This window comes from Callospermophilus lateralis, assembly GCF_048772815.1.
Source record: "Callospermophilus lateralis isolate mCalLat2 chromosome 17 unlocalized genomic scaffold, mCalLat2.hap1 SUPER_17_unloc_1, whole genome shotgun sequence".
Taxonomy (NCBI): Eukaryota; Metazoa; Chordata; class Mammalia; order Rodentia; family Sciuridae; genus Callospermophilus; species Callospermophilus lateralis.
This window is the reverse complement of record NW_027510159.1, coordinates 658,724-730,812: the sequence shown is the minus strand read 5'-3', so window position 1 is coordinate 730,812 and position 72,089 is coordinate 658,724.

The window sequence follows — 72,089 nt, the reverse complement described above, 5'->3', positions numbered from 1 at the left end:
CTCATTTACAATAGCCTTAAAAAATATTTCATCTCTTAACAAAAGAGATGAAAGATCTATATAAAGAATACTACAGAACCCTCAAGAAAGAAATCAAAGAAGACCTTAGAAGATGGAAAGCTCTACCTTGCTTTTGGACAGGCAGATTTAATATTATCAAAATGACCATACTACCAAAAGCACTATACAGATTTAATACAATTCCAATCAAAATTCCAATGACGTTCTGCATAGAAATAGAAAAAGCAGTCATGAAATTCATCTGGAAATATAAAAGACTCAGAATAGCTAAAGAAATCCTTAGCAGGAAGAGTGAAGAAGGTGGCATCACTATACTAGACCTTAAAGTATATCACAGAGCAATAGTAACAAAAACAGCATGGTATTGGCACCACAACAGACTGGTAGAACAATGGTACAGGAATAAAAGAACAGAGAGACTATCCCATGAAATTCCAATTATCTTATATTAGACAAAGTTGCCAAAAACATACATTGGAGAAAAGATAGCCTCTTCAACAAATGGTGCTGGGAAAACAGGGAATCCATATGCAACTAAATGAAATTAAACTTCTATCTCTCACCATGCACAAAAGTCAACTTGAAATGGATTAAGGACCTAGGAAAAAAACCAGAGACACTGCATCTCATAGAAGAAAAAGTAAGCCTTAATCTCCATCATGTACATGAGGCCCCAACTTCCTTAATTAGACTCCTATAATGTAAGAATTAAAATCAAGAATCAATAAATGGGATGAATTCAAACTAAAAAGTTTCTTCTCAGCAAAAGGAACAATTTGTGAGTTGAACAGAGAGCCTACATCCTGGGAGCAAATTTTTACCCCTCACACATCAGAGCACTAATCTCTAGGGTATGTGAAGAACTCAAAAAGCTACACTCCAGGGCTGAGGATGTACCTCAAGTTGTGGCATGCTCACCTAGCATTCGTGAGGCACTGGGTTCGATTCTCAGCACCACATAAAAAACAAAATAAAGATATTGTTTCCACTTAAAAAAAGCTGAAAAAATATTTTTAAAAAACCTAAACTCCAAAAAAACCCAAATAAGCCCATTAATAATGGGCCAAAGAACTGAACAGACACTTCTCAAAAGAGAATATATAATCAACAAATATATGAAAAAAATATTCATCATCTCTAGCAACTGGAGAAATGCAAATCAAAACTACTCTAAGATTACATCTCACTCCAGTCAGAATGTCAGCTATTATGAATACAAACAACAACAAGTGTGAGTGAGGATGTGGGGCAAAAGGTACACTCATACAGTACTGGTGAGACTGCAAATTGGTGCAGCCAAAATGGAAAGCGGTATGGAGATTCCTTGGAAAATTGGGAATGGAACTGTCATTTGACCCAGCTATCTCTCTCCTCGGTCTATACCCAAAGGACTTAAAAACAGCACACTACAGGGACACAAGAGCCCAATTCACAATAGCTAAATGGTGAAAACAACGTAGATGCCCTTCAGTAGATGAATGGATAAAACACTGTGGCATATATACACAATGGAATATTACTCAGCAATAAAAGAGAATAAAATCATGGTATTTGCAGGTAAATGGATGGAGTTGGAGAATATAATGCTAAGTGAAGTCAGCCAATCCCCAAAAACAAATGCTGAATGTTTTCTCTGATATAAGGAGGAAAAAATCATAGGGTAGGGAAGGGGAGCATGGGAGGAATAGATGAACTCTAGATAGGGCAGAGGGATTGGAGGGGAAAGGTGGGGGCTTGGGTTTAGAAATGCTTGTGGCATGTGATGGATATCATTATCCAAAGTACGTGTATCAAGACATGAATTGGTGTGAATAAACTTTGTATACAACCAGAGATATGAAAAATTCGTGCTCGATATGTATAATATGAATTATAATGCATGCTGCTTTCATATATAAATAAAAAAGTTAATAGAAAGGGAAGATTACAGTAAGGAAGTAGCACTATGAAGTATATTACATTAATATTTCAAATCAATCCTACCACTTTCCTCATTGAGTTCACTATTATTTTAATCTATTCTGGTGTTAGCAATAAAACTATGACTAAATACTCATCTTTGTACTTTGAGGACTAGATCAAGAAGAATAATCTATTAAGTAGACAGACATGTGTAGTGATTATTCATTTGTTGTCATCTGTCTGTTAACGTGATAATTTTTCAGTGGCACTATTTCACTAGCAACCTATTTCTGGCAAGGGTAATTTATGTGCCTTCCACATAAGATCCTCCACTAAAAAACCAATAATTTCACCTCCCTTTACTCTATTTCTCACATATGCAAAGTTAACTGTGGATACGGGAAAATCTACAGAAAACTATCTTTAAATATGTTGACCCATTGGTTTACTTTCAAACCAGCTCCTAAATTCTTAATTGCTTGTTAACAAAGTCCAAGAAGCAGCACTAGAGAGTAACAATCCAAAATTAAATTCTATCACAGGGAAATTATTGTCCCAGTCAGTCAAATATCCATCAGTAAACTGAGTCAGTGATCAGCTAACTTCAATAATAGAAATTATGCTCTTCTTATTTCCAGAAATAGGGCGTGAATCATGATATATATGTAGCAATGTCTACATAGGAAGGATATGGAATTCTTTCCTTTACAAGAATTTACATACTGTATTAGAATTGAATTAGGAATGGATGCTTAATCTAAAAATATGAAACAGAAAAAAAAGAAAGAAAAAAATTTCAAGAAGTGATAGACTCTTTCCATAAGGAGATAGAGATCCTGAAGAAATCTTCATAATGAAGGAATCAATCCAACAACTTAAAAACTCAATGGAAAGTATCACCAACATACTAGACCACTTGACAGATGGAGATTCAGGCTATGAAGACCTTGTCCCTCTCTTGAAATGTATTCACTTCTGAGTCTCAGGACTTGGTTTCATGGTAATTGGGTCTCCCTGTGTCTCCAGAGGCTTGGAGGGTAATGCTTCACCCTGGCTAGGGGCAACACTTTACACTTCACCCAGGCCACCTGTCTCTCTGTGACCCTCCTCCTGCTCCTCACCCACGATGATTCCTCTGGATGCACCTGGACCCTCTCCTCTCTTGTCTTTAGTCCAGGGAAAGGGAGGTAACTGGGTATCATACATTCGACAGCTTGAAATACCTGTTCTGGACTGGACCTTCATAAATGGGATCCTTGTGAATCTGGTATTTTTGAAGAAGCAGACTGGATGAGCCAATTTAGGTGCCAGTGCCAAGAGACAGGTGGGTCAAAACTCAAAAGGTAAAAAAGTGGGAGAAGAGGTTGAAAATTTACCCTCTCCCTACCAGCATGTGCATATGTCCATGAGAGATGACACTCTGCTTGGTAAAACTGGAGAGTATGTATAGGAAGAAAGCTAAGGAAATTACAATAGAATGGCTATTTTGGATTTGGGACACTGGTGCTAAAGATATACTCATATTAGAGTTAAATGAGGAAGAGCACATTAGTCACAACCTACTCTACATTACAACAATGTACATATGTAGCTGTAAATGAGGAAAATGAGGACACTGCCATCTCTTTATTGTCCTGGCTGATAGCTTCCTGAAATTATGATTGGCACAACATGTTGAGGTCACCCACGGCACCCTGTGATGGAAGTCCATGGAAGAACTCCAAGACACTCTGAGGAAGTTAGGGTGTAGCAGGCCCTTGATGCAGCAATCTGCACTGGTCCTGATAATGAAGCATTCACAGAAGAACTGAAGGACCATTCTCCTAGCATCTATGAGGCAGTGTCATGGAAGCGTGGGGTCATTCCTGATCTGTTGATTGGCATTTGATTTTTCTCAAGCCACACAGGTTCTGGCTGCATGGGATAAACTCAAAAGATGAGGAAGTGAGGTTACAGAGAATATATCTTAGAAGCGAGGAGATCTAAAGGGTGAATGAAAATACCAGAGGTCCAATGAGGAAAAGCAAGAATGATATGCCTTCGTGTTGGAGGGCAATGAAGGTCTTTGTTCTTTCAAAGGATATTTGCGTAGTCTACTCTAGGTTATGGGATGATGTTGCCACCTCTGTGCTGGACATAACCTGAATAAGTACCAACGTTTTATTATTACATTGATGATGTGGCTTTAATATCTATATCCTTACTCCACCTAGAGACTGCAGCTCACAGAGTTTTGGCACACCTCCAAGACAGATGATGGGGTGTAAATTCCTCCAAGTTGCAAAGACCTGGGGATTCTCTCATGTGTTCAGGGGTTATTTGGTTGTATCCTGCTGTTGCAAATAAAAAGCAAATTTTCCCAATTCCCAGACACAGACCTTTCTGGATGTTGAGATGTTTTCATCTCTGTACTCCATAATTTAGGATTAATGTTAAAGACTTTGTATGTTTCAGTAAAAGCTTGGCCTGGTGAGACTGGGAAATGGAACATCTCAAGTACTTTTCTAAACAAAAAATCATTGTAGAGGAATTACAAGCCTTGGGTATATTAGCCCAAGCACACCCCTATCAATATATTTCCTGCCCTGATTGTTTGAATGGGTCATTAGGAAATATCAAGGCAATGAATGAGTTCAACTTTGGCATTGGTGACATCCTTGGAAGAGGCAAAGATAATGAAAGACATTGGGGATCAACCACTACACACTGTGCTTTCCTGTGGGAAGAGCAACAATAGACTTTGTATTCCACATGGCATTTACATAGCTTGATAATAGGTTATGGGATGGTTGTGGCAGCTCTGATCTTGTGGACAAAAACACAGGAGCTGACAGAGGGGACCAATTGAGTCTATTGGCCATGGGAATGGCAAAAGGGCCTCAATGATGTGGGTTGCTAGTCCATGGGTAAAGGGACTAGACCAAGACATACAAATAGGGGGAAAAAAACCTACCAGTAGAGAATTTTTCATTTCTGCATTAGTTTCTCATTTCATTATATCTGTAACAACTTCATTGTTGACATACTTTTCTTTGCACAAGGACAACTTGAACAAGAAATATGGTATTGTTAATGTGGTGATGGGACACAGGCTGGTACTATTCTCACATAGATTCATCAGGTTGCTTATGTGTTGCTGAATAATCCAATTTGTATGTATTCACTCCTGTGGCAGTTTCCACTTAGAGCTAAGGTATTCATGTAACAGACAAACATCATAATAGATGTGCAGAATAAAATGATTCCTGGCTGTACATTGAGGTGCCACTGTCCTCCTCTTCTCCTCTCCCATGGCATCTTCAGTCAGCCACCTTGGTGTAGAGGGAGCAAATGTGAAAACTAGAGCCACAGCTGCAGCTCATGGACACAGCTGGACAACTGCCCTATGGAACTGAACATAAATGTATCTTTCTTTAAGGAAACCAAATAGCATGACTTCCATTATATGTGGAAATAACTAACTTGACAAAGCTTTTTCTGGGGTCCACTGTGTTTGACAGCTTGTGGTGGCTGGGTACAACACGGGTGGAAATGACAAGGAAATTTCCTCCCTGTATAGAAAGACACAATGACAATAATACCTCCCTCACCTGGGAAGTTTGCGCTAGCTCCCTTTCCATCAATGTAATTTAACTACTGTCTACACAGACCCTGACTGGTTGGTGACTGACAGTTGAGCATGTGGACCCCTGTAGCTGACATATGAACAGTTGGCAGTATATTGTGACAGACATCAACAGACCCCTTTCACTTACTTCTGCATATTTCCAGACATACTGGGGCTTATTCCTGTATTGCCAGCACTGTGTCCCCAACTCTCATTCTTAGCCTGCTCCCTTCCTTTTAATATGTCAATGCAGTTCAGGGGCCAGCAGAGATCATTGCGGGGTGGTGTAGGCAGTGATTCAACAGGCAACAGTGGCACCAGACCAGCATACACCTTGTGGCCAGTAGGAGGTCATGTTCCACAGCGGAAGTAACCATTTTGAGAGTCAGGATCCGAATTGCTTCTTTTCCAGTTTATCTTAGTTGGCAACACATGGAGACTGGGCTCTGGGTTTGGACATGGAGTGACCAGGGAATACAGCAAGTAGCAAACACAAAACCAACAGTCACAAAATCAAACACAGTTTATGCAAACACTTTCCATTACTCTGAGCACTTATAGTTTCACTCCAGAGACCATTCTCGTTGCTCTCTGCTGGGTTCTAAGGAGTCTTTGCATCACAGGACAAATCATATTTGAACAGGACCACTAAAGGTGTTACAGTTTTCAATATGAGGTGGCCACAGAATCTCATGCATGAGACAATGCAAGAAACTTTTAAGAAGAAATAATAAATAAAGCAGATTTTTAATGCATTAGGATGATTAAATGGGAGATAAGTGTAGGCAGGTGGGTGTTGGCTAGAAGTGAGTCCATGGGAGCATGCCTTTGGGGTTTCTATTTTGTTCCTGGTGAGTTGCTGTCTCTGTGCTGTTTAGGGGCCATGCCTGAGCTGCTTTCTTCCAAAACACTACACTGACATGATGCTTTGCCTCATCTTGGGCCCAGAGTTATGAACACAGCTGACTATGGATTACCTCTGAAGCCATGGGAAATATTTTTTTCCTACTCTAATCATTCTTATCATCTCTTTGGTCATTATCGAGACAAAAAAAAAAGATTAAAGAACAGAAATAGGTACCAACAAGTGAGTTGCTTGCAGTGACATGCTGACTATGGGGCTCAGGAACTTGTGGAGACTGGTATTTGGAATAGAAATTTTGAATAGTTTCGAGATGTAAGCTGAAAAGCTTTGAACATTGTAAGCGTAGTATATCATGTGATTCTCGTGGAAGTTCTGAAGATCAAAATGCTGATAGGACTGTTGATAGGAAAGACTGTGTTCCTGAGGTTGCAAAAAAGGAATATTCTATTGGAAGAGGAACTAGATGGCAGTTATGTTACATTTAGGCAAAGATATTGCCTACGTTGTGCACATTATGTCACTCTTTTAGGGGCTGAATTTAGAGATGATGAACTACTTACTCTGGTGGAGGAAATTACAAGGCATAAGGCATTCAGACAGTGGTATGATATTTCTAGCAGGTTGATCCAGGTTTACTGTGATAATGTGGAGCTGAAAGAAGGGTGCAAACTTGAATTTTAGTGGAAATGTTGAAGTAAAACTGGATTTCCAGAAGTTGTGTTTGTTAATGCATTACTGTGATGCTAAACAAATTACACAGTGGCAATAGGGGAAAATGCTTAAGGGAATTTCAGGAATTGGCAAGATTCTATGTCCAATTCATATTCATATGATACAAAATTAAAATTCCCTTGAGAAGAGGAACCACTAGGAATGGATTTCACCATGCTCAGTCAATCAGACCCTCAAACGCTGCCACAGCCATGGTTTCAAAAGACTTAGCTACTGCTTCAGATGGAGATATACCCTAGCTTCAACCACTTGGTGCTGGCTCTGCAGGAATGCAGGATGCTATCCTGAGGTGGTCATGAAGGCTTCCAACAAGATTTCAAAGGAAGGCCTATCAGGTCAAAGTATAATGGAGCTAGAATCCCTGTAGATAGTCCCTGAGAAGGTAATTCGTGCAGCTGTGAGAAGAAAGCTGAAGCTTCAGAAAAGAATCCTTGGATTAAAAGATGCTGGTCATGTGCAATATATGTCAGGTAATGTTACTAGCTGAGCACAGAGCTAGCCTATGTGAGAGGCCAAGGGTCAAGGCTGCCCAAGTCCTTTGGAGCCCACTGTGACAACATGTGCTCCAGATGGTGAGCATGGGGATAGAGGACTTGTTGGCCCAGCCGGGTTTTTGTCTTGACTTCTATCCTAATCTTCTTTCTATGTGCCCATCTCTCCCTTTTGTAATTGAAATATTTATTCTGTTCTACTATACATGGATATACATAAGTTGATTTTGACTCCTACACAAGACACAACTAAGAGTTTGACTTCAGTCCCAAAGGAGACTTTGGACTTGGGCTTCAAGTTTTGGGCAAGGCCAAAACAGTTGAGAATTGGGAATCTCCTGGAGAGTCACTGAATGTATTTTCCATGATAAAATGTTTGTACTGTTTTGGAGACCAGGGGTCCTGTTACTTATTGAGATTAGGTGTATTTCAAAAGCTCAAGTGAGGCCTTCAAAATGCTAAGAGGTAAAATTGTTAGATGATGACATTGCTGCCATAATGCATAAGTAAATCCACTGGGTGAATTAATTATTTAAAACAACTACTGTAGTTGGTCGTAAATGAGGAAGATGGGGCATGGCTGGAAGAAGTAGGTCACTTGGGGCATGTCCTTGGAGATTATATTTTGTTACTTGGTCCTCTATTCTTTCTACTTCATAGTTGTCATAAATTGAGAAACTTCCTGCAAAATGCCCTTCTTCTAGGATGTTCTGCCTTACCACAGACCCAGAGAAATGGTTGCTCATGGCATGAGACCTCTGAAATGTGAGGAGTTCTGCATCACTTTGGGCCCAGAGCAATGCACTCAGCCAAATATGAACAGAGTACTTTGAGAAATGTGGTGCTAGGCAACAGCAAGAATATTGGATCCTGACTGGGGATACAGCTTAGTTGGTAGAGGGCTTGCGTTACATGCACAAGGCCCTGGGTTCAATACCCACAACCACAAAAAAAAAAAAAAATATTGATATGGTTCAGAAAGAAAACTATGTACATACACTGGTTAGAATAAAAAGGAATTCACCCTAATTAAAAAGTACATATTTTGCCTGAAGTTAGTATCAAAGAGTCAGGCACCATTACTGACTCCATAATCCTGCTGGACAGTTCCAGGAACTAAATTTCTAGTATGCTGGGAAATCATGGAAGAAAAACTACCAGAGCTATTCTGGGGCAATTTATGGCCATTTGGAGTAGGTAATTGAAGACTCTACATGACTACTTCAAGCACAATCCATACAGATATATAAAGTCATGTAGTATGAATGTTTAAAAAACCAATAGAAAAACAGCCCCAGAATAACCCGGAAGAGGTAAACATAATTTTGTGTTACATGTGGGGAAAAAAAGCACAGCATTGTCCCACAGAACTCTAAGCTCAGACCAGCAGTGGACATTTGGCCTTGTTCCTTACCCTGGGGACCTTTTCTTTTCTTTTTTTTTTTTTTTTTTTTTTTTTTGACAAAACTGGCATAGCCCCAAACTCTTTCTTCATCATGCATTCCAGTCACACATCATCAGAGATGAACTCAACAGTGGGCCTTTGTCCTCCTCAGGAGCTGGTGACCCATCTCAACTCCTTTGGTCATTTTGGTGGTATCCTGTCAGACTGCACCTGGTGATCTGAATGGGCGGTTTTCTCGGCATGGTCACCGGTCATGATGCCTGGCCCTTTTGGCCATCAGGCACCCATCCATCTGACCTGCAGTGCTCCCGCTCCTTGGCAGGATCACCCTGCTGCTCCAGCAATACCATCAGCCCTGCCTGCAGGGACGCCCAACAAGATACCTATCCTCGAGTGCCAGGCTCTGCAGACTGCCACAGAGGCCCTCTCCTACAGGTGATGCCTTCCCCTCTGGGGATCCTGCCACCAGGATCATGGAGGTCCCCACTCTGAAAAAGCTGGTGCTTTCATCCACCAACTCACATGGGATTGTACCATCCCAATTGTAAGTCCTTCCTCCTCTTTAGAGATTAGTCTTCCCACATTTAAACCTTGAAGTCCATTGAGTAATGAAGCCCATGATACCCGATCAACTGCCTGTTCCTCAGAGGAAGAAGAGCTGATAGTCCAAGTGCAGCATGAAAAATCAGTTGTCCTCCAGGAGGCAGAGGAGGGTCCCCAAAGGAGGATACGGAAACGGCTGCCTTGACAAAAGGGTTAGAAACACCAGCAGAGTCTCCCCCTGGAGACTACTCAGGGAGACCTCAGTGTCCTGGGGCCCAGTCTTGAGCTCTGGGAGGGAAACACCTTTCAAAGAGGACACAAGTACCTCTCAAGAATTTCTCTGTGGTACCTACCATCTGCAGCTCCCACAGACTTGCAGCAGGAGTGCTGACCATGGCTCAGGCTGTTGCAGAAGCTGCACTGCTCCAGGAGAAGACCTGGGCAGCTTCTCACATTGAGAGAATAGGCCAATGCAAGGCTGGACAAACACCATCTGCCTGTTTCTCCAGTCTCCCAGGGCTCAACCAAGGAGTTGCAGGGCCAAAAACATTCCTGTGGTCCATCAGAAAGCTGTCCTCTACCAAGAGCTCATGCCTGGAGACTCAAGAAGAGAAAGAAGCCCATGCCAATGGCCCTGCTGTTGTTCCTACCCTGGCATGGAGTTTGGCTTCCCTCAGCTGCCTAGAAGACTCTTCTGTGTCTAGAGTAAGACGTAGGCACACGGCTAAGGGAGGTTCCAGAAAGAATAGTGATCACATACGATCACAGATGAAGAAGAAATATTGTACAAAGGAAAAAGGACATAAAGATGGACTGATGAAAACAAACATTATTTCTCTTGATTCCTGAGGGTTTTTTAGTGCTTTCTTAAATTTTGTGCCCAAGGCATGTTCACTTTACCATAATTGAGGAAGTGTCTCACCATTCAATGTGAATAATTGCACATTACCCTATATTCAATAGGGTCCCCCCACCTCCTATCTCCATCCTTAGCTATCCAGAGTTTGGCTCAATATTTTGAGATAATTAACTTCTAAACTTTTTCTTGGTGGAAGACAGGAGATCTGAGACTAGCAATTGTTGTTATGCAGACACCCAGAAAATTTCCTGCTTTTATCCTTACATGGGATGCTTTTTATAATTACTCAAGTATTTTCAATTCCTGCATTTTTCAATCCCCAGTACCAAAAAAATAAACAAACAAAATAGGATAAAATAAAGACATTTTAATGACAAAACAACTCAGGAGTTAACTAAGAGTCCCTCACTATGATAATTAAAAAACAAAAAAACTTCAGAAGAATAGTGATCACATAAGGAAGTTCACAGATAAATAAAGAAATATTTTGCAAAGGAAAAAAATATTGTACAATGTCAATTGACTTCATTTAGGACTTTCTCTACTGCTTCTTAGGTTTCAGTTTTGTGAGGGTTCATGAAGTCAGTTATCAACTATCTCTCCTGGCATCCAAAATTGTGTTCTTCTCTTCTATCATCAAAGCCCTCATGAATTTCTAATTCTTCAAATTTCTTTTCCTAATGCAAATTAAAACTGCACTGAGATTTCACCTCACTCCAGTCAGAATGGCAATTATCAAGAATATAGGGGCTGGGGTTGGGGCTCAGTGTTAGAGTGTTTGCCTAGCATGTCCGATGCCCTGGCTTCAGTCCTCAGCACCACATAAAACAATAAATAAATAAAATAAAGGTTTTTTTCAAAGACTATGAAAAGACAAATTGCATTAAAAAAAGAATAAAGTGACAATAATTGTTGGTAAGCAAATGGGAAAAAGGGTACACTCATACATTGCTTATGGGACTGCAAATTGGTGCAACTACACTGGACCAATTGAAGATTCCTTAAAAAACTAGGAATGGAAACACCTTTTGACCCAGTTATCCCACTCCTTACTATATATCCACAAGATAAAATCAGTATACTACAGTGACACAGCCACATCACAATAGAAGACACAGAAGCTCAATTCACAATAGCTAAGCTATGGAACCAACCTAGGTACCCATTAACAGATGAATGGATAAAGAAAATGTGGTATCTATACACAATGGAATATTACTCAGCCACAAAGAAGAATGACTTTATGACATAGGCAGGTAAATGAGTGGATCTGGAGACTATCATTCTAAGTGAAATAAGCCAATCCCCAAAAAACACAGGTTGAAGGTTCTCCCTAATGTGTGGATGCTAACACAATGGGTAGGTTGAGCTGGTTGGTAAAAGTTCAATGGATTAGACAAATGAGAATGAAAGGCAGGGAGAGGGGATAGGAATTGGAAAGACAGTGGAATGAATCTGACATAACTTTCCTTTGTACATGTGTGAATACATCACAGTGAGACTCAACATCATGTACATCCACAAGAATGGGATTAAAATACGATATATTCCGTGTTTATATAAATATATCAAAATTCTACTGCCATGTATGGCTAAAAAGAACAAATTAAAAAAATTTTAAACAGAGAAAGAAAAAAATTTCTTTTCCTAGCATGTTAAAGGAGTTTTGGTTGCATGTGGAGATTTTCCCAGTCTGCCATATTTCACTTTTAGTCCATCTCCTGTGACTGTATCTTTACCAGAGATTTCCCCAGCAGACCTTCCCTTTCATCTCAACCCTCCGAACTAAGTCACACTCCCAATCTCAAACTGACTCAAACAAGGAGAACACACTGTCGTGCTGCTTTGGGGTGGTGTGAATGTTTGAGACCCAACACAGCAGTCCCTTCTGAGGTTTGGATGTGGTTGTCCTCCTAGGTCCATGTGTTGGGATCCACAAGGGGGGAGGATTGAGAAGGGGTGGATCCTGTAAGAGGTGAGGCCAAGTGGGATGCCTAAGGTCATTGGGAGAGTGACCTCAGAAGGACACTCTGAGCACAGAAAAACCCTGGTTTCTGTCTGATGATGTGATTTTTTTCTTCACCATCTCACATCAAATCACAGGATGTGGCAGAGCCAAGAGGGCCCTGACAAAAGCCATGCCTTTGAACTTCCAAAACTATGAACTAAATAAAACACTTTTTTTAAAAAAACTTAGACTGCCTCGGGTATTCCATTATAGCCATGCAAAAGTGACTATGTAGTCACCTTCAAAAACCTTAATCAGGGCTTAGAGAGTCAAACTCCAAACCACTACTCAAATGAGGAAGTCACCTCTTAAAGACAATGGTCATGTCTCTTAAAGGTTTCTATCTTTAGCAATGGCTGTGGTTGTTTGACTGAGGGATAATCTATTTCACAAATACAAGATATGGAGAACATACTTATGCATAAATGGTGAAGTGATAAAGGCAAAATGAAACTGAGATAAGAACAGGAGTAGGGGGGAAAGGAAAGTTAAAGTCTGTGTTTATACTGTCTGATTTGCAATGGGCTAACCAGGAAGAGTGAACCTTTCCTTTTGTGTGAAGAGGCATATTAAATGTCAAGAAGCTAAAAGACAGCATGAAGGTAGCTCTCAAGCTAAAGACTAAATCAAATTACTTCAAGGCCTGTTCTCTTAAGGTCATGTTGATATAACAATGGCCAAATTGCTCTAGGATAAAAGTTTGGCCTGTTTGGTTTAATGTACTCTTGTATTTACACCTGAGACACTCATTTGGAAATCCTAGTTCTATTCTGCAAGACGGTAAAACAGCTTCTGAAAACTTTAATCAAGTGATGTTTGAGTCTGAAATTAAAATTGGACACGGTCATAATTTGGCTTAATCTGTGATATTAAAGAGAATATCAATTGACTAAATAGAATAAAGGTCATGAACACTGTGTTTGAGGAGGAAAGAATTAGAGACAATGAGCCCCCTGCCATGCCAACCAACCCACTTGTAGTACTGGGTGTTAAATCCAGGGGCTTTTGGATGCTAGGCAAGCACTCTACTACTGAGCTGCATCCCCATCTAGAAAACTCATTTTTTCCACTTTGCTTTACAGGGTTTGTTGAGAGTACTGAAAGTACTTTTACAATTTTATCCCTTTATTTTCTTTTTTTGGGGAAACATTTAAAAGTCGACACAGAAAAATTCTACATATTATTACATATACTGAGATGTTTGAATATAAGTACTCAGTTTATCCATTTTTGAGTTGTGAACATTCATTAAATGTACTCTTTAAAAAATACTTATCTTTTAGTTGTAGTTGGACACAATACTATTATTTCATTTATTTTTATGTGGTGCTGACGATCAAACCCAAGACCTTGCACTTGCTAGGTTCGTGCTCTAAGGCTAAGCCACAACCCCAGCCACATTAAATGTACTCTTTTTTTTAAAGGGAGAGTGACAGAGGGAGAGAGAGAGAGAGAGAGAGAATTTTTTTTTAATATTTAATTATTCGTTATTGGCGAACACAACTTGTTTGTTTGTAAGTGGTGCTGAGAATCGAATCCAGGCCGCAGGCATGCCAGGCGAGCGCGCTACCACTTGAGCCACATCACAGCCCCTAAATGTACTCTTAAATGAATATATTGGCATAGATTTGGAGTGTAAGTATCTGAATTTATCTAAAATTATTATTTGAATTTGGCATTCATGCAGAATGCTAGAAAGTCACTAGCCACTTGGAACATCCAAAGATACTGAGCCACAAACTTTTGAAAAATTAAGATATATAAAGTCATGGACTACTTTTATAGAAAATTGAACAATTGATTGCTTTAAATTTTATGTGTTTATTTTTTAGTTGTAGTTGGACACAATACCTTTATTTTATTCATTTATTTATCTGTGGTGCTGAGGATCGAACCCAGGGCCTCACAGGTGCTAGGCAAGTGCTCCACTACTGAGCCAAAACTCCAGCCTTACCTTGAAAGTACACAAAAATAAATAGTGCAAGTACTTTAGTGCTTTTTGTCTGTGTTGTCCTGTCCGATACATTGATGAGACAATTGACTTTCCTGTCCATGCCACAATTTTAAATGTATTACGTATGTGGGAAAGATAACAAGTATCTAAATACGACTTCCTTTTCCAGAAAATGTCTTGAGTTTAGACAGAGCTGAAGAACCTGAGTGTGGCATGCTCTGATCAGGAGGAGAGGTCCAGTCTTCAGGGAGATGGTCTAATTGGGCTTGTGTGGTGATTAAGGGGCAGACAGCTCTGGCTTTGGAGGACAGAATTTCCCTGGCCCTCGCCACAGCCCCTTCTGTCTCCTTCAGCAATTGTCAGTATTTGGTCCCTAACACAACCACACCTAGAATAACCATGTTGGAATGTTAAAACTGGCATCGGTGGGGCCAAGCCTCTCCTTTTTCCAGACAACAATGCTCTGGCTAAAGGGAGTCTCACCTTCCACATCACCACCTCTGACACCAACCAACCAAGTGCAAAAGCTGTGCCTAGAAGGACTGCTCCCATTCGGGTTGTATGGCACAGAAGTGCACATGCATACCTATGAGACTGAGCAATTTCTGGAGGCTGTGCCGTGCCCTTCCAAGTACCCAAAACTGGCAGCTTGGAACTCTGAGTGTAACACAGCTGGGCTGGTCATATTTGCCAAGTTTTCCTTCAGAATTAAAACTCAGCACTTCAGTGATCATCTCTTGAGAAGGGGTTCCTAAAAGTTCTGAAAGTTTTAGACAATGACTTGGCATCTCTCCTTCCAGAAGACCAGTTCTGAAGATCAAGGCATCTCCTAGGTGCCATTTCTGCATAGCAGCAAGCTGACCCTGGCTGACTGCAACCTGTTGCCAAAACTGTTGAGATTAGGAGGACTCTTTAAGATGCACTGAGTGTATTCCTCACAATGATATGGACCATAACCTTTTTTATGGCGTAGCATGTGGTGGTTTGGAGATGAGGTGCGCCTGAAAAACTCATTGGAGTTAATGGAGGAATGTTCAGAGGTGAATGATGTGATTATGAGCATGGTGACCTACTCAATCAATAAATCCTTTGGGTGGATTAATAATTAGAAAGGACCACTGTACTGGGTTATAACTGAGGTTAGGTGGGGCATGGCTGGAAGATGGAGGCCACTAGTAGCATGCCCTTGGAGATAACATTTTTCCATTTGCTCCTTCTTACTCTCTGCTTTATGGTTGCCAATGGGTAAGCAGCTGTCCTTCAAAATGTCCTTGTGCCCCAATGTTCTGCTCCACCTCTGGCCCAAGGCAATGGAGCTGGCTGCCCATGGACTGACACCTCTGAGACATGAAACGTTCTGTGTCACCTTAGCCCCAAAGCAATGCAGTCAGCCAAACACAGACAGAGATCTCTGGAAAATTCAAAGGTAGGCAACAGGAAGAACACTGCACACCTTCAATGTGGTGGAGAGAAAAGGATGTGTTTATGATTTGGTCAGGATGAGAGGGAACTGCTCCCAAACAAATTATACATATTTTACCTGAAGTAATATAGGAGTCAGGCACCATTACTGCCTCAAGGATCCTGTGGGACAGTTCCAGGGACAACTGTAATGGTTTTCCAAATTGATAGTATGGTGGGAACTATAGCTGTAGTTTTCTGAAGACAACTGATGGTGGTTTGACTCTGGATGGCTACAGTGATGTCCAGTAGAACCGTGGAGATATTTTTGGAGCCAAGTAGAATGACTGCCTAAGTAACCCAAAGGAAAGCAGCCTCCGAATGACCCTCTGGAGGGTGAGAATAACTGTGTGGTGGGTGTGGGAGAAGAAGCAGCGCAGAGTCAGGAGGAGCCTGAGCTCAGACCAAGTGGGGGTGGGGGTCTCTTCACCCTGGAGCCTTCCTTTGACCAACCATCTTGGCTCAAGTCCTTTGTGCATCATGCATTCCAGCCACACCTCACAAAGGCTAAACTCCAGTTCAGCCTTTGGTCAAAGGAGGAGCTGGCTTCTCAGCCAAGCTGCTCTGTGCTGACTAGCGTTGGACTAGTGTGGGACTTCTGCCTAGTGACGAGCCCCAGGTGCCCTCCATGGGCAGTCTTCTGACCAAGTGCGGTCGCAGGCCGCTCCGCAGGCCCTTCTTGGACCCTCAGACTCCTCTCCTCCTCGCCCGGGAGACTCCCTCTCCTCACAGGGACCACCCCGCTGCACCTGCCTCTCCCCTCAGCCCTGCCAGCAGGCGTTTCCTCCAGGATCCCAGACCTCGCGGGCCTCCTGCTGCTGGCAGGGACAGAGGCCCGCTCCTCTGTCAGGGGATCCTGCTGCAGGTGGCCTGGGGGCCATTCCCCAAAAAGCCAGTGCTATCGCGGAAGAACTCGTGCATGTTGGGACCCTTGACAGCAGTAAGGGTCCCCCCTCCTGGCCGCAGGCCACTCCTCCTGCCTTCCGTTCCTCAGCTCATCCACCAAGCTGAGGGGCCCATGACACCTGCTCACTGCCCTCCTGTGCGTCTAAGGGAGCTGAGCTCAGGGCCCAGGAACAGCGAGAAAAAAGAAAGAGCCACCAGGAGGAGGAGCAGGAGAAGGAGAAAGAGGAGGATGAGGAGAAAAAGGAGGAGGAGAAGGGGGAGGAGGAGAAGCTGAAGGAGGAGAAGGAGGAGAAGGAGGAAGAGAAGGAGGAGGAGGAGGAGGAGGAGGAGGAGAAGGAGGAGGAGGAGGAGGAGGAAAAGGAGGAGGAGAAGGAGAAAGAGGAGAACGAGGATGAGGAGAAGAAGGAGGAGGAGAAGAAAGAGGAGGAGGACACTCGGGGAGACCTCAGTGCCCTGGAGGGAGAGAGTGTTCCAGAGAGGGCCCAGGTGTCTCTAAGGAAGCTGTCATATGGGAGCCCCGCCACCTGTAGATCCCAAGACCCTGCTCAGGGAGTGCTCCTCCTGCTTCAAGCCCAGGGCCACTCAATGCTCCACACGTGGGCCCAGGAGCATGTGGGTAATCTGTATCTGCCTGTCTCTCCAGCCTCCCAAGATGCCATCCAGGGAGAGCAGGGCCTAAAGTCGACCTGTGTTCTATCCCAGAGTTGGCCCTCACTAACTGCTGCCTCCAGGAGGCCAAGTAAAAGAAAATGGCTCATGCCAGTGGCCCTGCCATCACTGATTTCCTGGCATCAGGATGGGCTGCCCCCAACTGCAAAGCTGCCACTTTTATGTACAAAAGGCACCCTGAGGAGGGTTCAGAGTGCCAGAAGTAACAACGTCGAGCCTGAGGCAGAGGTCGCCCAGGGCGGAAGAGAGGCTCTGGAGGACTGCACCACCACTGTCCATTCATCCTCCCCACCTGCAGGCCCTCCTTGGAATGCAGGCCCATGCCCCCAACCCACTGACCCCTCCCCCATCCCAACCAACCTTGCCAGCAGGCAGGTGGAATTCCAGCCTGCTGGGCCCCTGAACCTATCCATCCCTCCACCTCCTCCCTCATCTAATAATCCTCTGCCTCTTCCCAGGAAACCTCCTTCTCCCTTCAACCCCAGTACTCATGTTGGAGTTACCCCTAATGTGTTTCACCTTCCCACACCTCTTACCCAGGTCCCTTTCCCATCCAATCCTACCTCTTCCAGAACGGAATCCCCAACCCCCATGTGTATTAATCCTCCTCCTCCTTTTGATCCTCCTCCTCCTCCAATTCCTCCTCATCCACCACCCCTTCCTCCACCACAACCACCTCCACCCCTTCCTTCTTCTTTTCCTCCTCCTCCCCCTCTTCCTCCTCCTCATCTACCTCCTGCTTTTCCTCTGCCTCCTTTTTCTCCTAATCCTTCTCCATTTCCTCTTCCTCCTCCATCTCCTCTTTCTCCTCTTCCTCTTCCTCCTCCTACTCATCTTCCTCCTCCTCCTCGTCTTCCTCCTCCTCCTTTTGTTCCTCCTTCTCCTCCTTTTCTTCCTCCTCCTCCTTTTCCTCTTCCTTCTCCTCCTCTTCCTCCTCCTTTTCCTCCTCCTCCTTCTCCATTTCCTCTTCCTCCTCCTCCCATTCGTCCTCCTACTCCTTTTCCTGCTCCTCCTCCTCTTCCTCCTCCTAATGTTCCCTCTCCTTTGACTGCTCCTCCTGCTGCTCCTCTTCCTCCTCCTCCTCATTCTTTCCCAAGACCCACTCCTGTCCCTTCCACCCACAACCCCAATACCCAGGGCCAGCACTCCGTCCCTCCAACCCTCACAGCCATATCATCGGCTCACCTTTCCCAGCATCCTGCTGTGCTGCCTGAGGACATGGCCATGGACACTACCCCCCCTTCCATGGCGGTCATTTTCCCATCTTCTTCGTCCAGTGACAGCTCTGGCCCACACCGCAGTGTCCATGGCCGAAGGCAGCACAGGCAGCCAGCAAAGAAACCAGTCTTCCCCGGCCTCCCAACCCTTCAGTTCTCCCAACCCAACCCCAATCTGTCCCATTCCATTGTCCCACCACCCACCCCTCAGCCTGCATCAGGGAACCCTGCTGGACAGCAAAGAGCCTCTCTTCCCAATGCCCCCATGGTTACCATGCTGCCAGTGAAGGTCCACTCACCGGCCTCCACCCTGGCACAGAAGGCCTCTGCACCACCAACCTCCCAGGCTGCCAGTGAAGAACCCATGGATACGACCCCTCCTTCGAAGGCTGTCATGTTCTAGTCACCTCCTGCCTGCCAAGTTCTTAGTCTGACTCAATTTGGTAAGTATGGCAGACACCTCCACAGCTATTTCTATATTGTAGGCCTGGTGCCACATATTTGGGGTTTGATTTCTGATTGCTATTTCTTCCCAATGTTACTTTGGAGGTAAAATGTGCTTTGCAAATGTTGGCTTTTGACATAATAGCTGAAGACTCAATCACCAATGAAGCAGTATATGTGTGTATATGCACACACACACACACACACACACACACACACACACACCAGAAATGCCACAGTCTTTGTCTCTAAATTTTAGAAGTAGGCAAATTTGAAAATTTTCTAGAAATATAAAGGAGACTAAAGAGATGTGATAAGTGTATGAACTGTGGGAGCCTGGACTTAAATCCAGCATGGAGGATGACAACAGGACAACTAACAAATTGGGCTGTAGACTGGAGGAATGTACTGTGTCAATGTTAGTTTCCTGAATGTAGGAATTTTTCAGGGTTATGGGAGAGAATGTGCTATCCTGGACAATTCACAGCAGAGTAAAGGCATTAAGTGTCCAGGGGTGTGAGACACAAATACTCCTCTCTAACTGTTCAGAAAGGTTCAATTAGGGAAAGAGGCAAGATAAAGGACATGTGGCAAAATGTGAAAAGTCTGTGACTCCTCCTAGACATTCCAAATAACTCTCATGGAGAGGCAGGAAATAAAGTTTGTCCAGGCAATTTCAATCGTCTAGTCTCCCCCACTAGGAAGAAAAGTTTTGCATTCATTTGCAAATACACTGACTTCAATATTTCACATGTGTATATGAATATTTCAACTATTTTAATATAGATCTCTCTCCCTCATTGATGGCATGTTAAAATCTTTAAAAGCTGTTTGCTCAACAAGATTGGTCAACAAGATTTGTTAGATCATTTAGAAAGGCCGTATCGGGATTCTCTTAACAGTCTTATGACATTTCTAAAGTTTAAAAATCCTGCAGAATAAAAAACATCTAAAATTAGAATGAAGAGTAAGTAACTGTGGATTCGAACTAATGTAAGAATGAATGAAAGTAGAATTGGGCTTTACAGGAGGAAATGTGACCGGTCCAGAAACAGGCAGTAATGTAGTTATGTAAGTTGTCAAGAGTTTGATAGCACCATGACTTTGACCATGAGACTGTTCCATGATGCGTGCCCTAATGAGAAGCCTGAGGTGCCCGTTTCCATGACTCTGTACACTATGCTTTGCTTTGCTTCACATTCTCTATATTGAAGAACCTGGAGTAGAGCAGCTTTCTATTTCTCAAAAACATTCCATTTAATTTCAACTGGAGGAAGACCTTTCTAACATGTGGGACATGAGTAGTCACATTGGGTTGGCCTTCTGATCCTCAGGTGGGGTGTTTGTTGTCAAATATAGCAGTTGTCCTTGGAGAGGATCAGTATTCAGGGTCAGGACCAAGCAGCAGAGAACTCAGCCCATCACAGGTTGAAAGTAGAGCACTGCAGCACCAAGGGAATAAGGACGCTGCTCTTTTACATCCACTCTCCAACAGTTTTCATTTTCAATCAGAGTACTTAAGTAGGATTGATTGTTCTTCCAATGGTAATGTCCAGTTCTTTGTTCTCTCAAGAGCCATGCGTACCAATTGTAGCATAAAATATTTTGCTTAGAAATACTATTCTATTACATTGAGCCTTTATAGTGTCATACACTCTGTGCAAAACATCACATCATTTCATGTCAATTTCACAATTCTCTGAACTAGATATTATGAGTTGCAGTTTACAGGTTCATAAAATGAGCTTTACGGAGGGAAGCTTCGTTACTTTTCTTTCAAAGACACTCAGTGGTAAGAAAGAGCAGAGGTGATTTCAAATCTGATTCCAAATCCATAAGGATTAACCTGTATACTTGACAAACTTTACAACATGGACTTGCTGAAAACAGGTTTATAAACTGCTTTATGAAGAGTTTGTAATTAGGCATTCAAAATATGCTACCAATATTGGGTAACCATGTGTGCCAACTATCTTGTAGGACCGTGACAATGAAACAACTTGTTGAAATTAATCATGGAATAAATATAGAGCAAAAAATGCAAAGAAGAGATATTTTCACCGACTATTTAAAATTAGTATGAAAAGTACATTTAAAAGGAACTAACAAATTGTAATAATATTCAAAATGCAATAATCCAGTCCTATTTGAGCTTAGCAAAAAACTATATCAACACTTTGTTTCCAAATCCTATGACTTTTCTGAGGATACATTTAAATTTATTATTGTGAATGTTTGTCAAACCATAGCTCCATTAGGCGTCAGATATTTCACAATATCTGATTTCCTCTTAAACACTAACCCTGTGCCGTCCATTTCTGATTTCATCTTCAGCACTCACCCTGTCCCTTCATTTAAAGGAAGTTCAGTGAAGTTCAATTCCCCCCAAATTACTAAAAAATATCAAATTCAATTTTTTTAAAGGTCTGAAAGAAACAAGAGTTTAATAAGATGCCGACCTTGGTTTCTGTTCCTCTCATCATTTCCTTGAAGTATCTTAACTCAGCTAACCATTTTTAATTAGGCAAAGGTTTCTAGAATTTTGTTGATACTTGCCCTCAATTAGCTTTGAACTATGAATAAATATACCTGAGCAGCTAGCTATGACAGAGGGCAAGATGGAAGCACCCAACAGAGAATAATATGAACCAATGTTCTTTTTCCTGGAAGTGTCTTACTCTGATTTTTCTACTCCTTCTCATTTGCAGGCCCCACCTCCTTTGCCATAGGAATGAACTCACCACCTGGACTGGCCCATCAGGGAACTCAAACTTCCCCAAAGTAACAAAGGATTCAAGGTGGAGACTTGTTCCATATGGAGACCACCCAAGCCCTGCAGTGGCTGACTGCTATGAAAGAGAAATGTCTCTCCATCTGACATCAAGAACTAAACAAGCCAGATATATATGCCAAATGTCTTCTTTGATAAAAGGACGTCATCAAAGAACACAACAGGAAGGAAGGGCATAAGAAGAAAATCACCATTAAATAGGGATGAGAGGCGGGAGGGAAAGGGAGAGAGAAGGGAAATTGCATGGAAATGGAAGGAGACCCTCATTGTTATACAAAACTACAGTATAGGAGGAAGTGAGGGGAAAGGGAAAAAAACAAGAGAAATGAATTACATTAGATGGGTTAGAGAAGATGGGAGGGGAGGGAAGGGGGGATAGTAGAGGATAGGAAAGGCAACCCATATAATCCCTCGGTGCATGGATGGCAAGTGCTCATAAATGGAGTGAACATGGTTCAGGAAGATGATACCTTCAGTACAGGCTGTCATCCTGCTTCATGAGCACCAAGTGAAAATGCCATTGCCTAGTCTCTGCACATTTGGGGAGGAAAGGGAATTTTGTATTGTCATTCTCTAAATGAATACATTACCTTGCCAAATTGTCTGACCACCTTGTTTACTTTTGATCAAGGATCTCAGGAAACTAATGATATAGAAAACAATTGTTTAATAGCTGCTACTATCCCTATATTCCTTGTGATGATACACCTCCTATGCTAGTATGTGGCTTTCACCTGCAGTGTCTTAGGCATATCTGTTCTTGAACAATATATCTGGTGCTGCAGAAAGGGAAACAAGGAGACTGTTAATGCCCTGGGGTGCAACTCAGTGGTAGGACCTGCCTGCCTTGCACAAGGCCCAGGTTTCAGTTCCCAGCCCTATAAAATAGAATGTTATGCTTATAGTAGACTAAGAACTTGAAAATAGATTTTCAAAGAGTAGATTGAAGTATGATCAGAGTCATTCACTCACCCCTGCCCACCCCAACTTCATTCTTCAACTGTGCCCATTCTTCAACTACGAAATGTGTAATATGTATATGCTTTTTTTTTTTCAGGGCTGGGGATAGAACCCAAGTCCTCGTGCAAGCTAGGCAAGCACTCTGTCACTGAGCTACATCCCCTGCCCTGTACGTACTTTTATTATCAAGCATTCTCCACATCTGTGCTACCTAATTCTAGGAAATATTTTCCATTTCTTTGCTTCACATGATCTCAGAGAGTCTATCAAGAGTAACCAAAACTTAAGTTTCAGTAGGTGAGGGCTTGGTAGACTTGGGCATATAATTCTTGAAGTCTCCATGGAAACATCAGTTCCCAACTCTTTGCAGACATGGGATCATTCTGCAGTCCCATTTCTTGCCTGGGGAGACCATAAACAAGAACATGGTTCCTAAGCTATAGAACTCAATGTGGTTCTGTTAGAAACACAGAGACTTGATTGGCCTTTGTCTTGGCACAGTAGCTCCAAGCTTGAAAGAAATACACCACAGGGAGACATTAGACCTTGCAGCATTATTTCATCTCATTTTTATTTCTCTGTGATTTTGCAATCTTAGAGCATCTGAATAAGAGGTGGTAACAGTCAGGGTTATCGATTTCCTGCTGGCATTGTTACCAATTATGAAAATGGAAAAAAAATAGAGGCTAATACAATATAGCCTAGAATTGTGACATTTTTAAAAATACCATACTGTAAATATTTCGGTCAGGCCCCAAAGGAAAATTGTTTAATATGGTTTGGGTTTCAATTTGAGATGTCACATTGATGGACTGATGGGTGGGAGGTTTGGGACTGAGGGTTATTTTGTTGTTTACTAATAAATGAGATTACTTCATCACAAAAAAAATATTACAGCATTTCTTTTTAATATTTGGCTTAGAAAAAAATTGGTGCTCCCCAACAGATAACCAAGTCCAATTTCTCATGCTTTTGTAAAGATTGTTTTTATTTTTTCATTTGTTTTCAGACAGAAAGGAGACTGTTCTGAGCTGCTGCCCACATAGAATCTGAGTGCTTTTTGTCCCCATATGGAGTATTGTTTTCCTCTCGGTGACATATGCAATGATCATTTGAATTGGCTACTAATACATGAAGTGATTCATGATGTCTCCTGAACCATTTGCTCTGAGGACACATCATGTTTTCTTGCAGATTCAGAAAGTGCCCAGAATTCCACAAAAAATGTGTTGAAACCAGGCACCTTCATTTAAGCAGCACTACATAGTCACCAAGCTGTGTCACCTCTTGCCATTTAAAATGAACAGATGTTATTTTTGCTCCGAACTTGATTGCAAAACATCTATTTTTTTTTAGCTCTTCTTTGCCCATTAAAATCACATGAACAACAATACCTGAGCTACGTTCCTGAGTGCCAGAAATATTTGTTTTCCAATTCAAGCATGTAAAGATCTCAGAAGGTGAAGGATTTAGTCTGGCAGCATTGAAAGAATGTACTGAAAGAAGGACCAGAGTTTCTAGGTGTTGGTCACTAAGAGCCACCTTGTTGGGGCCACTCTGCTTTCTCAGGGTGGTCCTGCAGTTAGAGAAGGCAGCTGTAAAAGAATAATGGAAGTATCGTAGTTTCTGAGTGACAGATCAGTATATATAAAAATTTTAACCAGGTAACTCCCTGCTCCTGAATTCTGCCATGCAACCAGATCTGACAGTGAGCCGAACATACAGTGGTTCCATCTGGCTACAGGACCCGCTGGACAAGGAACTCATGACAGAGTGCTCCCTCTTCAACCCTTTGTCGGACATCAAAGTCAAAGTGCAGAGCTCATTCATGGTTTCTCTGGGAGTGTCTGAGAGAGTCGAGTGCCATGGCAAGAATCACTCTGGGACTTTTCCCCATGGAAACAATCACAGCTTTAGTACAATGCATCCCCTAAATAACACACCATACATCCAAAATCTGGCATCATTCCCCACAAGGACAGAACTAAGGACAACTGGTGTCTTTGGCCATTTAGGAGGGCACATAGTAATGCCAAATACAGGTGGGTGGTAAGTGTGTGTCTATATACTTTCTGGAGTTTGTTTAAATACTTCATATAATTATATCCTGTCAAAGTCATTTTATGATGTTTATCATCCCTTTGTGAGAAAGAAATGCCACCACTCTACGGGTCTATTTGATTTACACAGCACACCAGGACCAAGGCTAAGATTAGGCTTTGTGGTTGTTATCTCAGAAAGTTTTAAATGCCTGTTAGAGTTGGTAGCCATATTACCTGAAAGTGTCTAAGTAGTCCCCTGGGTTTAAGCCCTTTTGAAATATGTTACCTAGGGCATGATCTGGTAGCCCCCAAATCATTCTTTGGCATGACCACAACAAGTACCATGTTTATAGCTTTGAATGGCTTATATGCTAGTAGATAATTTAATACAATGACAGTCTCATTTCATCTGTAAATGACCTAATAAACACACTCAGTGTTCATAGACCTTGCTAAGCATGTTACTTCATGATGAGCAATGATGAATAGTCATTGCAAAGCTGCTCCTTTGAATTACCACTTCAGTTACTGGGCTGTGTTGTATGCACAATTAAGTTCCAAGTATTTTCTTTCTTTCTTTGGGTTCGAAGAGAGGAAATTTTCTTGATGTTTCACAGGACACATAAGGTGCCCAGCTTGGTTCACTTCTAAAATGATGTCCTAAATGATTAGAGCACCGACATGACCCAACTTCAAGATTTACCGTGAGGCTATATTAAAGAAGATATGGCAATAGGAATGAAAAACAATAATAGAATAGAATAGAATGTCCAGAAACAGTGAGGGGGGGAGGGAGAATCTAGACATAGACCTTAAACATTTTTAAATAACTCAAAGTGGATCATAAACCTAAATACAAAACAAAAAATATTTCTCTAATCTCCTAGATGATGACATAGGGAAAAAATCTCAGTGATCTTGAATTTGGAGATGATTTTTTTATACATCACAGCACTTAAGGAAAGACAAAATTTACGTTAGACTTTATTAACATTAAAGTCCAAAAATTTATTAAAACTAAATTTTTCTCTGAAAAACACAACTCTTAAGAGGATGCAAAGACAAGCCATAGACTGAAAGATGATTTTACGAAATACCTATCTAAAAGGTACTCATTTAAAAATATACAAAAAAATTTAAAACTCAACAATAACAAAAAACTAAAAATAGACAAAATATGGAAACAGACACCTCACCAAAGAAGGTATACAGATGACACATGAACATATGAAAGTACACTGAACATTGCATATCACTAGGGAATTGCAAATTAAAACAGCAATGATACTATTAGGAAGGCTAAAATCCAGAACTTGGACAACACCAGACAGGGTGTGGAGCAAAGGAAACTCTGATTCATGACTGGTGAAATACAAAATGGTGCAGCCACATTTAAAGATCTGGCAGCTTCTTGCAAAATTAAAGTCTTACCATATGTCCCAGCAATCACACCCCTTGGTATTTACACAAATGAGTTGAAAACTCACAGTTACACAAAAAAACTTGCTTCTGATGTTTAAAGCACCTATATTCAAAATTGCCCAAACTTGGAAGCCACCAAACACCCTTCAAAAAGTGAATGGTTAAACAAATCGTGGCACACACGGGACATAATATATTCAGGAAAGAAAAGAAATAAACATGCACACCATGAAATGACATGACATGGAGGAACATCAAATGCGTACTGCTGTGTTAAAGAGTTCAGTATAAAAAGGCTACATACCACATGATTTCAACTGTATGATATTCTGCAAAAGGCAAAATTAGACAGTAAAAAGGTCCGTGGTTGCCAGGGGCTTTCACAGAGGGAAGAATAAATAGGTGGAGCACAGAGGATTTTTGGGGCTGTGAAACTATTCTGTTTATTACTGTAATGATAGACATAGGTTGTATACTTTTTCAAATGTGTATAGCCATATAAAACTAGACACAAACTCTAAAATTAACTATACATTTTAGTTAATAATAGAGTATTGATATTGATTTGTCAGTTACTAATGAATGTACCACACAATTACATGATGTTAATTATCAGAAAAATTCTGTGTGGGTAAGAGTAAAATGTGTGCAAACTCTTTGTACTTTCTCTTCCATTGCTCAGTAATCCTAAGACTGCTCTAAAAATAAAGTCTCTGCATCTGAAGTAGAAAAAAAATGAAATAAAATAAAATGACGTCCTAACTGTGGATTCGTTTTTGGAGTTGCACCCTGGGACTTAAGTGGGTGGCAGAATTTCACTTTGTTCCCTGAGTCCTAAGCAATGAGAATTGGGTAGTGTGCTGAGTCACAGGGTGTCTGGCTGGGAGGGATGGGGCCATTGGATCTGCAAGCATTGTCAGATTAGCACAGATTCAAGGCTGTGGCAGGTTTCTCTCTAAAGTAAAGCTAACCAAAATTTTATCTCATCAAATGAAATCTGTGATAGGACTAGTCCAATATTATTGTTCTAGCTAACTGAACTCTCTAACAGTTTACTCACTTGAAACTCAACGTTTCCTTAATTTGATGAATGTTGACTTGTTCATTCTCTCCCAAATTAATTACTTTCTTTAAACGTCATTTCAAAATCTGTTTTACTTCCTTTAAATAACCCTCTAATGCCACCCTAATGATTATATTTGGATAAAATTCTAATCATCTGTACCTTTCTTGGTTAGTGATTTAGGACATGAAAGGATCTTGGTTGAAATATGTGTGAGCATCACTGTATAAATGTTTGCATATGATGTCACTCTTCTTTTGATGACTCAATGTAGAGTGAATCAGTCAAACATATTTACAGTTTTCTTGGCACACTGCGTAGGCCTCTGAGTACCACCTCATCTTGCTTTCTGATGCACAATTCATAACAGGTTTACACAAATCTTAGCTTCCCATCATCCCAGGTACATTTCTAGAAGTGAGTGGATATAAACAAGATAAATACATTTTAAAATTTGGGAGCAGATAAACTTATGTATCAATATTCTCAGATATGTTTTATAATATATATATATATATATATATATATATATATATATATATATATATATATATAATTCCCAGATGTGTGTGTGTGTGTGTGTGTGTGTGTGTGTGTGTTTGTGTGAATACAAGTGACAATAAATGTTGGCGAGGAAATGGGGGAAAGGGTACACTCATACATTGCTGATGGGACTGCAAATTGATGCAACTACACTGGACCAATTGAAGATTTCTTTAAAAACTAGGAATGGAAACACCATTTGACCCAGTTATCCCATTCCTTGGTATATATCCACAGGATAAAATCAGTCTACTACAGTGACATAGCCACATCAATGTTTACAGAAGCCCAATTCACAATAGCTAAGCTATGGAACCAACCTAGGTACCCATCAACAGATGAATGGATACAAAAAATGAGTTACATATACACAATGGAATATTACTCAGCACAAAGAAGAATGACTTTATAACATTTGCTGGTAAATGAATGGATCTGGAGACTGTCATACTAACTGAAATAAGCCAATCCCAAAATACCAGAGGTTGAATATTCTAACATGTGGATGCTAACACACAATGGGTAGGTGGGGGTGGGCCATGAAAGTTCAGTGGATTAGACAAAGGAAAATAAAAGGCAGGGAGAGGGGATAGGAATAGGAAAGACAGTGAAATGAATCTGACATAGCTTTCCTTGTACATGTGTGAATATACCACAGTGAATCTCGGCATCATGTACATCCACAAGACTGGGATTAAAATGCAATATAGTCTGTGTTTGTACAAATACATCAAATAGGTTCTACTGCCATATATAGCTAAAAAAAAGAAATGATTTTTTTTAAGCAGAGTGAAAGAAAAAAGGAAAAAGAAATTCCTTTTCCTACCATGTTAATGGAGTTGTGTTTGGATGTGAAGATTTTCTCAATCTGCCATACTTCACTTTTGGTTCAGCTCCAGTGACTATACCTTTATCAGAGATTTCCCCAACAGGCCTTCCCTTTCATCTCAACCCTCAGAACTAAGTCACACTCCCAATCTCAAACTGACTCAAACAAGGAGGACAGCACTGTCATTATGATTTGGGGGTGGTGTGAATGTTTGAGACCCACCACAGCAGGCCCTTCTGAGGTTTGGATGAGGTTGTCCTCCTAGGTCGATATGTTGGGATCCTCATGGGGGCAGTATTGAGAAGAGGTGGATCCTAGAAAAGGTGAGGCCAAGAGGGAGGCCTAAGGTCATTGAGAGAGTGACCTCAGAAGGACACTCTGAGCACAGAAAAACCCTGGTTTTTGTCTGGCTTTCTGTCTGATGATGAGATTTCTTCTTCACTATGTCACATCAAGTCACAGGATGTTTAGGTGATAAGGGAAGAATGAGCTCTTCTCTTGGCAAAGGTCAACTTTCCATGTAAGGCTAGAAAATGTGGTTACAAACACAGCACACTCCAAGTCATGGCATCAGATCTCTTGACACAAGTCCATTAAGATATGAAAAATATAAAGATCCTTCCACTCAGACTCCATCCCCAGGTTCAAAAGCAGCAGTGTCCTCCAGCTGTTATACAGACCTTCTTCTATAGTGTCCTACCTTCAGTGTGACTGTCTAGTGGGTCATCCAATTCACTGCTGAAAACAAAGATGCTCTTTGGGATCCAACCATACAAAACAGAGACATAAACACAGGGTGGCTACAGAGTGGCTCTGACATTGCTCCTACCTCTGAGTCCATGCTGTGTGGACAGCATCTTCTTGCTCTGACTTGTGTTGCCAGGCTCTGACTGGGTTCTGTGCAATCGGAGGCCTTCCCACAAGACAGTGCAATCAGAACAAAGCCTCTTCCACTTGGAGTTTCAGGAATGTATGCCTCTAATTTGGAAGCTCTTCAGCGGAATCCACAGGATGTTCTAAAAGAACATAGAGTAAGTGTCAGTACATGGGTCTGGTTGAAGATTTTCTCAGGCAGCAGTGTATGGACACAGGGCTGGAGTGGTTGGAGGTGGCTGAAAAACAGCCAGAGATAGAGTTGCTGCTAGGACATGATCTATGGTGGAAAAAGAAAGGTAAAGGCATAGATCAGTAGTGCACGAGAAGGAGAGCCTTGGCTTCTCTAGCTAAAGCCCTGCAACGTGGGATGGTGAATTTACCAATGGGTGAAAACTTAATAAATTCACTGTACAATTTGATGGTAGCATGTTACCACTCCTCCTGTGGGGGCTGGGGTTTTGGCTCATTAGTAGAGCACTTGCCTAGCAGTGTGAGGCCCTGGGTTCTATCCTCAGCACCCAAAAATAAATAAAAAGAAAAATATTGTATCCAACTCTAAAGTAAATATTTTAAAAAAAGCCAACATATAAATGACTTAACATTTCATCTCAAAGCCCTAGAAAAAGATGAAGAAATCTACATCCAAAGCAGTAGGAGATAAGAAATAATTAAAATCAGAGCTGAAATCAATGAAATTGAAAGAAAAGCAACAATTGAAAAAATTGACAGAACAAAAAGTTGATTCTTTGAAAAAATAAATAAAATTGACAGATCCTTAGCCATGCTAACAAAGAGAAAGAGAGAATAAACTTAAATTACCAACAAACAGCATGAAAAAGAAATATTACAACAGATACTACAAAAATACAAAAAAAATCAGAAATTATTTTGAAAACTTGTACTCCAATAAAATAGAAAATATCAAAGGCATCGACAAATTTTTAAGTCATATGATTTGACCAAATTGAATCAGGATGATATACACAATATAAACAGATCAATTTCAAGTGACGAGATAGAAGCGGACATCAGAAGTCTACAATCCAAGAAAAAGCCCAGATTGGATGGATACCCTGCCGAATTCTACAAGACATTTAAAGAAGGACTATCACCAATATTCTTCAATTTATTTCAGAAAATAGAAGAAGAGGCAGCACTTCCAAACTCATTGTATGAGGCCAATATCACTCTGATTCCAAAACCTGGCAAACACACTTCAAAAAAAAAAAAAAAAAAGAAGAAGAAGAAAAAGAAAAGAAAACTACAGACCAATATCTCTAATGAACATAGATGCAAAAATTCTCAATAAAATTCTGGCAAATCGATTACAAAAACAGAACAAAATGTCATGCACCACAATCTCATGGGGATTCATCCTAGGGATGCTAGGTTGGTTCACCATACAGAAATCAATAGATGTAATTCATCACATCAATAGACTTAAAGATTAGAATCATGTGATCACCTTGATAGATGCAGAAAAAGCATTTGACAAAATGCATCACCCCTTCATGTTCAAAACACTAGAAAAATTAGGGATAACAGAAATATCTCAACATCATAAAGGCTATTTATGTTAAGCCCCAGGCCAACATCATTCTAAATGGAGAAAAATTGAAGGCATTCTCTCTAAAACCTGGAAAAAGACAGGGATGCAATCTTTTACCACTTCCACTTAACATAGTTCTTGAAACACTGGCCAAAGCAATTAGATGAAAGAAATTAAAGGGATAAACATAGGAAAAGAAGAACTAAAATTAGCATTATTTGCTTATGATATGGTTCTATACCTAGAAGACCCAAAAAATTCCACTAGAAAATTCTAGAATCAGTAAATGAATTCAGCAATATAGCAGGATATAAAATCAACACCCATAAATCAAATGCTTTTCTGTATATCAGTGACAAATCCTCAGAAAGGGAAATGGGGAAAACTATCTCATTTACAATAGCCTTAAAAAATATTTCATCTCTTAACAAAAGAGATGAAAGATCTATATAAAGAATACTACAGAACCCTCAAGAAAGAAATCAAAGAAGACCTTAGAAGATGGAAAGCTCTACCTTGCTTTTGGACAGGCAGATTTAATATTATCAAAATGACCATACTACCAAAAGCACTATACAGATTTAATACAATTCCAATCAAAATTCCAATGACGTTCTGCATAGAAATAGAAAAAGCAGTCATGAAATTCATCTGGAAATATAAAAGACTCAGAATAGCTAAAGAAATCCTTAGCAGGAAGAGTGAAGAAGGTGGCATCACTATACTAGACCTTAAAGTATATCACAGAGCAATAGTAACAAAAACAGCATGGTATTGGCACCACAACAGACTGGTAGAACAATGGTACAGGAATAAAAGAACAGAGAGACTATCCCATGAAATTCCAATTATCTTATATTAGACAAAGTTGCCAAAAACATACATTGGAGAAAAGATAGCCTCTTCAACAAATGGTGCTGGGAAAACAGGGAATCCATATGCAACTAAATGAAATTAAACTTCTATCTCTCACCATGCACAAAAGTCAACTTGAAATGGATTAAGGACCTAGGAAAAAAACCAGAGACACTGCATCTCATAGAAGAAAAAGTAAGCCTTAATCTCCATCATGTACATGAGGCCCCAACTTCCTTAATTAGACTCCTATAATGTAAGAATTAAAATCAAGAATCAATAAATGGGATGAATTCAAACTAAAAAGTTTCTTCTCAGCAAAAGGAACAATTTGTGAGTTGAACAGAGAGCCTACATCCTGGGAGCAAATTTTTACCCCTCACACATCAGAGCACTAATCTCTAGGGTATGTGAAGAACTCAAAAAGCTACACTCCAGGGCTGAGGATGTACCTCAAGTTGTGGCATGCTCACCTAGCATTCGTGAGGCACTGGGTTCGATTCTCAGCACCACATAAAAAACAAAATAAAGATATTGTTTCCACTTAAAAAAAGCTGAAAAAATATTTTTAAAAAACCTAAACTCCAAAAAAACCCAAATAAGCCCATTAATAATGGGCCAAAGAACTGAACAGACACTTCTCAAAAGAGAATATATAATCAACAAATATATGAAAAAAATATTCATCATCTCTAGCAACTGGAGAAATGCAAATCAAAACTACTCTAAGATTACATCTCACTCCAGTCAGAATGTCAGCTATTATGAATACAAACAACAACAAGTGTGAGTGAGGATGTGGGGCAAAAGGTACACTCATACAGTACTGGTGAGACTGCAAATTGGTGCAGCCAAAATGGAAAGCGGTATGGAGATTCCTTGGAAAATTGGGAATGGAACTGTCATTTGACCCAGCTATCTCTCTCCTCGGTCTATACCCAAAGGACTTAAAAACAGCACACTACAGGGACACAAGAGCCCAATTCACAATAGCTAAATGGTGAAAACAACGTAGATGCCCTTCAGTAGATGAATGGATAAAACACTGTGGCATATATACACAATGGAATATTACTCAGCAATAAAAGAGAATAAAATCATGGTATTTGCAGGTAAATGGATGGAGTTGGAGAATATAATGCTAAGTGAAGTCAGCCAATCCCCAAAAACAAATGCTGAATGTTTTCTCTGATATAAGGAGGAAAAAATCATAGGGTAGGGAAGGGGAGCATGGGAGGAATAGATGAACTCTAGATAGGGCAGAGGGATTGGAGGGGAAAGGTGGGGGCTTGGGTTTAGAAATGCTTGTGGCATGTGATGGATATCATTATCCAAAGTACGTGTATCAAGACATGAATTGGTGTGAATAAACTTTGTATACAACCAGAGATATGAAAAATTCGTGCTCGATATGTATAATATGAATTACAATGCATGCTGCTTTCATATATAAATAAAAAAGTTAATAGAAAGGGAAGATTACAGTAAGGAAGTAGCACTATGAAGTATATTACATTAATATTTCAAATCAATCCTACCACTTTCCTCATTGAGTTCACTATTATTTTAATCTATTCTGGTGTTAGCAATAAAACTATGACTAAATACTCATCTTTGTACTTTGAGGACTAGATCAAGAAGAATAATCTATTAAGTAGACAGACATGTGTAGTGATTATTCATTTGTTGTCATCTGTCTGTTAACGTGATAATTTTTCAGTGGCACTATTTCACTAGCAACCTATTTCTGGCAAGGGTAATTTATGTGCCTTTCACATAAGATCCTCCACTAAAAAACCAATAATTTCACCTCCCTTTACTCTATTTCTCACATATGCAAAGTTAACTGTGGATATGGGAAAATCTACAGAAAACTATCTTTAAATATGGTGACCCATTGGTTTACTTTCAAACCAGCTTCTACATTCTTATTTGCTTGTTAACAAAGTCCCAGAAGCAGCACTAGAGAGTAACAATCCAACAATTAAATTCTATCACAGGGAAATTATTGTCCCAGTCAGTCAAATATCCATCAGTAAACTGAGTCTGTGATCAGCTAACTTCATAATAGAAATTATGCTCTTCTTATTTCCAGAAATTGGGGGTGAATCATGATATATATGTAGCAATGTCTACATAGGAAGTATATGGAATTCTTTCCTTTACAAGAATTTACATACTGTATTAGAATTGAATTAGGAATGGATGCTTAATCTAAAAATACGAAACAGAAAAAAAAGAAAGAAAAAAATTTCAAGAAGTGATAGACTATTTCTATAAGGAGATAAAGATCCTGAAGAAAAACGAGTCAGAAATCTTCATAATGAAGGAATCAATCCAACAAGTTAAAAACTCAATGGAAAGCATCACCAATATACTAGACCACTTGACAGATGGAGATTCAGGCAATGAAGACCTTGTCCCTCTCTTGAAATGTATTCACTTCTGAGTGTCAGGACTTGGTTTCATGGTAATTGGGTCTCCCTGTGTCTCCAGAGGCTTGGAGGGTAATGCTTCACCCTGGCTAGTTGCAACACTTTACTCTTCACCCAGCCCACCTGTCTTTCTGTGACCCTCCTCCTGCTTCTCAACCACCATGATTCCTCTGGATGCACCTGGACCCTCTCCTCTATTTTCTTTAGTCCAGGGAAAAGGAGGTAACTGGGTATCATACATTCGACAACTTGGAATACATGTTCGGGACTGGACCTCCATAAATGGGATCCTTGTGAATCTGGTATTTTTGAAGAAGCAGACTGGATGAGCCAATTTAGGTGCCAGTGCCAAGAGACAGATGGGTCATAACTGCAAAGGTAAAAAAGTGGGAGAAGAGGTTGAAAATTTACCCTCTCCCTACCAGCATGTGCATATGTCCATTAGAGATGACAGTCTGCTTGGTAAAACTGAAGAGGATGTATAGGAAGAAAGCTAAGGAAATTACAATAGAATGGCTATTTTGGATTTGGGACACTGGTGCTGAAGATATACTCAGAGTAAAATGAGGAAGAGCACATTAGTCACAACCTACTCTACATTACAACAATGTACATATGTAGCTGTAAATGAGGAAAATGAGGACACGGTCATCTCTTTATTGTCCTGGCTGATAGCTTCCTGAAATTATGATTGGCACAATATGTTGACGTCACCCACGGCGCCCTGTGATGGAAGTCCATGGAAGAACTCCAAGACACTCTAAGGAAGTTAGGGTGTAGCAGGCCCTTGATGCAGCAATCTGCACTGGTCCTGATAATGAAGCATTCACAGAAGAACTGAAGGACCATTCTCCTTGCATCTATGAGGCAGTGTCATGGAAGCGTGGGGTAATTCCTGATCTGTTGATTGGCATTGGATGTTTCTCAAGCCACACAGGTTGTGGCTCTATGGGATAAACTCAAAAGATGAGAAAGTGAGGTTACAGAGAAAATATCTTAGAAGCGAGGAGAACTAAAGGGAGAATGAAAATACCAGAGGTCCAATGAGGAAAAGCAAGAGTGATATGCCTTCGTGATGGAGGGCAATGAAGGTCTTTGTTCTTTCAAAGGATATTTGCGTAGTCTACTCTAGGTTATGGGATGATGTTGCCACTTCTGTGCTGGACATAACCTGAATAAGTACCAACGTTTTATTATTATATTGATGATGTGGCTTTAATATCTGTATCTTTACTCTGCCTAGAGACTGCAGCTCACAGAGTTTTGGCACACCTCCAAGACAGATGACGGGGTCTAAATTCCTCCAAGTTGCAAAGACCTGGGTTTTCTCTCATGGGTTCAGGGGTTATTTGGTTGTATCCTGCTGTTGCAAATAAAAAGCAAATTTTCCCAATTCCCAGACACAGACCTTTCTGGATGTTGAGATGTTTTCATCTCTGTACTCCATATTTATGATTAATGTTAAAGACTTCGTATGTTTCAGTAAAAGCTTGGCCTGGTGGGACTGGGAAATGGAAAATCTCAAGTACTTTTATAAACAAAAAATCATTGTAGAGGAATTACAAGCCTTGGGTATATTAGCCCAAACACACCCCTATCAATATATTTTCCTGCCCTGATTGTTTGAATGGGTCATTAAAAAATATCAAGGCAATAAATGAGTTCAACTTTGGCCTTGGTGACATCCTTGGAAGAGGCAAAGATAATGAAAGACATTTGGGATCAACCACTACACACTGTGCTTTCCTGTGGGAAGAGCAACAATAGACTTTGTATTCCACATGGCATTTACATAGCTTGATAACAGATAATCTACCACGCGGCCAGCGCAATGGTTTCATTAATGAGGTTCTTGGCATAAAAGTTAGCTAGTGAGATCGAAATAAACACACAGACTCAGTTACCTTTTTCTATGACCAGGTCCGAGACGGCTCCCCTTTCTGGGCTTCCCTCCTCTAACCGCCTGGCAGGGCAGCAAGGATTACTCTGGGCTAGCAGGAGAGAGAGAGCCAGCACGCCAGGGAGTAGCCTTTTATTGGGGAGCAAGAAATTCAGGGGAGAATTCCATCCAATGAAGGTTGAAGGGGGGCCGCACTCCAAGGTCAGGGTCAGTGATTGGGCCTCCGGGGTCAGTGGTCAGTTACACCCCCACACGGACAGGTTCTCTCATCAGGAGAGGGCCGGGAAAGCTCCAACACAGCCAGAGCGCCTCAGACCCTAACCGGGAGTCACTCAGTCACATGTGAGAATGGCTCCCGACATATTCCCCCTTTCTTTTCGCAAAAATGAGGCGGCGGTTCACTCTCCGGAGTTTCTGCATTCTTGTTCTGAAGACTCGCCATCCTACAATTACAGCGCAATAGAGAATTAGCAGCAAAGAGAATAATCCAATAATGTACCAGGCTGAGTGTTTAAGAATATTTCCAGGGTTGAATCCATTTAGCTCCTTCAATATTTGGTTAGCCAAAGAAGAAGGATCTGAAAAATCAGCTCTATTATTTTGAATGTCTTGGATATGGTGGTGAAGTTCCAGAATATCCAAGCTATTATTACTATTTTGCCAAATACCTAACAAATGGTTTTTAACCTTCTCCCAATCCCAGAGAGAAGCATTGTACTTGGCAGCTGTAACACACACATACTTATAATTAGCATGGCATTTAAGCCTTTCTTTAAATTTTAAGGCTGAAAGTTCATTACCTATGTCAATAACAGTTGCCTCTAAGGCGTTTAATTTAGTTTCAATCTTTTCATCAATATTTACTTGATTACGCAGAGCCTTGGAAGTATTTTGAGCTAAATTATTAAGAAATTTCGCATGCTGAATATTTTGAGACAATGTCAGAGACGCAGAGACAGTTGATGCAATAAAAGAGACTAGCGCCAAAACACCAACAATTATAACTCCAATAGCACGTTTAGGTCTTGCCAGCTGGGCATGAATTTGCTGTAAGACTTGTAAACCAGCATCAGCATACCATGGCTCTGAAATATTAGCAGGTAATAAAACGAAAGAGGGCTGATGAAGTATCAGCACTCCTTTTCCTCCATTATACCTAGTAATACAATTGGTTAGGTTACATTTTTTACAAGTAACAATATATCTGTTATCTATCCATTTAACTTTTACATTTCCAATAATTAAAACATAAGGAGATTGGACACAAGCTCGCAAGCCATAGCAAGATCCCTCTTTACAGTTCTTGCCAATAAATCTTGGTAAGGGTTTGTCTGTAAAATGTAAGAATTCTGAGGCAGCAATTAAACGCCAAATATCCTTTTGAACACCACCTTTACTATAAGTCAAAATATTACTAACAAATCCTGCAGGTGTCATAGCAGAATTTCTTCGTAATTGTCTCTTATCAATTTTTGGAGACCAGTCTAAAATATACCCACTATCTTTAGACACCTTATGTTGTACAGGAAAGGGATTTATACAATCCATCCATTTAGGAAAGGTGCCAATCTCAATTGTAGAACTATTTGGACAGTGGTATATCTGTGGAGGTTTTGCAGAAATGACTGGCTTATTATGGGAAAGTCCCATCTTAATTACTGATCTAGTATTAGGTTTTAAATCTCCATAAATAGAATTATTTGTCAGTCTAGGTCTACCAATCGCTGTCTTTTCTTCGAATGATACTTTTAGACAGCCAGCATGTTTATCGTGGGACCAACACAAGGGTAACTGGGCACTATAGCCAGAATAATTAAATCTAGTCACATGATTGGGAGTAATATGAGTATCTGTAAATCCTCCCATCATGAATGAGTCATTAGTAAATACTGGAATAGATTCTCCAGTCCACACAGCTGGGTGTACCAGGGGTGGATCTGGGAAATATGTCCAGTAAGTGTCTACTTGATCCCCCTTTACCTGACAGCCCAGTAGGGCAATTACTGTTGCTACCATCATCATTGGGGTCCTGTTTTCTCCTAGGTCTCAAAGTATTCAGGAAGCCTGGGTTGTTAGCTTCTTCACGTCTTCCCATGAAATCAGCTTTTTGGCTGGGTCAATCTGGTCTTTCTTCATCCTTTTCCGATATCTCCTCCTTCTGGATGGGGGCTCCTCTGGGTCGATCCTCAGTCACTTGAATCTGGGTTCTATTTCTTCCATGTCTGATAGCACATTCAGGCACCCAAATAGGACGAGAAGAATTTTCTGGGAAAATACAAGCATGCCCTCTGCCCCATATAAGCACCGGGTCTGGGCCCTTCCACTGGCCGGTCTGTAAATCTTTCCACAAAACTCTGCCTAAAGGGCCTGTTACTGAGGGAGACATTTGTCTCTCAGCAGCAGTGTGACCTTCTGCGTCACAGTTTAAAAAATTTAAAACAAACAAGGCATGATTAAGGCTATTTTGGGGAGTCATAAGCCTATCCCCCCTTTTTAATTTTTGTAATTGAAGTTTAATAGATAAATGAGCTCATTCTACAATGGCTTGACCTTGGGGGTTATAAGGAATTTCTGTTTTATGATTAATTTTAAACTCTTGACAAAATTGTTGAAAAGAAGAGCTCACATAAGCTGGAGCATTATCTGTTTTAATCTGCATAGGGCATCCTAAAACAGAAAAAGCTGCTAGGCAATGCGAAATTACATTTTGAGAATTTTTCTTAGTACGTGCTGTGGCAAAAATAAATCTAGAATAAGTGTCCACTATGACATGCACATAACACTGCTTACCAAATTGAGGAATATGAGTTACATCCATTTGCCAGATTTGATTTGGTTTTAATCCACGGGGATTTACCCCTGATGGCAGAGATGGAGTGTGCATAACACACTTAGGGCATTGGCTTACAATCTGATGAGCTTGTTCTCTAGTAATATTAAATTTTTTATGTAAGCTAGAAGCATTTTGATGATGCAAGGAATGGGAAGCTAGTGCACAGTCATATGAAGACATCTGTTGACAAAAAGCTACGAGTCTGTCAATTTTGTTATTACTTGAAGCTAAAGGTCCTGGAAGATTAGTATGAGCTCTTATATGTCCTATGAAACATGGATATTTCCGCATTAGCACTGCCTTTTGTAAATTATGAAATAATTTAAATAACTCTTGTGATGAAGTATACCCAATAACTGAAGTTTCAATATTTTTAGTAACTCCGACTGCATATAAGCTGTCAGAATAAATATTAATAGGCTCATTTGCAAAGTAAGTTAAGGCACAAATCAGAGCTTGAAGCTCTGCTCTTTGGGCAGAAGTATAAGAAGTTTGTATTACCTCTGTGTGAACACGACTATAAAAACCTGCTTTACCTGAACTTGATCCATCAGTGAACACTGATAAGGCTTCATCTATAGGATGGGCACGAACAATCGTTGGAAAAATAAGTGACGTTAATGATGCAAATTGTATAATCTTATCACGAGGATAGTGACTATCTATCTGGCCAGGAAAATCAGCAAAAGTTATTTGCCATGAGCTACAAGTTTGAAAAAGCCAATTAATCTGTTGAACAGAAAATGGAATAATTATGATATTAGGTTCAGATCCAATTAATTGTAAAATCCTAGTTCTACCCTTAATTACTAATTGAGGTATAGAATCATGAAAAGGAATTAATGTTTTTTGAGGGGAGTGGGATAAATAAATCCACTCAATAACTCCTAATTTTTGCCATATGGCTCCTGTTGGTGTATGTTCAGTTGGAAATATTAATAAATACACCATTTCCTTAGGATCAACTCTAGTAAGCTGTGCATTTTTAATTGCATTTTCAACTTTCCTTAAAGCTGTTTTAGCCTCTAAAGTTAGTTGACGTGGAGAGGTTGGAGAGGGATTTCCTTGTAATATCTGAAATAAAGGACTTAACTCAGAAGTAGTTAGTTTTAAGGATGGCCTCAGCCAATTAATATCTCCTAATAGCTTTTGAAAATCATTAAGGGTATGTAACTCCTTAATTCTTATCTGAAGATTTTGAGGATGGATTGTACGTCCTTGAATTATCTGACCTAGATATTGAAAAGGAGACACTTTTTTAATTTTTTGAGGAGCTATGCGTAAACCCATTGCTGTAAGCGAAGTCTCTGAGTAAAAATTTCTGAAAGCACCTCAGGATTAGCATGAGCCAATAATATATCATTCATAAAATGAATAATATATGTATCAGGAAAGCTACTTCTTATGGGATCTATCGCCTGGTCTACGTATTTTTGGCACAGAGTAGGACTATTACGCATTCCCTGTGGGAGTACTTTCCAGCAATATCTTTTAACAGGTTCCTTAAAATTAATTGTTGGGACAGTGAAAGCAAATCTCTCACAATCTCCAGGATGTAACCTTATAGAGAAAAAACAGTCTTTTAAATCTATTACCATCAAGCTATAATCTAAAGGAATGGCTGTGGGAGAGGGAAGTCCTGGCTGTAAGGATTCCATAGGCTGAATTGCATGACTTATTGCCCTTAAATCCTGCAGCAATCTCCAATTTCCTGACTTTTTCTTAATAACAAAAATAGGTGTGTTCCAAGGACTAAGCGTTGGCTCTATATGACCAGCCTGAAGTTGTTCCTCAACTAGCCTGTGAATTATTTTAATCTTTTCCCCTGAGATGGGCCACTGAGAAATCCATATAGGCTCCTCTGTGAGCCACGTGATTTTTTCAGCTGTCTTAGGGATCAGGGAAGTACTCAGGGCCCCTAATAAAAATTTTGGCTTTGAGCATTTACTAATCTTTGTCGTGGAGACTGGTTTGTAAACAGATACTCTTCCTGAAGGGTCTCCTTAAAATCTCCAGGAAAATACCTCTGACTAACCTCCTCAACTGATCTCATAGAGTTAGGAGTAACTAATAACAATCTCATTTTGGTTAAAATATCTCTCCCCCATAGATTAGCTGGTAAAGGTTCTGTGCTGTCGCCATTTTGAAATTGGGCTTTTAAGTCACGTGGCTGAGAAGAACTCTGAGCCCCTCTAGGAATCTCTTCTACATTTTTCTCTCCAGGAAGATCATTTACCTCCTCTGGAAGACTCTCTAGGACCTTGGAGGTATCTTTATTTTGATATTGCTCTCCATAATCTCCCTGGGGAGTAGCCTGATTTTATAAGTTTAAACTTACATTTTTAACTTTGGGCTTGGCCCCTAGCCCTTTTGTTTTTATGGGGCTTAAAGGAAAAGGAATTAACTTAGCCTCAGGCGGATTTTCCATTTGAATAGACTTGATAGCCCGTTGAATGCCTTTTAGCAGGTCCTCAGGGGGCCACAAATTCTGGCCCATATATTCAAAAAGACAAACTTCCAAAGCCGTCCAGGTTCTCTGAATATTATCTATGCCTCCAGGTAATTCATTTGAAAGATAGACCTTTTGTAACTTTCTTCCTAATTTCTCCCAAGTAAGTAAATTTGGAGATTCTTGTTCACAAAACCAAGGACAATATTTACGTACAATCTCTAAGAATTGTAATGACTGAGCTTTCTTTATCTGTTTTTCTTTCTGATTAATTACACTATCTAAAATAGTTACATTTCCTTATAGGTAGAAGTTGAATTTTGCATTTTAATTAATTTAACATCTTTTTCCTTCAATATCTTAAGGTACTTTTGTGACCCAAATTGTCACCACTTCCTTTTGTGACCCAAATTGTCACCACTTCCTTTATCTTTTACTTTTTTCTTTATCTTTATAGCGCACGCTCCCACTCAATCTAGCTAATCTAGAATGCCCCACTCGTGGGCGCCAATTCTACCACGCGGCCAGCGCAATGGTTTCATTAATGAGGTTCTTGGCATAAAAGTTAGCTAGCGAGATCGAAATAAACACACAGACTCAGTTACCTTTTTCTATGACCAGGTCCGAGACGGCTCCCCTCTCTGGGCTTCCCTCCTCTAACCGCCTGGCAGGGCAGCAAGGATTACTCTGGGCTAGCAGGAGAGAGAGAGCCAGCACGCCAGGGAGTAGCCTTTTATTGGGGAGCAAGAAATTCAGGGGAGAATTCCATCCAATGAAGGTTGAAGGGGGGCCGCACTCCAAGGTCAGGGTCAGTGATTGGGCCTCCGGGGTCAGTGGTCAGTTACACCCCCACACGGACAGGTTCTCTCATCAGGAGAGGGCCGGGAAAGCTCCAACACAGCCAGAGCGCCTCAGACCCTAACCGGGAGTCACCCAGTCACGTGTGAGAATGGCTCCTGACAACATAATAGGTTATGGGATGGTTGTGGCAGCTGTGATCTTGTGGACAAACACACAGGAGCTTCCAGAGGGGACCAATTGAGTCTATTGGCCATGGGAATGGCAAAAAGGCCTCAATGATGTGGGTTGCTACTCCATGGGCAAAGGGACAAGACCAAGACATACAAATAGGGGGAAAAAAACCTACCAGTAGAGAATTTTTCATCTCTGCGTTAGTTTCTCATTTCATTATGGTCTGTAACAACTTCATTGTTGACATACTTTTCTTTGCACAAGGACAACTTGAACAAGAAATATGGTATTGTAAATGTGGTGATGGGACACAGGCTGGTACTATTCTCACATAGATTCATCAGGTTGCTTATGTGTTGCTGAATTATCCAATTTGTATGTATTCACTCCTGTGGCAGTTTCCCCTTAGAGCTAAGGTATTTATGCAACAGACAAATATCATAATAGATGTGCAGAATAAAATGATTCCTGGCTGTACGTTGAGGTGCCACTGTCCTCCTCTTCTCCTCTCCCGTGGCATCTTCAGTCAGCCACCTTGGTGTAGAGGGAGCAAATGTGAAAACTAGAGCCCCAGCTGCAGCTCATGGACACAGATGGACAACTGCCCTATGGAAGTGAACATAAATGTATCTTTCTTTAAGGAAACCAAATAGCATGACTTCCATTATATGTGGAAATAACTAACTATGACAAAGCTTTTTCTGGGGTCCACTGTGTTTGACAGCTTGTGGTGGCTGGGTACAACACAGGTGGAAATGACAAGGAAATTTCCTCCCTGTATAGAAAGACACAATGACAATAATACCTCCCACACCTGGGAAGTTTGGGCTGGCTCCCTATCCATCAATATAATTTAACTACTGTCCCCACAGACCCTGACTGGTTGGTGACTGACAGTTGAGCATGTGGACCCCTGTAGCTGACATATGAACAGTTGGGAGTATATTGTGACAGAGATCAACAGACCCCTTTCACTTACTTCTGCATATTTCCAGACATACTGGGGCTTATTCCTGAATTGCCTGCACTGTGTCCCCAACTCTCATCCTTAGCCTGCTCCCTCCCTTTTTATATGTCAATGCAGTGCAGGGGCCAGCAGAGATCATAGCGGGGTGGTGGTGGCAGTGATGCAACAGGCAACAGTGGCACCAGACCAGCATGCACCATGTGGCCAGTAGGAGGTCATGTTCCACAGTGGAAGTAGCCATTTTGAGAGTCAGGATCCGAATTGCTTCTTTTCCATTTTATCTTAGTTGGCAACACATGGAGACTGGGCTCTGGGTTTGGACATGGAGTGACCAGGGAATACAGGAAGAAGGAAACACAAAACCGACAGTCACAAAATCAAACACAGTTTATGCAAACACTTTCCCTTACTCTGAGCACTTATAGTTCCACTCCAGAGACCATTCTCATTGCTCTGTGCTGGGTTCCATGGAGTCTTTGAATCACAGGACAAATCATATTTGAACAGGACCACTATAAGGTGTTACAGTTTTCAATATGAGGTGGCCACAGAATCTCATGCATGAGACAATGCAAGAAAGTTTTAAGAAGAAATGATGGGGTCATGACACCCTAAATAAAGCAGTTTTTTAATGCATTAGGATGATTAAATGGGAGATAAGTGTAGGCAGGTGGGTGTTGGCTTGAAGTGAGTCCATGGGAGCATGCCTTTGGGGTTTCTATTTTGTTCCTGGTGAGTTACTGTCTCTGTGCTTTTTAGGGGCCATGCCTGAGCTGCTTTCTTCCAAAACACTACACTGACATGATGTTTTGCCTCATCTTGAGCCCAGAGTTATGATCACAGCTGACTATGGATTACCTCTGAAGCCATGGGAAATATTTTTTTCCTCCTCTAATCATTCTTATCATCTCTTTGGTCATTAAGGAGACAGAAAAAAAAATTAAAGAACAGAAATAGGTACCAACAAGTGAGTTGCTTGCAGTGACTTGCTGACTATGGGGCTCAGGAACTTGTGGAGACTGGTATTTGGAATAGAAATTTTGAATAGTTTCGAGATGTAAGCTGAAAAGCTTTGAACATTGTAAGCGTAGTATATCGTGTGATTCTCGTGGAAGTTCTGAAGATCAAAATGCTGATAGGGAGAGCCACCCCCGCGCCTGCAATGTAGGCGCACCTGCCACCCACCAGCAGGTCAGGCCCAGCAACTCTTAGAGGGACACAGCTACTCCACACGCGTGAAAGGTAGGCAGAAACGTGACCACCAACAAAACAAGCCCAGTGGCCCGCCAGACAAATCACCCCTGTTGGGGGAAGGGCAGAGCCGCCGGGTGCCTGCAAGGTAGGCGGACCCGCGACTCACCAGCAGAACAGGCACAGCAATCTGCAGAGTGGCAGAGCCACCCTTCCGGAGCCTGCAAGTTAGGCAGACTTGTGACCCACCGGCAGGTCAGGCCCAGCAACCTGCGGAGGGGCACAGCTGCCCCACGCACCTGCTAGGTAGGCGGAACCTTGACTACCGACGGAACAGGCCCAGTGGCCCACCAGACACATCACCCCGGATGGGGGAGGGGCAGAGCGGCCACCAGCGTCTGCTAGGTAGACAGACCTGCAACCGACAGACAGAACAGGCCTAGCGGCCAGCAGAGGGACAAAGCCGCTGCTCACGCCTGCAAGGTAGGCGGACCTGTGACCACCGAAAGAACAGGCCCACAGAAAGTACAAGCCCAGCGGCCTGCCGGCGTAGTAGGCACATTGCCCCAATTGGAGGAGGGGCAGAACCACTGCCAAAGCCTGCGAGGGAGACTTTGGAACCATACAAGAGCAATATAAATATATAGTGAAAAAAATCAATAACACAACGGTTTCACCAAGCAGAAAGAAACACGATCAGTGTGAAAAGACAAGGAAAGAAAGGACCACAAGCAATGCAGGTCAACTCAACTTTAGAAGAGGTAATATCTGCAGCAGATGGAATGTCAGATAAAGAATTCAGGATATACATGCTTCAGATGATCTGGAGTCTCAAGGAAGACATTAGACAGCAAAATCAGACAATGAAAGACCACTTCGACCACTTCGACAATGAATTACATAAACAAATCCAAGAAGCAAAAGATCAATTATACAGGGAGATAGAGGTTATAAAAAACAAACAAACAGAAATCCTGGAAATGCAGGAAGCAATAAACCAACTTAAAAACTCAATTGAGAATACTACCAGCAGAGTAGAACACTTAGAAGATAGAACATCAGACAATGAAGACAAAGTATTTCAACTGGAGAAGAACATAGACAGCTCAGCAAAGCTGTTAAGAAACCATGAGCAGAACATTCAAGAAATATGGGATAACATAAAGAGACCAAACTTAAGAGTCATTGGGATACAGGAAGGTATAGAGGACCAAACCAAAGGAATGAGCCATCTATTCAATGAAATAATACAAGAAAACTTCCCAGACTTGAAGAATGAGACAGAATCCCAAATCCTAGAAGCCTACAGGACACTGAATGTGCAAAATCATAAGAGATCCACACGTAGACACATTATAATGAAGATGCCCAACATACAGAATAAGGAGAGAATTTTAAAAGCTACAAGAGAAAGGAAGAAGATTACATTTAGGGGTAAACCAATCGGGATAACAGCTGATCTTTCAACACAGACTCTGAAAGCTAGAAGATCCTGGAATAACATATTTCAAACACTGAAAGAAAATGATTTCCAAGAATTGTGTATCCAGCGAAATTAAGCTTCAGGGTGGAAGATGAAATTAAAACCTTCCATGATAAACAAAAGTTAAAAGAATTTGCAGCTAGAAAACCATCTCTTCAAAACATCCTTGGCAAAATATTACAGGAAGAGGAAATGGAAAATATCAATGAAAACCAACAGCGGGAGGTAGTACAGTAAAGGGGGGGGGGATAATCAAAGAGGAAAACAAACCATGTTTAGTAACATAAATAAACAAATATGGCTGGAAGAACAACCCATATCTCAATAATAACCCTAAATGTTAATGGCTTAAACTCACCAATTAAGAGACACAGGCTAGTAGAATGGATCACAAAACAAGACCCAACAATATGCTGCCTTCAGGAGACGCATTTCATAGGAAAAGACATACATAGACTGAAGGAGAAAGGTTGGGAAAAATCATATCACTCATATGGACCTCGGAAACAAGCAGGAGTGTCCATACTCATATCAAATAAAATAGATTTCAAGCCAAAGTTAATCAAAAGGGATGAAGAGGGACACTACATACTTCTTAAGGGAACCATACACCAACAAGACATAACAATCATAAATATATATGCCCCAAACAATGGTGCAGCTATGTTCATCAAACAAACTCTTCTCAAGTTCAAGAGTCTAATAGACCACCATACAATAATCATGGGAGACTTCAACACACTTCTCTCACCACTGGACAGATCTTCCAAACAAAAGTTGAATAAGGAAACTGTAGAGCTCAATAACACAATTAATAACCTAGACTTAATTGACATATATAGAATATACCACCCAACATCAAGCAGTTACACTTTTTTCTCAGCAGCACATGGATCCTTCTCAAAAATAGATCATATATTATGTCACAGGGCAACTCTTAGACAATATAAAGGAGTAGAGATAATACCATGCAACTTATCTGACCATAATGGAATGAAATTGAAAATTAACGATAAAAGAAGTAAGGAAAAATCATGCATCACTTGGAGAATGAACAATAGGTTACTGAATGATCAATGGGTTATAGAAGACATCAAGGAGGAAATTAAAAAATTCTTAGAGATAAATGAAAACACAGACACAACATATCGGAATCTATGGGACACATTGAAAGCAGTTCTAAGGGGAAAATTTATTGCTTGGAGTTCATTCCTTAGAAAAAGAAAAAACCAACAAATAAATGATCTAATACTTCAACTCAAAATCCTAGAAAAAGAAGAGCAAAACAACAGCAAAAGAAGTAGAAGACAAGAAATAATTAAAATCAGAGCTGAAATTAATGAAATCGAAACGAAAGAAACAATTGAAAAAATTGACAAAACTAAAAGTTGGTTCTTTGAAAAAATAAATAAAATCGACAGACCCTTAGCCACGCTAACGAAGAGAAGAAGAGAGAGAACTCAAATTACCAGCATACGGGATGAAAAAGGCAATATCACAACAGACACTTCAGAAATACAGAAGATTATCAGAAACTATTTTGAATCCTTATACTCCAATAAAATAGAAGATAGTGAAGGCATCGATAAATTTCTTAAGTCATATGATTTGCCCAGATTGAGTCAGGAGGATATTGACAACCTAAACAGACCAATATCAATTGAGGAAATAGAAGATACCATCAAAAGACTACCAACTAAGAAAAGCCCAGGACCGGATCGGTATACAGCAGAGTTTTACAAAACCTTTAAAGAGGAACTAATACCAATACTTTTCAAGCTATTTCAGGAAATAGAAAAAGAGGGAGAACTACCAAATTCATTCTATGAGGCCAACATCACCCTGATTCCTAAACCAGACAAAGACACTTCAAAGAAAGAAAACTACAGACCAATATCTCTAATGAACCTAGATGCAAAAATCCTCAATAAACTTCTGGCGAACCGGATACAAAAACATATCAAAAAAATTGTGCACCATGATCAGGTAGGATTTATCCCTGGGATGCAAGGCTGGTTCAATATACGGAAATCAATAAATGTTATTCACCACATCAATAGGCTTAAAAATAAGAACCATATGATCATCTCGATAGATGCGGAAAAAGCATTCGACAAAGTACAGCATCCCTTTATGTTCAAAACTCTAGAAAAAATAGGGATAACAGGAACATACCTCAATATTGTAAAAGCAATCTATGCCAAGCCTCAGGCTAGCATCATTCTGAATGGAGAAAAACTGAAGGCATTCCCTCTAAAATCTGGAACAAGACAGGGATGCCCTCTCTCACCACTTCTGTTCAACATAGTTCTCGAATCACTGGCCAGAGCAATTAGACAGACGAAAGAAATTAAAGGCATAAAAATAGGAAAAGAAGAACTCAAATTATCACTATTTGCAGATGACATGATTCTATACCTAGCAGACCCAAAAGGGTCTACAAAGAAACTATTAGAGCTAATAAATGAATTCAGCAAAGACGCAGGCTATAAAATCAACATGCATAAATCAAAGGCATTCCTGTATATAAGCGACAAATCCTCTGAAATGGAAATGAGGACAACCACCCCATTCACAATATCCTCAAAAAAAATAAAATACTTGGGAATCAACCTAACAAAAGAGGTGAAAGACTTATACAATGAAAACTACAGAACCCTAAAGAGAGAAATAGAAGAAGATCTTAGAAGATGGAAAAATATACCCTGTTCATGGATAGGTAGAAGTAACATCATCAAAATGGCGATATTACCAAAAGTTCTCTATAGGTTTAATGCAATGCCAATCAAAATCCCAACGGCATTTCTTGTAGAAATAGAGAAAGCAATCATGAAATTCATATGGAAAAATAAAAGACCCAGAATAGCAAAAACAATGCTAAGCAGGAAGTGTGAATCAGGCGGTATAGCTATACCAGACTTCAAACTATACTACAGAGCAATAGTAACAAAAACAGCATGGTACTGGTACCAAAACAGGCGGGTGAACCAATGGTACAGAATAGAGGACACAGAAACCAATCCACAAAACTACAACTATCTTATATTCGATAAAGGGGCTAAACGCATGCAATGGAAGAAGGATAGCATCTTCAACAAATGGTGTTGGGAAAACTGGAAATCCATTTGCAACAAAATGAAACTGAATCCCTTTCTCTCACCATGCACAAAAGTTAACTCAAAGTGGATCAAGGAACTTGATATCAAATCAGAGACATGGCGTCTGATAGAAGAAAAAGTTGGCTATGATCTACATACTGTGGGGTCGGGCTCCAAATTCCTCAATAGGACACCCATAGCACAACAGTTAATAACTAGAATCAACAAATGGGACTTACTCAAACTAAAAAGTTTTTTCTCAGCAAAAGAAACAATAAGAGAGGTAAATAGGGAGCCTACGTCCTGGGAACAAATCTTTACTCCTCACACTTCAGACAGAGCCCTAATATCCAGAATATACAAAGAACTAAAAAAATTAGACAATGTGATAACGAATAACCCAATCAACAAATGGGCCAAGGACCTGAACAGAAATTTCTCAGAGGAGGACATACAATCAATCAACAAGTATATGAAAAAATGCTCACCATCTCTAGCAGTCAGAGAAATGCAAATCAAAACCACCCTAAGATACCATCTCACTCCAGTAAGATTGGCAGCCATTAGGAAGTCAAACAGCAACAAGTGCTGGCGAGGATGTGGGGAAAAGGGTACTCTTGTACATTGCTGGTGGGACTGCAAATTGGTGCAGCCAATTTGGAAAGCAGTATGGAGATTTCTTGGAAAGCTCAGAATGGAACCACCATTTGATCCAGCTATTCCCCTACTCGGTCTATTCCCTAAAGACCTAAAAAGAGCACACTATAGGGACACTGCTACATCCATGTTCATAGCAGCACAATTCACAATAGCAAGACTGTGGAACCAACCTAGATGCCCTTCAATAGACGAATGGATAAAAAAAATGTGGCATTTATACACAATGGAGTATTACTCTGCATTAAGAAATGACAAAATCATAGAATTTGGAGGGAAATGGATGGCATTAGAGCAGATTATGCTAAGTGAAGCCAGCCAATCCCTTAAAAACAAATGCCAAATGTCTTCTTTGATATAAGGAGAGTAGCTAAGAACAGAGTAGGGACAAAGAGCATGAGAAGAAGATTAACATTAAACAGGGATGAGAGGTGGGAGGGAAAGGGAGAGAGAAAGGAAATTGCATGTAAATGGAAGGAGACCCTCAGGGGTATACAAAATTACATACAAGAGGAAGTGAGGGGAAAGGAGGAAAAATATAAGGGGGAGAAATGAATTACAGTAGAGGGGGTAGAGAGAGAAGAGGGGAGGGGAGGGGGGAGGGGGGATAGTAGAGGATAGGAAAGGCAGCAGAATACAACAGACACCAGAATGGCAATATGTAAATCAATTGTTGTGCAAATGATGTGATTCTGCAATCTGTATATGGGGTAAAAATGGGAGCGCATATCCCACTTGAATCAAAGTGTGAAATATGATATATCAAGAACTATGTAATGTTTTGAACAACCTACAATAAAAATTAATTAAAAAAAAAAGAATTTCTCTGTGGTACCTACCATCTGCAGCTCCCACAGACTTGCAGCAGGAGTGCTGACCATGGCTCAGGCTGTTGCAGAAGCTGCACTCCTCCAGGAGAAGACCTGGGCAGCTTCTCACATTGAGAGAATAGGCCAATGAAAGGCTGGACAAACACCATCTGCCTGTTTCTCCAGTCTCCCAGGGCTCAACCAAGGAGTTGCAGGGCCAAAAACATTCCTATGGTCCATCAGAAAGCTGTCCTCTACCCAGAGCTCATGCCTGGAGACTCAAGAAGAGAAAGAAGCCCATGCCAATGGCCCTGCTGTTGTTCCTACCCTGGCATGGAATTTGGCTGCCCTCAGCTGCCTAGAAGACTCTTCTGTGTCTAGAGTAAGGCATAGGCACACGGCTGAGGGAGGTTCCAGAAAGAATAGTGATCACATACGATCACAGATGAAGAAGAAATATTGTACAAAGGTAAAAGGACATAAAGATGGACTGATGAAAACAAACATTATTTCTCTTGATTCCTGAGGGTTTTTTAGTGCTTTCTTAAATTTTGTGCCCAAGGCATGTTCACTTTACCATAACTTGAGGAAGTGTCTCACCATTCAATGTGAATAATTGCACATTACCCTATATTCAATAGGGTCCCCCCACCTCCTATCTCCATCCTTAGCTATCCAGAGTTTGGCTCAATATTTTGAGATAATTAACTTCTAAACTTTTTCTTGGTGGAAGACAGGAGATCTGAGACTAGCAATTGTTGTTATGCAGACACCCAGAAAATTTCTTGCTTTTATCCTTACATGTGATGCTTTTTATAATTACTCAAGTATTTTCAATTCCTGCATTTTTCAATCCCCAGTACCAAAAAAATAAACAAACAAAATAGGATAAAATAAAGACATTTTAATGACAAAACAACTCAGGAGTTAACTAAGAGCCCCTCACTATGATAATTAAAAAGCAAAAAAACTTCAGAAGAATAGTGATCACATAAGGAAGTTCACAGATAAATAAAGAAATATTTTGCAAAGGAAAAAATTATTGTACAATGTCAATTGACTTCATTTAGGACTTTCTCTACTGCTTCTTAGGTTTCAGTTTTGTGAAGTTTCATGAAGTCAGTTATCAACTATCTCTCCTGGCATCCAAAATTGTGTTCTTCTCTTCTATCATCAAAGCCCTCATGAATTTCTAATTCTTCAAATTTCTTTTCCTAATGCAAATTAAAACTGCACTGAGATTTCACCTCACTCCAGTCAGAATGGCAATTATCAAGAATATAGGGGCTGGGGTTGGGGCTCAGTGTTAGAGTGTTTGCCTAGCATGTCCGATGCCCTGGCTTCAGTCCTCAGCACCACATAAAACAATAAGTAAATAAAATAAAGGTTTTTTTCAAAGACTATGAAAAGACAAATTGCATTAAAAAAAGAATAAAGTGACAATAATTGTTGGTAAGGAAATGGGAAAAAGGGTACACTCATACATTGCTTATGGGACTGCAAATTGGTGCAACTACACTGGCCCAATTGAAGATTCCTTAAAAAACTAGGAATGGAAACACCTTTTGACCCAGTTATCCCACTCCTTACTATATATCCACAAGATAAAATCAGTATACTACAGTGACACAGCCACATCACAATAGAAGACACAGAAGCTAAATTCACAATAGCTAAGCTATGAAACCAACCTAGGTACCCATTAACAGATGAATGGATAAAGAAAATGTGGTATCTATACACAATGGAATATTACTCAGCCACAAAGAAGAATGACTTTATGACATAGGCAGGTAAATGAGTGGATCTGGAGACTATCATTCTAAGTGAAATAAGCCAATCCCCAAAAAAACACAGGTTGAAGGTTCTCACTAATGTGTGGATGCTAACACAATGGGTAGGTGGAGCTGGTTGGTAAAAGTTCAATGGATGAGACAAATGAGAATGAAAGGCAGGGAGAGGGGATAGGAATTGGAAAGACAGTGGAATGAATCTGACATAACTTTCCTTTATACATGTGTGAATACATCACAGTGAGACTCAACATCATGTACATCCACAAGAATGGGATTAAAATACGATATATTCCGTGTTTATATAAATATATCAAAATTCTACTGCCATGTATGGCTAAAAAGAACAAATTAAAAAAATTTTAAACAGAGAAAGAAAAAAATTTCTTTTCCTAGCATGTTAAAGGAGTTTTGGTTGCATGTGGAGATTTTCCCAGTCTGCCATATTTCACTTTTAGTCCATCTCCTGTGACTGTATCTTTACCAGAGATTTCCCCAGCAGACCTTCCCTTTCATCTCAACCCTCCGAACTAAGTCACACTCCCAATCTCAAACTTACTCAAACAAGGAGAACAGACTGTTCTGCTGCTTTGGGGTGGTGTGAATGTTTGAGACCCAACACAGCAGTCCATTCTGAGGTTTGGATGTGGTTGTCCTCCTAGGTCCATGTGTTGGAAGGGGGTAGGATTGAGAAGGGGTGGATCCTGTAAGAGGTGAGGCCAATTGGGAGGCCTAAGGTCATTGGGAGAGTGACCTCAGAAGGACACTCTGAGCACAGAAAAACCCTGGTTTCTGTCTGATGATGTGATTTTTTTCTTCACCATCTCACATCAAATCACAGGATGTGGCAGAGCCAAGAGGGCCCTGACAAAAGCCATGCCTTTGAACTTCCAAAACTATGAACTAAATAAAACTCTTTTTTTTAAAAGAAGTTAGACTGCCTCAGGTATTCCATTATAGCCGTGCAAAAGTGACTATCTAGTCACCTTCAAAAACCTTAATCAGGGCTTAGAGAGTCAAACTCCAAAAAACTACTCAAATGAGGAACTCACCTCTTAAAGACCATGGTCATGTCTCTTAATGGTTTCTATCTTTAGCAATGGCTGTGGTTGTTTGACTGAGGGATAATCTATTTCATAAATACAAGATATGGAGAACATACTTATGCATAAATTGTGAAGTGATAAAGGCAAAATGAAACTGAGATAAGAACAGGAATAGTGGGGAAAGGAAAGTTAAAGTATGTGTTTATACTGTCTGATTTGCAATGGGCTAACCAGGAAGAGTGACCCTTTCTTTTTGTGTGAAGAGGCATATTAAATGTCAAGAAGCTAAAAGACAGCATGAAGGTAGCTCTCAAGCTAAATACTAAATCAAAATACTTCAAGGCCTGTTCTCTTAAGGTCATGTTGATATAACAACGGCCAAATTGCTCTAGGATAAAAGTTTGGCCCATTTGGTTTACTGTGGTCTTGTATTTACACCTGAGACATTCATTTGGAAATCCCACTTCTATTCTGCAAGACGGTAAAACAGCTTCTGAAAACTTTAATCAAGTGATGTTTGAGTCTGAAATTAAAATTGGACATGATCATAATTTTGCTTAATCTGTGATATTAAAGAGAATATCAATTGACTAAATAGAATAAAGGTCATGAACTCTGTGTTTGAGGAGGAAAGAATTAGAGACAATGAGCCCCCTGCCATGCCAACCAACCCCGTTGTAGTACTGGGTGTTAAATCCAGGGGCTTTTGCATGCTAGGCAAGCACTCTACTACTGAACTGCATCCCCAGCTAGAGAACTCATTTTTTCCACTTTGCTTTACAGGGTTTGTTGAGAGTACTGAAAGTACTTTTACAATGTTATCCCTTTATTTTCTTTTTATTCTTATGGAAACATTTAAAAGTCGACACAGAATAATTCTACATATTATTACATATACTGAGATGTTTGAATATATGTACTCAGTTTATCAATTTTTGTGTTGTGAACATTCATTAAATGTACTCTTTAAAAAATATTTATCTTCTAGTTGTAGTTGGACACAATACTATTATTTCATTTATTTTTATGTGGTGCTGACGATCAAACCCAAGACCTTGCACTTGCTAGGTGCATGCTTGAAGTCTAAGCCACAACCCCAGGCACATTAAATGTACTCTTTTTTTTAAATGGAGAGTGAGAGAGGGAGAGAGAGAGAGAGAGAATTTTTTTTAATATTTATTTTTTCGTTATTGGCGAACACAACTTGTTTGTTTGTAAGTGGTGCTGAGAATCGAATCCGGGCCACAGGCATGCCAGGCGAGCATGCTACCACTTGAGCCACATCCCCAGCCCCTAAATGTACTCTTAAATGCATATGTTGGCATAGATTTGGAGTGTAAGTATCTGAGTTTATCTAAAACTATTATTTGAATTTGGCATTCATGCAGAATGCCAGAAAGTCACTAGCCACTTGGAACATCCAAAGATACTGAGCCAAAAATTTTTGAAAAATTAAGATATATAAAGTCATGGACTACTTTTATAGAAAATTGAACAATTGATTGCTTTAAATTTTATGTGTTTATATTTTAGTTATAGTTGGACACAATACCTTTATTTTATTCATTTATTTTTCTGTGGTGCTGAGGATCGAACACAGGGCCTCACAGGTGCTAGGCAAGTGCTCCTCCACTGAGCCAAAACTCCAGCCTTACCTTGAAAGTACACAAAAATAAATAGTGCAAGTACTTTAGTGCTTTTTGTCTGTGTTGTCCTGTTGGATACATTGATGAGACAATTGACTTTCCTGTCCATGCCACAATTTTAAATGTATTATGTATGTGGGAAAGATAACAAGTATCTAAATACGACTTCCTTTTCCAGAAAATGTCTGAGTTTAGACAGAGCTGAAGAAGCTGAGTGTGGCGTGCTCTGATCAGGAGGAGAGGTCCAGTCTTCAGGGAGATGGTCTAATTGGGCTTGTGTGGTGATTAAGGGGCAGACAGCTCTGGCTTTGGAGGACAGAATTTCCCTGGCCCTCGCCACAGCCCCTTCTATCTCCTTCAGCAATTGTCAAATTTTGGTCCCTAACACAACCACACCTAGAATAACCATGTTGGAATGTTAAAACTGGCATCGGTGGGGCCAAGCCTCTCCTTTTTCCAGACAACAATGCTCTGGCTAAAGGGAGTCTCACCTTCCACATCACCACCTCTGACACCAACCAACCAAGTGCAAAAGCTGTGCCTAGAAGGACTGCTCCCATTCGGGTTGTATGGCACAGGAGTGCACATGCATACCTATGAGACTGAGCAATTTCTGGAGGCTGTGCCGTGCCCTTCCAAGTACCCAAACCTAGCAGCTTGGAACTCTGAGTGTAACACAGCTGGGCTGGTCATATTTGCCAAGTTTTCTTCAGAATTAAACCTCAGCACTTCAGTGATCATCTCTTGAGAAGGGGTTCCTAAAAGTTCTGAAAGTTTTAGACAATGACTTGGCATCTCTCCTTCCAGAAGACCAGTTCTGAAGATCAAGGCATCTCCTAGGTGCCATTTCTGCATAGCAGCAAGCTGACCCTGGCTGACTGCAACCTGTTGCCAAAACTGTTGAGATTAAAAGGACTCTTTAAGATGCACTGAGTGTATTCTTCACAATGAGATGGACATAACCTTTTTTATGGCGTAGCATGTGGTGGTTTGGAGATGAGGTGCGCCTGAAAAACTCATTGGAGTTAATGGAGGAATGTTCAGAGGTGAATGATGTGATTATGAGCATGGTGACCTAATCAATCAATAAATCCTTTGGGTGGATTAATAATTAGAAAGGACCACTGTACTGGGTTATAACTGAGGTTAGGTGGGGCATGGCTGGAAGATGGAGGCCACTAGTAGCATGCCCTTGGAGATAACATTTTTCCATTTGCTCCTTCTTACTCTCTGCTTTGTGGTTGCCAATGGGTAAGCAGCTGTCCTTCAAAATGTCCTTGTGCCCCAATGTTCTGCTCACCTCTGGCCCAAGGCAATGGAGCTGACTGCCCATGGACTGACACCTCGGAGACATGAAACGTTCTGCGTCACCGTAGCCCCAAAGCAATGCAGTCAGCCAAACATGGACTGAGATCTCTGTAAAATGCAATGGTAGGCAACAGGAAGAACACTGCACACCTTCAATGTGGTGGAGAGAAAAGGATGTGTTTATGCTTTGGTCAGGATGAGAGGGAACTACTCCCAAACAAAATATACATAGTTTACCTGAAGTAATATAGGAGTCAGGCACCATTACTGCCTCAAGGATCCTGTGGGACAGTTCCAGGGACAACTGTAATGGTTTTCCAAATTGATAGTATGGTGGGAACTATAGCTGTAGTTTTCTGAAGGCAACTGATGGTGGTTTGACTCTGGATGGCTACAGTCATGTCCAGTAGAACCATGGAGATATGTTTGGAGCCCAGTAGAATGACTGCCTAAGTAACCCAAAGGAAAGCAGCCTCCGAATGACCCTCTGGAGGGTGAGAATAACTGTGTGGTGGGTGTGGGAGAAGAAGCAGCGCAGAGTCAGGAGGAGCCTGAGCTCAGACCAAGTGGGGGTGGGGGTCTCTTCACCCTGGAGCCTTCCTTTGACCAACCATCTTGGCTCAAGTCCTTTGTGCATCATGCATTCCAGCCACACCTCACAAAGGCTAAACTCCAGTTCAGCCTTTGGTCAAAGGAGGAGCTGGCTTCTCAGCCAAGCTGCTCTGTGCTGACTAGCGTTGGACTAGTGTGGAACTTCTGCCTAGTGACGAGCCCCAGGTGCCCTCCATGGGCAGTCTTCTGACCAAGTGCGGTCGCAGGCCGCTCCGCAGGGCCCTCTTGGACCCTCAGACTCCTCTCCGCCTCGCCCGGGAGACTCCCTCTCCTCACAGGGACCACCCCGCTGCACCTGCCTCTCCCCTCAGCCCTGCCAGCAGGCGTTTCCTCCAGGATCCCAGACCTCGGGGGCCTCCTGCTGCTGGCAGGGACAGAGGCCCGCTCCTCTGTCGGGGGATCCTGCTGCCGGTGGCCTGGGGGCCGTTCCCCAAAAAGCCATTGCTATCGCGGAAGAACTCGCGCATGTTGGGACCCTTGACAGTAGTAAGGGTCCCCCCTCCAGGCCGCAGGCCACTCCTCCTGCCTTCAGTTCCTCAGCTCATCCACCAAGCTGAGGGGCCCATGACACCTGCTCACTGCTCTCTTGGTGCGTCTAAGGGAGCTGAGCTCAGGGCCCAGGAACAGCGAGAAAAAAGAAAGATCCATCCACCAGGAGGAGTAGCAGGAGAAGGAGAAGGAGGAGGAGAAGGAGAAGGAGGAGGAGGAGGAGAAGGAGGAGGAGGAGGAGGGGGAGGAGGAGAAGCTGAAGGAGGAGAAGGATGAAAAGGAGGAAGAGAAGGAGGAGGAGGAGGAGGAGGAGGAGGAGGAGGAGGAGGACGAGGAGGAGAAGGAGAAGGAGGAGGAGGAGAAGAAGGAGGAGGAAGACACTCGCGGAGACCTCAGTGCCCTGGAGGGAGAGAGTGTTCCAGAGAGGGCCCAGGTGTCTCTCAGGAAGCTGTCATATGGAAGCCCCACCACCTGTAGCTCCCAGGAACCTGCTCAGGGAGTGCTCCTCCTGCTTCAAGCCCAGGGCCACTCAATTCTACACACGTGGGCCCAGGAGCATGTAGGTGAACTGGATCTGCCTGTCTCTCCAGCCTCCCAAGATGCCATCCAGGGAGAGCAGGGCCTAAAGCCGACCTGTGTTCCATCCCAGAGTTGGCCCTCACTAACTGCTGCCTCCAGGAGGCCAAGGAAAAGAAAACGGCTCATGCCAGTGGCCCTGCCATCACTGATTTCCAGGCATCAGGATGGGCTGCCCCCACCTGCAAAGCGGCCACTTTTATGTACAAAAGGCACCCTGAGGAGGGTTCAGAGTGCCAGAAGTAACAACGTGGAGCCTGAGGCAGAGGTCACCCAGGGCGGAAGAGAGGCTCTGGAGGACTGCACCACCACTGTCCATTCATCCTCCCCACCTGCGGGCCCTCCCTGGAATGCAGGCCCCCTCCCCCCACCCACTGACCCCTCCCCCATCCCAACCAACCTTGCCAGCAGGCAGATGGAATTCCAGCCTGCTGGGCCCCTGAACCTATTCATCCCTCCACCTCCCCCCTCATCTAATATTCCTCTGCCTCTTCCCAAGAAACCTCCTTCTCCCTTCAGCCCCAGTCCCCATGTTGGTGTTACCCCTAATGTGTTTCACCTTCCCACACCTCTTACCCAGGTCCCTTTCCCATCTAATCCTACCTCTTCCAGAACGGAATCCCCAACCCCCATGTGTATTGATCCTCCTCCTCCTTTTGCTCCTCCTCCTCCTCCAATTCCTCCTCCTCCACCTCCCCCTCCTCCACCACAACCACCTCCTCCCCTTCCTTCTTCTTTTCCTCCTCCTCCCCCTCCTCCTCCTCCTCATCTACCTCCTGCTTTTCCTCTGCCTCCTTTTTCTCCTAATCCTTCTCCATTTCCTCTTCCTCCTCCATCTCCTCTTCCTCCTCTTCCTCTACCTCCTCCTCTTCATCTTCCTCCTTCTCCTCATCTTCCTCTTCTTTCCTTCTGTTCCTCCTTCTCCTCCTCTTCCTCCTCCTTTTCCTCCTCCTTCTTCTGCATTTCCTCTTCCTCCTCCTCCCATTCCTCCTCCTCCTACTCCTTTTCCTGCTCCTCCTCCTCTTCCTCCTCCTAATGTTCCCTCTCCTTTGACTGCTCCTCCTGCTGCTCCTCTTCCTCCTCCTCCTCATTCTTTCCCAAGACCCACTCCTGTCCCTTCCACCCGCAACCCCAATACCCAGGACAAGCACTCCATCCCTCCAACCCTCACAGCCATGTCATCGGCTCACCTTTCACAGTATCCTGCTGTGCTGCCTAAGGAAATGGCCATGGACACTTCCCCCCCTTCCATGGTGGTCATTTTGCCATCTTCTTGGTCCAGTGACAGCTCTGGCCCACACTGCAGTGTCCATGGCCGTAGACAGCACAGGCAGCCAGCAAAGGAACCAGTCTTCCCCGGCCTCCCAACCCTTCAGTACTCCCAACCCAACCCCAATCTGTCCCATTCCATTGTCTCACCACCCACCCCTCAGCCTGCATCAGGGAACCCTGCTGGACAGCAAAGAGCCTCTCTTCCCAATGCCCCCATGGTTACCATGCTGCCAGTGAAGGTCCACTCACTGGCCTCCACCCTGGCACAGAAGGCCTCTGTACCACCAATCTTTCAGGCTGCCAGTGAAGAGCCCATGGATACGACCCCTCCTTTGAAGGCTGTCATGTTCTAGTCACCTCCTGCCTTCCAAGTTCTTAGACTGACTCAATTTGGTAAGCATGGCAGACACCTCCACAGCTATTTCTATATTGTAGGCCTGGTGCCACATATTTGGGGTTTGATTTCTGCTTGCTATTTCTTCCCAATGTTACTTTGGAGGTAAAATGTGCTTTGCAAATGTTGGCTTTTGACATAATAGCTGAAGACTCAATCACCAATGAAGCAGCATATGTGTGTATATGCACACACACACACACACACACACACACATACACACCAGAAATGCCACAGTCTTTGTCTCTAAATTTTAGAAGTAGGCAAATTTGAAAATTTTCTAGAAATATAAAGGAGACGAAAGAGATGTGATAAGTGTATGAACTGTGGGAGCCTGGACTTAAATCAAGCATGGAGGATGACAACAGGACAACTAACAAATTGGGCTGTAGACTGGAGGAATGTATTCTGTCAATGTTAGTTTCCTGAATGTAGGAATTTTTCAGGGTTATGGGAGAGAATGTGCTATCCTGGACAATTCACAGCAGAGTAAAGGCATTAAGTGTCCAGGGGTGTGAGACACAAATACTCCTCTCTAACTGTTCAGAAAGGTTCAATTAGGGAAAGAGGCAAGATAAAGGACATGTGGCAAAATGTGAAAAGTCTGTGACTCCTCCTAGACATTCCAAATAACTCTCATGGAGAGGCAGGAAACAAAGTTTGTCCAGGCAATTTCAGTCGTCTTGTCTCCCCCACTAGGAAGAAAAGTTTTGCATTCATTTGCAAATACACTGACTTCAATATTTCACATGTGTATATGAATATTTCAACTATTATAATATAGATCTCTCTCCCTCATTGATGGCATGTTAAAATCTTTAAAAGCTGTTTGCTCAACAAGATTGGTCAACAAGATTTGTTAGATCATTTAGAAAGGCCATATCGGGATTCTCTTAACAGTCTTATGACATTTCTAAAGTTTAAAAATCCTGCAGAATAAAAAACATCTAAAATTAGAATAAAGAGTAAGTAACTGTGGATTCGAACTAATGTAAGAATGAGTGAAAGTAGAATTGGGCTTTACAAGAGGAAATGTGACCGGTCCAGAAACAGGGCAGCAATGAAGTTATGTAAGTTGTCAAGAGTTTGATAGCACCATGACTTTGACCATGAGACTGTTCCATGATGCGTGCCCTAATGAGAAGCCTGAGGTGCCTGTTTCCATGACTCTGTACACTATGCTTTGCTTTGCTTCACGTTCTCTATATTGAAGAACCTGGAGTAGAGCAGCTTTCTATTTCTCAAAAACATTCCATTTAATTTCAACTGGAGGAAGACCTTTCTAACATGTGGGACATGAGTAGTCACATTGGGTTGGCCTTCTGATCCTCAGGTGGGGTGTTTGTTGTCAAATATAGCAATTGTCCTTGGAGAGGATCAGTATTCAGGGTAAGGACCAAGCAGCAGAGAACTCAGCCCATCACAGGTTGAAAGTAGAGCACTGCAGCACCAAGGGAATAAGGACGCTGCTCTTTTACATCCACTCTCCAACAGTTTTCATTTTCAATCAGAGTACTTAAGTAGGATTGATTGTTCTTCCAATGGTAATGTCCAGTTCTTTGTTCTCTCAAGAGCAATGCGTACCAATTGTAGCATAAAATATTTTGCTTAGAAATATTTTTCTATTACATTGAGCCTTAATAGTGTCATACACTCCGTGCAAAATATCACATCATTTCATGACAATTTCACAATTCTCTGAAGTAGATATATGAGTTCCAGTTTACAGGTTCATAAAATGAGCTTTATGGAGGGAAGCTTCGTTACTTTTCTTTCAAAGACACTCAGTGGTAAGAAAGAGCAGAGGTGATTTCAAATCTGATTCCAAATCCATAATGATTAACCTGTATAGTCGACAAACTTTACAACATGGACATGCTGAAAAGAGGTTTATAAACTGCTTTATGAAGAGTTTGTAATTAGGCATTCAAAATATGCTACCAACATTGGGTAACCATGTGTGCCAACAATCTTGTAGGACCATGACAATGAAATCACTTGTTGAAATTAATCATGGAATAAATATAGAGCAAAAAATGCAAAGAAGAGATATTTTCACCGAATATTTAAAATTAGTATGAAAAGTACATTTTAAAAGGAACAAACAAATTGTGATAATATTCAAAATGCAATAATCGAGTCCTATTTGAGCTTAGCAAAAAACTATATCAACACTTTGTTTCCAAATCCAATGACTTCTCTGAGGATACATTTAAATTTATTATTGTGAATGTTTTTCAAACCATAGCTCCATTAGGCATCAGATATTTCACAATATCTGATTTCCTCTTAAACACTAACCCTGTGCCTTTCATTTCTGATTTCATCTTCAGCACTCACCCTGTCCCTTCATTTAAAGGAAGTTCAGTGAAGTTCAATTCCCCCCAAATTACTGAAAAATATCAAATTCAATTTTTTTAAAGGTCTGAAAGAAACAAGAGTTTAATAAGATGCCGACCTTGGTTTCTGTTCCTCTCATCATTTCCTTGAAGGATCTTAACTCAGCTAACCACTTTTAATTAGGCAAAGGTTTCTTGAATTTTGTTGATACTTGCCGTCAACTAGCTTTGAACTATGAATAAATATTCCTGAGCAGCTAGCTATGACAGAGGGCAAGATGGAAGCACCCAACAGAGAATAATATGAACCAATGTTCTTTTTCCTGGAAGTGTCTTACTCTGATTTTTCTACTCCTTCTCATTTGCAGGCCCCACCTCCTTTGCCATAGGAATGAACTCACCACCTGGACTGGCCCATCAGGGAACTCAAACTTCCCCAAAGTAACAAAGGATTCAAGGTGGAGACTTGTTCCATATGGAGACCACCCAAGCCCTGCAGTGGCTGACTGCTATGTAAGAGAAATGTCTCTCCATCTGACATCAAGAACTAAACAAACCAGATATATATGCCAAATGTCTTCTTTGATAAAAGGAGGTCATCAAAGAACACAACAGGAAGGAAGGGCATAAGAAGAAAATCACCATTAAATAGGGATGAGAGGCGGGAGGGAAAGGGAGAGAGAAGGGAAATTGCATGGAAATGGAAGGAGACCCTAATTGTTATACAAAATTACAATACAGGAGGAAGTGAGGGTAAAGGGAAAAAAACAAGAGAAATTAATTACATTAGATGAGTTAGAGAAGATGGGAGGGGAGGGAAGGGGGGATAGTAGAGGATAGGAAAGGCAACCCATATAATCCCTCGGTGCATGGATGGCAAGTGCTCATAAATGGAGTGAACATGGTTCAGGAAGAGGATACCTTCTGTACAGGCTGTCATCCTGCTTCATGAGCACCAAGTGAAAATGCCATTGCCTAGTCTCTGCACATTTGGGGAGGAAAGGGAATTTTGTATTGTCATTCTCTAAATGAATACATTACCTTGCCAAATTGACTGACCACCTTGTTTACTTTTGATCAAGGATCTCAGGAAACTAATGATATAGAAAAGAATTGTTTGGTAGGTGCTACTATCCCTATATTCCTTGTGATGTTAAACGTCCTATGCTAGTATGTGGCTTTCACCTGCAGTGTCTTAGGCATATCTGTCCTTGAACAATATATCTGGTGCTGCAGAAAGGGAAACAAGGAGACTGTTAATGCCCTGGGGTGCAACTCAGTGGTAGCACCTGCCTGCCTTGCATAAGGCCCAGGTTTCAGTTCCCAGCCCTATAAAATAGAATGTTATGCTTATAGTAGACTAAGAACTTGAAAATAGATTTTCAAAGAGTAGATTGAAGTATGATCAGAATCAGTCACTCACCCCTGCCAACCCCAACTTCATTCTTCAACTGTGCCAATTCTTCAACTGCGAAATGTGTAATATGTATATGCTTTTTTTTTTTTTTAGGGCTGGGGATAGAACCCAAGTCCTCGTGCAAGCTAGGCAAGCACTCTGTCACTGAGCTACATCCCCTGCCCTGTACGTACTTTTATTATCAAGCATTCTCCACATCTGTGCTACCTAATTTGAGGAAATATTTTCCATTTCTTTGCTTCACATGATCTCAGAGAGTCTATCAAGAGTAACCAAAACTTAAGTTTCAGTAGGTGAGGGCTTGGTAGACTTGGGCATATAATTCTTGAAGTCTCCATGGAAACATCAGTTCCCAACTCTTTGCAGACATGGGATCATTCTGCAGTCCCACCTCTTGCCCGGGGAGACCATAAATAAGAACATGGTTCCTAAGCTATAGAACTCAATGTGGTTCTGTTACAAACACAGAGACTTGATTGGCCTTTGTCTTGGCACAGTAGCTCCAAGCCTGAAAGAAATACACCACAAGGAGACATTAGATCTTGCAGCATTATTTCATCTCATTTTTATTTCTCTGTGATTTTGCAATCTTAGAGCATCTGAATAAGAGGTGGTAACAGTCAGGGTTATAGATTTCCTGCTGGCATTGTTACAAATTATGAAAATGGAAAAACAATAGAGGCTAATACAATATAGCCTAGAATTGTAACATTTTTAAAAATACCATAATGTAAACATTTCGGTCAGGCCCCAAAGGAAAATTGTTTAATATGGTTTGGGTTTCAATTTGAGATGTCACATTGATGGACTGATGGGTGGGAGGTTTGGGACTGAGGGTTATTTTGTTATTTATTAATAAATGAGATTACTTCATCACAAAAAAAATTACAGCATTTCTTTTTAATATTTGGCTTAGAAAAAAATTGGTGCTCCCCAACAGATAACCAAGTCCAATTTCTCATGCTTTTGTAAAGATTGTTTTTATTTTTTCATTTGTTTTCAGACAGAAAGGAGACTGTTCTGAGCTGCTGCCCACATAGAATCTGAGTGCTTTTTGTCCCCATATGGAGTATTGTTTTCCTCTCGGTGACATATGCAATGATCAATTGAATTGGCTACTAATACATGAAGCGATTCATGATGTCTCCTGAACCATTTGCTCTGAGGACATATCATGTTTTCTTGCAGATTCAGAAAGTGCCCAGAATTCCACAAAAAAATGTGTTGAAACAAGGCACCTTCATTTAAGCGGAACTACCTAGTCACCAAGCTGTGTCACCTCTTGCCGTTTAAAATGAACAGATGTTATTTTTGCTCCGAACTTGATTGCAAAACATTTATTTTTTTTAGCTCTTCTTTGCCAGTTAAAATCACATGAACAACAATACCTGAGCTATGTTCCTGAGTGCCAGAAATATTTGTTTTCCAATTCAAGCATGTAAAGATCTCAGAAGGTGAAGGACTTAGTCTGGCAGCATTGAAAGAATGTACTGAAAGGAGGGCCAGAGTTTCTAGGTGTTGGTCACTAAGAGCCACCTTGTTGTGGCCACTCTGCTTTCTCAGGGTGGTCCTGCAGTTAGAGAAGGCAGCTGTAAAAGGGTAATGGAGGTATCGTAGTTTCTGAGTGACAGATCAGTATATATAAAAATTTTAACCAGGTAACTCCCTGCTCCTGAATTCTGCCATGCAACCAGACCTGACAGTGAGCCGAACATACAGTGGTTCCATCTGGCTACAGGACCCGCTGGACAGGGAACTCATGACAGAGTCCTCCCTCTTCAACCCTTTGTTGGACATCAAAGTCAAAGTGCAGAGCTCATTCATGGTTTCTCTGGGAGTGTCTGAGAGAGCCGAGTGCCACGGCAAGAATCACTCTGGGACATTTCCCCATGGAAACAATCGCAGCTTTAGTACAATGCATCCCCTAAATAACACACAATACATCCAAAATCTGGCATCATTCCCCACAAGGACAGAACTGAGGACAACTGGTGTCTTTGGCCATTTAGGAGGGAACTTAGTAATGCCAAATACAGGTGGGTGGTAAGTGTGTGTCTACATACTTTCCGGAGTTTGTTTAAATACTTCATATAATCATATCCTGTCAAAGTCATTTTATGATGTTTATCATCCCTTTGTGAGAAAGAAATGCCACCACTCTACGGGTCTATTTGATTTACACAGCACACCGGGACCAAGACTAAGATTAAGCTTTGTGGTTGTTATCTCAGAAAGTTTTAAATGCCTGTTAGAGTTGGTAGCCATATGACCTGAAAGTGTCTAGGTAGTCCCCTTGGTTTAAGCCCTTTTGAAATATGTTACCTAGGGCATGATCTGGTAGCCCCCAAATCATTCTTTGGCATGACCACAACAAATACCATGTTTATAGCTTTTAATGGCTTATATGCTAGTAGATAATTTAATGCAATGACAGTCTCATTTCATCAGTAAATGACCTAATAAACACACTCAGTGTTCATAGACCTTGCTAAGCATGTTACTTCATGATGAGCAATGATGAATAGTCATTGCAAAGCTGCTCCTTTGAATTACCACTTCAGTTACTGGGCTGTGTTGTATGCACAATTAAGTTCCAAGTATTTTCTTTCTTTCTTTGGGTTGGAAGAGAGGAGATTTTCTTGATGTTTCACAGGACACATAAGGTGCCCAGCTTGGTTCACTTCTAAAATAACGTCCTAAATGATTAGAGCACCAACATGACCCAACTTCAAGATTTACCGTGAGGCTATATTAAAGAAGATATGGCAATAGGGATGAAAAACAATAATAGAATAGAATAGAAAGTCCAGAAACAGTGAGGGGGGAGGGAGAATCTAGACATTGAACTTAAACATTTTTAAATAACTCAAAGTGGATCATAAACCTAAATACAAAACAAAAAAAAATTTTCTAATCTCCTAGATGATGACATAGGGAAAAAATCTCAGTGATCTTGAATTTGGAGATGATTTTTTTATACATCACAGCACTTACAGGGAAGAAAAAATTAACGTTAGACTTTATTAAAATTAAAGTCCAAAAATTTATTAAAACTAAATTTTTCTCTGAAAAACACAACTCTTAAGAGGATGCAAAGACAAGCCATAGACTGAAAGATGATTTTACAAAATACCTATCTAAAAGGTACTCATTTCAAAATATATAAGAAATTTAAAACTCAACAATAACAAAAAACTAAAAATAGACAAAATATGGAAACAGACACCTCACCAAAGAAGGTATACAGATGACACATGAACATATGAAAGTACACTGAACATTGCATATCACTAGGGAATTGCAAATTAAAACAGCAATGATACTATTAGGAAGGCTAAAATCCAGAACTTGGACAACACCAGACATGGTGTGGAGCAAAGGGAACTCTGATTCATGACTGGTGAAATACAAAATGATGCAGCCACATTTAAAGATACTGGCAGTTTTTGCAAAGTTAAAGTCTTACCATATGTCCCAGCAATCACACCCCTTGGTATTTACACAAATGAGTTGAAAACTCAAAGTTACACAAAAAACTTGCTTCTGATGTTTAAAGCACCTATATTCAAAATTGCCCAAACTTGGAAGTCACCAAACACCCTTCAAAAAGTGAATGGATAAACAAAACGTGGCACACATGGGACATAATATATTCAGGAAAGAAAAGAAATAAACATGCACACCATAAAATGACATGACATGGAGGAACATCAAATGTGTACTGCTGTGTTAAAGAGTCCAGTATGAAAAGGCTACATACCACATGATTTCAACTGTATGATATTCTGCAAAAGGCAAAATTAGACAGTAAAAAGGTCCGTGGTTACCAGGGGCTTTCACAGAGGGAAGAATAAATAGGTGGAGCACAGAGGATTTTTGGGGACTGTGAAACTATTCTGTTTATTACTGTAATGATAGACATAGGTTGTATACTTTTTCAAATGTGTATAGCCATATAAAACTAGACACAAACTCTAAAATTAACTATACATTTTAGTTAATAATAGAGTATTGATATTGATTTGTCAGTTACTAATGAATGTACCACACAATTACATGATGTTAATTATCAGAAAAATTCTGTGTGGGTAAGAGTAAAATGTGTGCAAACTCTTTGTACTTTCTCTTCCATTGCTCAGTAATCCTAAGACTGCTCTAAAAATAAAGTCTCTGAATCTGAATTAGAAAACAAATGAAATAAAATAAAATGACGTCCTAACAATGGATTCGTTTTTGGAGTTGCAGCCTGGGACTTAAGTGGGTGGCAGAATTTCACTTTGTCCCCTGAGTCCTAATCAATGAGAATTGGGTAGTATGCTGAGTTACAGGGTGTCTGGCTGAGAGGGATGGGGCCATTGGATCTGCAAGCATCGTCAGATTAGCACAGATTCAAGGGTGTGGCACGTTTCTCTCTAAAGTAAAGCTAACCAAAATTTTATCTCATCAAATGAAATCTGTGATAGGACTAGTCCAATATTATTGTTCTAGCTAACTGAACTCTCTAACAGTTTACTCACTTGAAACTCAACTTTTCCTTAATTTGATGAATGTTGACTTGTTCATTCTCTCCCAAATTAATTACTTTCTTTAAACGTCATTTCAAAATCTGTTTTACTTCCTTTAAATAACCCTCTAATGCCACCCTAATGATTATATTTGGATAAAATTCTAATCATCTGTACCTTTCTTGGTTAGCGATTTAGGACATGAAAGGATCTTGGTTGAAATATGTGTGAGCATCAGTGTATAAATGTTTGCATAAGATGTCACTCTTCTTTTGATGACTCAATGTAGAGTGAATCAGTCAACCATATTTACAGTTTTCTTGGCACACTGTGTAGGCCTCTGAGTACCACCTCATCTTGCTTTCTGATGCACAATTCATAACAGGTTTACACAAATCTTAGCTCCCCATCATCCCAGGTACATTTCTAGAAGTGAGTGGATACAAACAAGATAAATACATTTTAAAACTTGGGAGCAGATAAACTTATGTATCAATATTCTCAGATATGTTTTATAATATATATAATTCTCAGATGTGTGTGTGTGTGTGTGCGTGTGTTTGTATGAATACAAGTGACAATAAAAGTTGGCGAGGAAATCGGGGAAAGGGTACACTCATACATTGCTGATGGGACTGCAAATTGATGCAACTACACTGGACCAATTGAAGATTTCTTTAAAAACTAGGAATGGAAACACCATTTGACCCAGTTATCCCATTCCTTGGTATATATCCACAGGATAAAATCAGTCTACTACAGTGACATAGAAACATCAATGTTTACAGAAGTCCAATTCACAATAGCTAAGCTATGGAACCAACCTAGGTACCCATCAACAGATGAATGGATACAAAAAATGTGTTACATATACACAATGGAATATTACTCAGCACAAAGAAGAATGACTTTATAACATTTGCTGGTAAATGAATGGATCTGGAGACTGTCATACTAACTGAAATAAGCCAATCCCAAAATACCAGAGGTTGAATATTTTAACATGTGGATGCTAACACACAATGGGTAGGTGGGGGTGGGCCATGAAAGTTCAGTGGATTAGACAAAGGAAAATAAAAGGCAGGGAGAGGGGATAGGAATAGGAAAGACAGTGAAAGGAATCTGACATAACTTTCCTTGTACATGTGTGAATATACCACAGTGAATCTCGGCATCATGTACATCCACAAGACTGGGATTAAAATGCAATATAGTCTGTGTTTGTACAAATACATCAAATAGGTTCTACTGCCATGTATAGCTAAAAAAAAGAAATTATTTTTTTTTAAGAAGAGTAAAAGAAAAAAGGAAAAAGAAATTCCTTTTCCTACCATGTTAATGGAGTTGTGGTTGGATGTGAAGATTTTTCTCAATCTGCCATACTTCACTTTTGGTTCAGTTCCAGTGACTATACCTTTATCAGAGATTTCCAAACAGACCTTCCCTTTCATCTCAACCCTCAGAACTAAGTCACACTCCCAATCTCAAACTGACTCAAACAAAGAGAACAGCACTGTCATGATGATTTGGGGGTGGTGTGAATGTTTGAGACCCACCACAGCAGTCCCTTCTGAGGTTTGGATGTGGTTGTCCTCCTGGGTCAATATGTTGGGATCCTCAGGGGGGCAGTATTGAGAAGAGGTGGATCCTAAAAAGGTGAGGCCAAGAGGGAGGCCTAAGGTCATTGGGAGAGTGACCTCAGAAGGACACTCTGAGCACAGAAAAACCCAGGTTTTTGTCTGGCTTTCTGTCTGATGATGAGAGTTCTTTTTCACTATGTCACATCAAGTCACAGGATGTTTAGGTGATAAGGGAAGAATGAGCTCTTCTCCTGGCAAAGGTCAACTTTCCATGTAAGGCTAGAAAATGTGGTTACAAACACAGCACACTCCAAGCCATGGCATCAGATCTCTTGACACAAGGTCATTAAGATATGAAAAATATAAAGATCCTTCCACTCAGACTCCATCCCCAGGTTCAAAAGCAGCAGTGTCCCCCAGCTGTTAATACAAGAAGAGGCAGCACTTCCAAACTCATTCTAAGAGGCCAATATCACTCTGATTCCAAAACCTGGCAAAGACACATCAAAAAAAAAAAGAAGAAGAAGAAGAAGAAGGAAAAAAAAAAGAAAAGAAAACTTCAGACCAGTATCTCTAATGAACATAGATGCAAAAATTCTCAATAAAATTCTGGCAAATTGATTACAAAAATAAACAAAAAGTCATGCACCACAATCTCATGGGGATTCATCCTAGGGATGCTAGGTTGGTTCACCATACAGAAATCAATAGATGTAATTCATCACATCAATAGACTTAAAGATAAGAATCATGTGATCACCTTGATAGATGCAGAAAAAGCATTTGACAAAATGCAACACCCCTTCATGTTAAAAACACTAGAAAAATTAGGGATAACAGAAATATCTCAACATCATAAAGGCTACTTTTGTTAAGCCCCAGGCCAACATCATTCTAAATGGAGAAAAATTGAAGGCATTCTCTCTAAAACCTGGAAAAAGACAGGGATGCCCTCTTTCACCACTTCCACTTAACATAGTTCTTGAAACACTGGCCAAAGCAATTAGATGAAAGAAATTAAAGGGATAAACATAGGAAAAGAAGAGCTAAAATTAGCATTATTTGCTTATGATATGGTTCTATACCTAGAAGACCAAAAAAATTCCACTAGAAAATTCTAGAATCAGTAAATGAATTCAGCAATATAGCAGGATATAAAATCAACACCCATAAATCAAATGCTTTTCTGTATATCGGTGACAAATCCTCAGAAAGTGAAATGGGGAAAATTATCTCATTTACAATAGCCTTAAAAAATATTCCATCTCTTAACAAAAGAGATGAAAGATCTATATAATGAAAACTACAGAACCCTCAAGAAAGAAATCAAAGAAGACCTTAGAAGATGGAAAGCTCTACCTTGCTTTTGGACAGGCAGAATTAATATTATCAAAATGACCATACTACCAAAAGCACTATACAGATTTAATACAATTCCAATCAAAATCCCAATGACATTCTGCATAGAATTAGAAAAAGCAGTCATGAAATTCATCTGGAAATATAAAAGACTCAGAATAGCTAAAGCAATCCTTAGCAGGAAGAGTGAAGAAGGTGGCGTCACTATACTAGACCTTAAAGTATATCACAGAGCAATAGTAACAAAAACAGCATGGTATTGCCACCACAACAGACTGGTAGAACAATGGTACAGGAATAAAAGAACACAGAGACTATCCCATGAAATTCCAATTATCTTATATTAGACAAAGTTGCCAAAAATATACATTGGAGAAATGATAGCCTCTTCAACAAATGGTCCTGGGAAAACAGGGAATCCATATGCAACTAAATGAAATTAAACTTCTATCTCTCACCATGCACAAAAGTGAACATGTAATGGATTAAGGACCTAGGAAAAAACCAGAGACACTGCATCTCATAGAAGAAAAAGTAAGCCTTAATCTTCATCATGTGAGATGAGGCCCCAACTTGCTTAATTAGACTCCTATAATGTAAAAATTAAAATCAAGAATCAATAAATGGGATGAATTCAAACTAAAAAGTTTCTTCTCAGCAAAAGGACAATTTTTGAGTTGTACAGAGAGCCTACATCCTGGGAGCAAATTTTTACCCCTCACACATCAGAGTACTTATCTCTAGGGTATGGGAAGAACTCAAAAATCTACACTCCAGGGCTGAGGATGTACCTCAAGTTGTAGCATGCTCACCTAGCATTCGTGAGGCACTGGGTTCGATTCTCAGCACCACATAAAAAACAAAATAAAGATATTGTTTCCACTTAAAAAAAAAAAGCTGAAAAAATATTTTTAAAAAAGCTAAACTCCAAAAAACCCAAATAAG